This window comes from Triticum aestivum, chromosome 6A (assembly GCF_018294505.1).
Source record: "Triticum aestivum cultivar Chinese Spring chromosome 6A, IWGSC CS RefSeq v2.1, whole genome shotgun sequence".
Lineage (NCBI taxonomy): Eukaryota > Viridiplantae > Streptophyta > Magnoliopsida > Poales > Poaceae > Triticum > Triticum aestivum.
The window spans coordinates 466,879,664-466,951,752 of NC_057809.1; the positions used below are offsets into that span (position 1 = coordinate 466,879,664).

At 44.0% G+C, this 72,089-nt stretch overlaps 2 protein-coding genes across 2 annotated transcripts; one reads left to right on the plus strand and one right to left on the minus strand.

Annotated features, from left to right (window-relative positions):
* Nucleotides 1-30,502: 30,502 nt before the first annotated feature.
* On the minus strand, nucleotides 30,503-37,561 carry LOC123129645 (WD repeat domain-containing protein 83). The gene is made up of 9 exons (XM_044549726.1): nucleotides 37,403-37,561; nucleotides 34,267-34,607; nucleotides 34,089-34,191; nucleotides 33,111-33,218; nucleotides 32,897-33,006; nucleotides 32,619-32,726; nucleotides 31,284-31,329; nucleotides 31,067-31,198; nucleotides 30,503-30,936 (listed from the first exon to the last, which is right to left on the minus strand). The coding sequence occupies exons 1-9, from the start codon at nucleotides 37,559-37,561 to the stop codon at nucleotides 30,856-30,858; spliced, it is 1,188 nt and encodes a 395-aa protein (XP_044405661.1). The 3' UTR covers nucleotides 30,503-30,855.
* A 17,491-nt stretch (nucleotides 37,562-55,052) lies between these two features.
* Nucleotides 55,053-56,343, plus strand: LOC123130765 (probable aquaporin TIP2-1). Its single transcript, XM_044550579.1, has 3 exons — nucleotides 55,053-55,308; nucleotides 55,418-55,668; nucleotides 55,751-56,343. Exons 1-3 carry the CDS (start codon nucleotides 55,182-55,184, stop codon nucleotides 56,120-56,122), a joined length of 750 nt encoding a protein of 249 aa, XP_044406514.1. The 5' UTR covers nucleotides 55,053-55,181; the 3' UTR covers nucleotides 56,123-56,343.
* Nucleotides 56,344-72,089: the final 15,746 nt, after the last annotated feature.

Here is a 72,089-nt window from a genome sequence, read left to right on the forward strand (position 1 = left end):
GACTAGGAAAGGAGGAAACCTATTCCAACTAGGAGTAGGAATCCTACTCCCCTGGCGCGCCCCTCCTAGGGCCAGCCTCCTTCCCCCTTGCTCCTTTATATACGGGGGCAGGGGGGCACCTCTAGACACACAAGTTGATCTTCAAGATCGTTCTCTTAGCCGTGTGCAGTGCCCCCTCCACCATAGTCCTCGATAATATTGTAGTGGTGCTTAGGCGAAGCCCTGCGGTAGTAGAAACTCAAAATCATCACCACGCCGTCGTGCTGACGGAACTCTTCCCCGACATTATGCTGGATCAGAGTCCGGGGATCGTCATCGAGCTGAATGTGTGCTAGAACTCGGAGGTGCCGTAGTTTCGGTGCTTGATCGGTCGGGCCATGAAGACGTACGACTACATCAACCGCGTTGTGCTAACGCTTCCGCTTCCGGTCTACGAGGGTACGTAGACAACACTCTCCTTTCTCGTTGCTATGCATCACCATGATCTTGCGTGTGCGTAGGATTTTTTTTTTTGAAATTACTACGTTCCCCAACACTGGCATCCGAGCCTAGGTTTTATGCGTTGATGTTGTGCACGAGTAGAACACAAGTGAGTTGTGGGCGATATAAGTCATACTGCTTACCAGCATGTCATCCTTTGGTTCAGCGGTATTGTTGGATGAAGCGGCCCGGACCGACATTACGCGTACGCTTACGCGAGACTGGTTCTACCGACGTGCTTTGCACACAGGTGGCTGGCGGGTGTCAGTTTCTCCAACTTTAGTTAAACCGAGTGTGGCTACGCCCGGTCCTTGCGAAGGTTAAAACAGCACCAACTTGACAAACTATCGTTGTGGTTTTGATGCATAGGTAAGAACGGTTCTTGCTAAGCCCATAGCAGCCACGTAAAACTTGTAACAACAAAGTAGAGGACGTCTAACTTGTTTTTGCGGGGCATGTTGTGATGTGATATGGTCAAGACGTGATGAGATATAAGTTGTTGTATAAGATGATCATGTTTTGTTGAAGTTATCGGCAACTGGCAAAAGCCTTATGGTTGTCTCTCTATTGCATAAGATGCAAGCACCAAATAATTGCTTTACTTTATCGCTATGCAATAGCAATAGTTGCAAGAGTAGTAGTTGGCGAGACGACCATGTGATGACACATTGATATAGATCAAGATGATGGACATCATGGTGTCATGCCGGTGACGATGGAAATCATGACGATACTTTGGAGATGTAGATCAAAGGCACAAGATGATGATGGCCATATCATGTCACATATTTTGATTGCATGTGATGTTTATCTTTTACGCATCTTATCTTGCTTTGATTGACGGTAGCATTTTAAGATGATCTCTTGCTAATTATCAAGAAGTGTTCTCCCTGAGTATGCACCGTTGTGAAAGTTCTTCGTGCTGAGACATCACGTGATGATCGGGTGTGATAGGCTCTATGTTCAAATACAATGGGTGCAAAACAGTTGCACACGTGGAATACTCAGGTTATACTTGACGAGCAAAGCATATACAGATATGGCCTCGGAACAGGGAGACCGAAAGGTCGAGCGTGAATCATATAGTAGATATGATCAACATAGTGATGTTCACCAATGAAGCTACTCCATCTCACGTGATGATCGGACATGGTTTAGTTGATTTGGATCACGTGATCACCTTAGAAGATTAGAGGGATGTCTTTCTAAGTGGGAGTTCTTAAGTAATATAATTAATTGAACTTTAATTTATCATGAACTTAGTCCTGGTAGTATTAGCATATCTATGTTGTAGATCAATAGCTCGCGTTGTTGCTTTCATATGTTTATTTTGATATGTTCCTAGAGAAAATTGTGTTGAAAGATGTTAGTAGCAATGATGCGGATTGGATCCTTGATCTGAGGTTTATCCTCATTGCTGCACAGAAGAATTATGTCCTTGATGTACCGCTAGGTGACAGACCTATTGCAGGAGCAGATGTAGACGTTATGAACGTTTGGCTAGCTCAATATGATGACTACTTGATAGTTTAGTGCACCATGCTTAACGGCTTAGAATCGGGACTTCAAAGACGTTTTGAACGTCATGGACCATATGAGATGTTCCAGGAGTTGAAGTTAATATTTTAAGCAAATACCTGAGTTGAGAGATATGAAGTCGCCAACAAGTTCTATAGCTAAAAGATGGAGGAGAATCGCTCAAGTAGTGAGCATGTGCTCACATTGTCTGGGTACTACAATTGCTTGAATCAAGTGGGAGTTAATCTTCCAGATAAAATAGTGATTGAAATAATTCTCTAGTCACCATCACCAAGTTAGTAGAACTTCGTGATGAACTATGATATGCAAGGGATAACGGAAACGATTCCCAAGCTCTTCGTAATGCTGAAATTGACGAAGGTAGAAATCGAGAAAAACATCAAGTGTTGATGGTAGACAAGACCACTAGTTTCAAGAAAAGGGCAGAGGGAAGAAGGGGAACTTCAAGAAGAACAGCAAGTAAGTTGCTGCTCAAGTGAAGAAGCCCAAGTCTGGTCCTAAGCCTGAGACTAAGTGCTTTTACTGCAAAGGGACTGGTCACTGGAAGCGGAACTACCCCAAGTAATTGGCGGATAAGAAGGATGGCAAAGTGAACATAGGTATATTTGATATACATGTTATTGATGTGTACTTTACTAGTGTTTATAGCAACCCCTCGGTATTTGATACTGGTTCAGTTGCTAAGAGTAGTAACTCGAAACGGGAGTTGCAGAATGAACAGAGACTAGTTAAGGGCGAGGTGATGATGTGTGTTGGAAGTAGTTCCAAGATTGATATAATCATCATCGCACACTCCCTATACTTTCGGGATTGGTGTTGAACCTAAATAAGTGTTATTTGGTGTTTGCGTTGAGCATGGATATGATTTGATCATGTTTATTGCAATACGGTTATTCATTTAAGTAAGAGAATAAATTGTTGTTCTGTTTACATGAATAAAACCTTATATGGTTACACACCCAATGAAAATGGTTCATTGGATCTCGATAGTAGTGATACACATATTCATAATGTTGAAGCCAAAAGATGCAGAGTTGATAATGATAGTGCGACTTATTTGTGGCACTGCCATTTAGGTCATATCGGTGTAAAGTGCATGAAGAAACTCCATACTGATGGACTTTTGGAACCACTTCATTATGAATCACTTGGTACTTGCGAACCGTGCCTCATGGGCAAGATGACTAAAACGCCGTTCTCCGGTACTATGGAGAGAGTAACAGATTTGTTGGAAATCATACATACTGATGTATGTGGTCTGATGAATATTAAGGCTCGTGGCAGGTATCATTATTTTCTGATCTTCACAGATGATTTGAGCAGATATGAGTATATCTACTTGATGAAACACAAGTCTGAAATATTTGAAAAGTTCAAAGAATTTCAGAGTGAAGTGGAGAATCATCGTAACAAAAATAAAAGTTTCTACGATATGATCGCAGAAGTAAAATATTTGAGTTACGAGTTTGGCCTTCAGTTAAAACAATGTGAAATAGTTTCACTACTCACGCCACCTAGAACACCACAATGTAATGGTGTGTCTGAACGTCATAACTGTACTTTATTAGATATGGTGCGATATATGATGTCTCTTACCGATCTACCACTATCGTTTTGGGGTTATGCATTAGAGACAGCTGCATTCACGTTAAATAGGGCACCATCTAAATCCGTTGAGATGAGACCATATGAACTATGGTTTGGCAAGAAACCTAAGCCGTCGTTTCTTAAAGTTTGAGGTTGCAATGCTTATGTGAAGAGTTTCAACCTAATAAGCTCTAACCCAAATCGGAGAAGTGCGTCTTCATAGGATACCCAAAAGAAAATGTTGGGTACACCTTCTATCACAGATCCGAAGGCAATATATTCGTTGCTTTGAATGGATCCTTTCTAGAAAAAAAGTTTCTCTCGAAAGAAGTGAGTGGGAGGAAAGTAGAACTTGATGAGGTAACTGTACCTGCTCCTTTATTGGAAAGTGGTTCATCACAGAAATATGTTCTTGTGACTACTACACCAATTAGTGAGGAAGCTAATGATGATGATCATGTAACTTCAGATCAAGTTGCTACCGAACGTCGTAGGTAAACCAGAGTGAGATCCGCACCAGAGTGGTACGGTAATCATGTTCTGGAGGTCATGTTACTTGACCATGACGAGCCTACGAACTATGAGGAAGCGATGATGAGCCCAGATTCCGCAAAATGGCTTGAGGCCATGAAATCTGAGATGGGATCCATGTATGAGAACAAAGTGTGGACTTTGATTGACTTGCCCAATGATCGGCGATCCATTGAGATTAAATGGATCTTCAAGAGGAAGACGGACGCTGATAGTAGTGTTACTATCTACAAAGCTAGAATTGTCGCAAAAAGGTTTTCGACAAGTTCAAGGTGTTGACTACGATGAGAGTTTCTCACTCGTATCTATGCTTAAGTCTGTCCGAATCATGTTAGCAATTGCCGCATTTTATGAAATCCGGCAAATGGATAAACAAAACTGCATTCCTTAATGGATTTATTAAAGAAGAGTTGTATATGATACAACCAGAAGGTTTTGTCAATCCTAAAGGTGCTAACAAAATGTGCAAGCTCCAGCGATCCATCTATGGACTGGTGCAAGCATCTCGGAGTTGGAATATGCGCTTTGATGAGATGATCAAAGCATATAGTTTTATACAGACTTGCGGTGAAGCCTGTATTTACAAGAAAGTGAGTGGGAGCACTACAGCATTTCTGATAAGTATATGTGAATGACATATTGTTGATCGGAAATAATGTAGAATTATTCTGCAAAGCATAAAGGAGTGTTTTGAAAGAAGTTTTTCAAAGAAAGACCTCGGTGAAGCTGCTTACATATTAAGCATCAAGATCTATAGAGATAGATCAAGACGCTTGATAAGTTTTTTCAATGAGTACATACCTTGACAATATTTTGAAGTAGTTCAAAAATGGAACAGTCAAAGAAAGAGTTCTTGGCTGTGTTACAAGGTGTGAAATTGAGTAAGACTCAAAGCCCGACCACGGCAGAAGATAGAAAGAGAATGAAAGTCATTCCCTATGCCTCAGCCATAGGTTCTATAAAGTATGCCATGCTGTGTACCAGATCTATTGTATACCCTACACTGTGTTAAGCAAGGGAGTACAATAGTGATCTAAGAGTAGATCACTGGACAGCGGTCAAAATTATCCTTAGTGGAATAAGGAAATATTTCTCAATTATGGAGGTGACAAAAGGTTCGTCGTAAAAAGTTACGTCGATGCAAGTTTTGACACAGATCTGGATGACTCTAAGTCTCGATCTAGATACATATTGAAAGTGGGAGCAATTAGCTAGAGTAGCTCCATGCAGAGCATTGTAGACATAGAATTCGCAAAATACTTACGGATCTGTATGTGACAGACCCGTTGACTAAAATTATCTCACAAGCAAAACATGATCACACCTTAGTACTCTTTGGGTGTTAATCACATAAACGATGTGAACTAGATTACTGACTCTAGTAAACCCTTTGGGTATAGGTCACATGACGATGTGAACTATGGGTGTTAATCACATGGTGATGTGAACTATTAGTGTTGAATCACATGGCGATGTGAACTAGATTATTGACTCTAGTGCAAGTGGGAGACTGAAGGAAATATGCCCTAGAGGCAATAATAAAGTTATTATTTATTTCCTTATATCATGATAAATGTTTATTATTCATGCTAGAATTGTATTAACCGGAAACATAATACATGTGTGAATACATAGACAAACAGAGTGTCACTAGTATGCCTCTACTTGACTAGCTCGTTAATCGAAGATGGTTATGTTTCCTAACCATGAACAAAAGAGTTGTTATTTGATTAACGGGATCACATCATTAGAAGAATGATGTGATTGACATGACCCATTCCATTAGCTTAGCACCCGATCGTTTAGTATGTTGCTATTGCTTTCTTCATGACTTATACATGTTCCTATGACTATGAGATTATGCAACTCCCGTTTGCCGGAGGAACACTTTGTGTGCTACCAAACGTCACAACGTAACAGGGTGATTATAAAGGAGCTCTATAGGTGTCTCCAAAGGTACATGTTGGGTTGGCGTATTTCAAGATTAGGATTTGTCACTCCGATTGTCGGAGAGGTATCTCTGGGCCCTCTCGGTAATGCACATCACATAAGCCTTGCAAGCATTGCAACTAATGAGTTAGTTGTGAGATGATGTATTACGGAACGAGTAAAGAGACTTGCCGGTAACGAGATTGAACTAGGTATTAAGATACCGACGATCGAATCTCGGGAAAGTAACATACCGATGACAAAGGGAACACCATATGTTGTTATGCGGTCTGACTGATAAAGATCTTCGTAGAATATGTGGGAGCCAATATGAGCATCCAGGTTCTGCTATTGGTTATTGACCGGAGACATGTCTCGGTCATGTCTACATTGTTCTCGAACCCGTAGGGTCCGCACGCTTAAGGTTTCGATGATAGTTATATTATGAGTTTATAAGTTTTGATGTACCGAAGGAGTTCGGAGTCCCGGATGAGATTGGGGACATGACGAGGAGTATCGAAATGGTCAAGACATAAAGATTGATATATTGGACGACTATATTCGGACATCGGAAAGGTTCCGAGTGATTCGGGTATTTTCGGAGGTACCGGGGAGTTACGGAAATACGAGGAAGAAGCAATGGGCCTTAATGGGCCTTAGTGGGAAGGACCAGGAGGTGGCGCGCCCCCCTCCCAAGCCCAGTCCGAATTGGACAAGGGGTTTGGGGCGCGGCCCCTCTCTCCCTTCCTTCCCCTCTTCCCCCCTTTCCCCCCTTCTCCTAGTTGGACTAGGAAAGGAGGAAACCTACTCCAACTACGAGTAGGAATCCTACTCCCCTGGCGCGCCCCTCCTAGGGCCGGCCTCCTCCCCCCTTGCTCCTTTATATACGGGGGCAGGGGGCACCTCTAGACACACAAGTTGATCTTCAAGATCGTTCTCTTAGCCGTGTGCAGTGCCCCCCTCCACCATAGTCCTTGATAATATTGTAGTGGTGCTTAGGCGAAGCCCTGCGACAGTAGAACCTCAAAATCGTCACCACACCGTCGTGCTGACAGAACTTTTCCCCAACATTCTGCTGGATCGGAGTCCGGGGATCGTCATCGAGCTGAACATGTGCTAGAACTCGGAGGTGCCGTAGTTTCGGTGCTTGATCGGTCGGGCCATGAAGACGTACGACTACATCAACCACGTTGTGCTAACGCTTCCGCTTCCGGTCTACGAGGGTACGTAGACAACACTCTCCTCTCTCGTTGCTATGCATCACCATGATCTTGCATGTGCGTAGGTTTTTTTTTTTGAAATTACTACGTTCCCCAACATTAACATCAATCAATGGGCATCTCCATAGCCCATTGATGTACCTCGTTGATGTGAGACCTTCTCCTTTTTTGTCTTCTCCACATAACCCCCATCATCATATTCTATTCCACCCATAGTGCTATATCCATGGCTCACGCTCATGTATTGCGTGAAGGTTTATAAAGTTTGAGATTACTAAAGTATGAAACAATTGCTTGGCTTTTCATCGGGGTTGTGCATGATGAGAGCATTCTTGTGTGACGAAAATGGAGCATGACTAAACTATATGATTTTGTAGGGATGAACTTTCTTTGGCCATGTTATTTTGAGAAGACATAATTGCTTAGTTAGTATGCTTGAAGTATTACTATTTTTATGTCAATATGAACTTTTGTCTTGAATTTTTCGGATCTGAATATTCATACCACAATTAAGAAGAATTACATTGAAATTATGCCAAGTAGCACTCCGCATCAAAAATTATTTTTATCATTTACCTACTCGAGGACGAGCAGGAATTAAGCTTGGGGATGCCTGATACGTCTCCAACGTATCTATAATTTTTTATTGCTCCATGCTATATTATCTACTGTTTTGGACTATATTGGGCTTTATTTTCCACTTTTATATTATTTTTGGGACTAACCTATTAATCGGAGGCCCAGCCCAGAATTGTTGTTTTTGCCTATTTCAGAGTTTCGAAGAAATGGAATGAAACCTTCGGGAACATGATTTTCTCACCGAATATGATCCAGGAGACTTGGACCCTACGTCAAGAAAGCCAAGAGGTGGGCACGAGGTAGGGGGGCACGCCCACCCCACTAGGGCGCGCCCCCACCCTCGTGGGGCCCATGGAGCTCCACCGACGTACTTCTTCCTCCTATATATACCTACGTACCCCCAAAGGATCAGATACGGAGCCAAAAACCTAATTCCACCGCCGCAACCTTCTGTATCCATGAGATCCCATCTTGGGGCATGTTCCGGAGCTCCACCGGAGAGGGCATCCACCACAGAGGGCTTCTACATCATCACCATAGCCCCTCCGATGAAGTGTGAGTAGTTTACCTCAGACCTTCGGGTCCATAGTTAGTAGCTAGATGGCTTCTTCTCTCTTTTTGGATCTCAATACAGTGTTCTCCCCCTCTCTCGTGGAGATCTATTCAATGTAATCTTCTTTTTGCGATGTGTTTGTTGAGACCGATGAATTGTGGGTTTATGATCAAGATTATCTATGAACAATATTTGAATCTCCTCTGAATTCTTTTATGTATGATTGGTTATCTTTGCAAGTCTCTTCGAATTATCAGTTTGGTTTGGCCTACTAGATTGGTTTTTCTTGCAATGGGAGAAGTGCTTAGCTTTGGGCTCAATCTTGCGGTGTCCTTTCCTAGTGACAGTAGGGGCAGCAAGGCATGTATTGTATTGTTGCCATCGAGGATAACAAGATGGGGTTTTTATCATATTGCATGAATTTATCCCTCTACATCATGTCATCTTGCTTAAGGCGTTACTCTGTTTTCTTGAACTTAATACTCTAGATGCATGCTGGATAGCGATCGATGAGTGGAGTAATAGTAGTAGATGCAGGCAGGAGTCGGTCTACTTGTCTCGGACGTGATGCCTATATACATGATCATACCTAGATATTCTCATAACTCTGCTCAATTCTGTCAATTGCTCAACAGTAATTCGTTCACCCACCGTAAAATACTTATGCTCTTGAGAGAAGCCACTAGTGAAATCTATGGCCCCCGGGTCTATCTTCATCATATTAATCTTCCATCACTTTAATATTGCTTTGCTTTTTACTTTGCCTTTTATTTTACTTTGCATCTTTATCACAAAAATACCAAAAATATTATTTATCATCTCTATCAGATCTCACTCTCGTAAGTGACCGTGAAGGGATTGACAACCCCTATTCGCGTTGGTTGCAAGGAGTTATTTGCTTTGTGTAGGTACGAGGGACTTGCGCGTAGCCTCCTATTGGATTGATACCTTGGTTCACAAAAACTGAGGGAAATACTTACGCTACTTTGCTGCATCATCCTTTCCTCTTCAAGGAAATCCAACGCAGTGCTCAAGAGGTAGCATATCTGTATGAAGCCTTTGGACCATATGAAGCTTTTGGTCTGGGATTTGTCTTCTTCCCAGGCGGTGTCATGATGACATTCACAGGAAGATTCTCAAGAAATCTTTTGGGAACCCAGATCTTCTTCATAGATGGCCCATTCTTGCAGTTAGTACCAATATACCTGGCAAACACTTCACCATTCTAATTCTTAAACAGTTTATAGTTTGCATCAAAGGATTCATCAATGATAATAGGGTTAGTACAAGTGAAGCCAGATAAGGTGGATGGATCTACTGAAGGTTCCTTTGCAGCAACCCATGTGGTTTTGGGGTACTGCTCAGGCTTCCAGTAAGAACCATCAACGTTCATTTTCCTTTCGAACCCAACACCCTCTTTTCTAGGGTTTCGGTTCAGAATCTGCTTTTTGAGGACATCGCACAGTGTCTGATGCCCTTTGAGACTTTTGTACATCCCTGTTTCAAGCAATGTCTTCAACCTAGCATTTTCATCAGCAATAGTAGTGGTACCCTCAGCACAGGGATTAGTTACCACATCAACAGTTGAAGATATTGCAACAGTAGCAGCAGTAGAACATTCAGCAACAGAAGTAGCATTATCACGCTCAATGCATTTTAGACATGGTGGTTCAAATCCTTCCTAAGCAGGACTGATCTGTTGAGCGCGAAGTGACTCATTCTCTTTCTGAAGATCTTCATGAGCCGCTCTCAATTTCTCAAGCTCTTGCTTCCTTGAAGATAATCATAGGAAAGCTTTTCATGAGTGGTTGAGAGCGTTTCATGACGACTTTCAAGTTCCTGGTACTTAACATGAAGATTTTTTATGTCTTCAATTAAGGACTGAGAACGGGTCATTTCCGCGTCCAACAGGCCATCGCTTTGTCTAACAGTTTTTGAGTATGTTCCATAGCTTTCTATTGTTCAGTTGCAATTTTAGCAAGTGTTTTGTAGCTGGGTTTGGATTCACAATCAGAGTCATCTTTGTAACACCCCGGATGTAACTTTCCCAATTTGTACTCCAACTCTTGCCGTTTCCGGCGTTAAGTTATTTTATTTTTCCTCGGGTTCGGGTTTTTGTCTCCGTGTGTTGTTATCGTTGTCATGCATCTCATATCATGTCATCATGTGCATTGCATTTGCATACGTGTTCATTTCATGGATTCGAGCATTTTCCCAGTTGTCCGTTTTGCATTCCGGCGCTTCGTTCTCCTCCGGTGGTCATTTCTAGCTTTCTTTTGTGTGTGGGGTTTAAACATTTCCGGATTGGACAGAGACTTTCCAAGTGGCCTTGGTTTACTACCGGTAGACCGCCTGTCAAGTTTCGTATCATTTGGACTTCGTTTGATACTCCAACGGTTAACCGAGGGACCGAAAAGACCTCGTGTGTGTTGCAGCCCAACACCCCTCCAATTTGGCCCAAAACCCACCTAACTCTGCTCCATCATCTAGAGCGTTCGATCACGATCGCGTGGCCAAAAACCACACCTCATTTGGACTCTCCTAGCTCCTCCTATGCCTATAAATAGGCCCCCCTCGAAATATCCCGGATCTCCTCCTCTTCTAACCCTAAAAATCCCCTCGCGCGCACCGGACATATCGCCCGCCGCCGCCCGCGGCCACTAGCGCGCTACCACGTGGCGGATCCCGCCCCGCCGCCGCCGAGGCCCGCCGGCCCGAAGCCGGCCCCCTCCCCGCTCCATCCGGGATGCGCCCGCGCCCGCTAGCGTTGCCGCCTCCCTCGGTGCCGGTGCCCGACGCCGCTGCGTCCTTCCACTGCTCCGCCGCGCGCCGCTCGTCCGCTGCCGGCCGGAGCCGCACCACGCCGCCTCGCCGTCTTCCGCCGCGGGAGCCGAGCTCCGCCGCCGCCTCCCCGGACGCCGCGCCAAGGCCCGGCCGCCGCCGTCCTCGACTCTCCTCGCCGGCAAGCCGCCGCCCGGCCTCCTCTTCTCCTCCGGTGAACCTCGGCGTCAGTGCCCAGGCGAGATCGGATCCAGATCCGGTTGCTACAGTAAACCCTAATCCAGAGGTTGATTTTTTTCACGAAGTCCCAGAAATTCCTATCCATGTGCCTCTGTTCATAGCTCCGTAACTTTGCATCCGTAGCTCCGATTCATGCATATAGCATATCAAAATGTTCATCTCAGAGAGTACATCATTTCATTCCATTGCATCATTTTCATTTGAGTGCATCTTGATTCCCGAAATGCTGTTAGAAGAGGGCTACTTGAGTTAATTGTCAGATCTGCTACTCCGTTTAGGTTTTTGTCATTTTTGCCATGATTAATGTGTGCATGATATGTCCTGATGCTCTACATGTGTTTTGTTAAGGGTTTTGTCATCTTTCCAGAGGTGCAACCCATGTATTTTTATGATGTGTGTGGTGACTTGTGCAAGCTTGCAAAGTGGTGCACTTAGTAATTCTGTTTTCAGGGACTTGGCAAATCCACTAAGTCCTTGATCTGTTTATCTCATGATGCCATATGTTCATGTTGTTTCCTAGTGATCCGTGCCTCTTTTGAGGATGATCATTAAGGATGTTTTGTTAATATTGTAGTGCTCTATACATCCATGTATTTGTTTGCAATTATGGAGCACCATAGCTTGAGTCAATCGAGATCTACTTTTACTACTTTGTGAATCTGGGCAGATTGTCAACTTATTTGCAATTTTGTCGGTGATGTTGTAGTTGATCCATGCATGCTATGCTATTGTTCTTGCCATGTCTAGATTGCATTTTGTGCCTTCTTGATGGGTGTATGCTTGTCTTGCCATGACTTGCACCGTAGTGAGTGCATCGAGCTCATAAACATGCCTACTTGAGTTATATTTCAGCATGTGCCAGTTTTCACTAAGTATGAAAACTGATTATGTTTTTGCTATGTTCACATGCTTGCAATTGTATTTTCTGATCCCTTTTGACTCAAGGTCACTAAGGGACTTTTGTTAAGCTCTTTGAGTATCTCCATGCCATGCTTTACTTTGCCATGTTCAGGTCCTGTAGCATGTAGTTTTGTTGCTCCGAAGAGGGCTACCTGATCTGAAATTCCAAACAAGTGTTAATTTCACTAAGTCTGAGATCTGTTTGCCATATGCATTTTTGCCATGCTTGTTTGAACCTGTTAATGGATGAATTGGCCGTAGCTCAGTGCTAGACTTTTGTTAAGCATCTTGTGTGCATCCCTGCCATGTATTTTGTTGTCATGTTTGGTTGCTGTAGAATGTTCATCTCATTGCATTTAGATGCCTACTTGCTGTAAATCGCAGACCGGTGTCATTTTTGTTTCGCTTGCCATTTCCAAACCGTAACTCCGATTCTGGCGTTCTTTATATCGTTTTCAAGAGATTTCATCTCATCTTTTCAGTGGCACACTTGGATTTCCAAGTTGACGCCAGGTTCATGCATTTCCTGCCATATCTTGCATTTTGCATCCCGCATCGCTTCCCGCATAGCATATCATCTTTGCATCATATTGCTTGATCCTTGCACGTGGTTGATTGTATCCTTGTTGCTTATTTGTCTTGTTTGGGTAGAGCCGGGAGACGAGTTCGCTAACGAGGAGCCCGTTGAGTTTGCTTTCGAGGATCCAGTCAACTCTGACAACTGTGCAGGCAAGATGATCATACCCTCGAAATCACTACTATCTTTGCTATGCTAGTTTGCTCGCTCTTTTGCTATGCCATTGCTACGATGCCTACCACTTGCTTGCAAGCCTCCCAAATTGCCATGTCAAACCTCTAACCACCATGTCCTAGCAAACCGTTGATTGGCTATGTTACCGCTTTGCTCAGCCCCTCTTATAGCGTTGCTAGTTGCAGGTGAAGATTGAAGGCGTTCCTTGTTGGAACATCTTTTATTTACTTGTTGGGATATCATCATATTGCCATGTTATCTTAATGCATCTATATACTTGGTAAAGGGTGGAAGGCTCGGCCTCTCGCCTAGTGTTTTGTTCCACTCTTGCCGCCCTAGTTTCCGTCATATCGGTGTTATGTTCCCGGATTTTGCGTTCCTTACGTGGTTGGGTTATAATGGGAACCCCTTGATAGTTTGCCTTGATTAAAGCTTTTCCAGCAATGCCCAACCTTGGTTTTACCATTTGCCACCTAGTCTTTTTTCCCTTGGGTTCTGCAGACTCAAGGGTCATCTTATTTTAACCCCCCGGGCCAATGCTCCTCTGAGTGTTGGTCCAACCTAGAGCCCTTGCAGCGCCACCTTGGGGAAACTCGAGGGCTGGTTTTAGTTGTACGGATTGCTTATCCGATTGTGCCCTGAGAAAGAGATATGTGCAGCTTCTATCGGGATTTGTCGGCACATTCGGGCGGTGTTGCTGGTCTTGTTTTAACCTATCGAAGTGTCTTGAATTACCGAGATACCGAGTCTGATCGGAACATCTTGGGAGGAGGTCTATTCCTTCGTTGACCGTGAGAGCTTGTCATGGGCTAAGTTGGGACTCCCCTGCAGGGATTTGAACTTTCGAAAGCCGTGCCCGCGGTTATGGGCAGATGGGAATTTGTTAATGTCCGGTTGTAGATAACTTGAACCTTAACTAATTAAAATGAATCAACTGAGTGTGTTACCGTGATGGCCTCTTCTCGGCGGAGTCCGGGAAGTGGACACGGTGTTGGAGTAATGTTTGCGCAGGTTGCTCTCTAGTTTCATGCTCGCGCTTTGCCTCCTCTTCTCGCTCTCTTTTGTGAATAAGTTAGCCACCATACTTGCTAGTCGCTTGCTGCAGCTCCACTCATATTTTACCTTGCCTTACCTATAAGCTTAAATAGTCTTGATCGTGAGGGTGCGAGATTGCTGAGTCCCTGTGGCTCACAGATTACTATTACACCAGATGCAGGGCCTAATGATTCCGCTCCAGCAGACGCATATGAGCTCAAGTGGGAGTTCGATGAAGACTCTCAACGTTACTATGTTTCCTTTCCCGATGATTAGTAGTGGTGCCCAGTTGGGGGTGAACGGGGCCGTGTCGCATGTTGGGTTATCTTTTATTTTGGCGCTGTAGTCGGGCCATGAGTGTTTGGATGATGTAATGTTATTTATGTACTTGATTGACGTGGCGAGTGTAAGCCAACTATGTTATCTTCCCTTTATTATTTATATTACATGGGATGTTGTGAAGATTGCCTAACTTGCGACATATGCCTTCAATGCAATTATGCCTCTAAGTCGTGCCTCGACACGTGGGAGATATAGTCGCATCGAGGGTGTGACAATCTTCACTTGATGTTTGAAAGTAAGCATCGCGTGATTTTACCTTGGCACCACGTGCCATGAAGCAGTAGGTGGGAGTAGAGTCGTCCTTGTCATTAGCATCAGCGTTGGTGACGGAGCCATTGTCTTCAGTGTTGAAGATAGACTTGGCAACGTAGGATGTAGATAGAGACAAACTTGCAACGCCAGAGTCGGACTCCTCCTCAGACTCCACCTCCTCCTCCTCAGAAGCAGACTCCTCCTCTGAATCCATCTCCTTGCCAACAAAAGCACGAGCCTTGCCAGATGAGCTCTTCTTATGAGATGAAGACTTGGATGAGGACTTGGAATAAGACTTTGTTCTTCTTCTTCTTGTCATCAGAATCATATTCCTTGCTCTTCTTCTTCTTCTTCTTCTTATTGTTCTCATTGTCCCACTGTGGACACTCAGAGATGTAGTGTCCAGGTTTCTTGCACTTGTGACATGTTCTCTTCTTGTAGTCATGAGTGGAAGCTTCATCATTTCTTGAGCTGGATCGTGAAGACTTTCTGAAGCCCTTCTTCTTAGTGAACTTTTGGAACTTCTTCACAAGCATAGCAAGCTCCTTTCCAATGTCTTCAGGATCACCAAAACTGCAGTCAGATTCTTCTTTAGATGAGGAAACAGCTTTTGCCTTCAAAGCACGAGTTCGGCCATAGTTGGACCATAGATATCTCTTTTCTCAGATAGCTGGAACTCATGTGTGTTGAGCCTCTCAAGTATGTCAGACGGATCGAGTGTCTTGAAGTCAGGGTGTTCTTGTATCATCAGGGCAAGGGTGTCGAACAAGCTGTCAAGAGATCTCAGCAGTGTCTTGACGATTTCATGCTTGGTGATCTCAGTGGCGCCGAGAGCACGAAGCTCATATGTGATGTCAGTGAGACGATCAAACGTGAGCTGGACATTCTCATTATCATTTCTCTTGAAGCGGTTGAAGAGGTTGCTAAGAACACTGATCCTTTGATATCTTTGGGTTGAGACGCCTTCGTTGACCTTGAAGAGCCAGTCCCAGACTAGCTTCGACGTCTCCAGAGCACTCACGCGGCCATACTGTCCTTTGGTCAGATGACCACAGATGATGTTCTTGGTAGTAGAATCCAATTGAATGAACTTCTTGACATCGGCAGGGGTGACACCTTCACCAGTCTTGGGAACACCATTCTTGACGACATACCAGAGGTCGACATCAATGGCTTCAAGATGCATGCGCATCTTATTCTTCCAGTAGGGATATTCAGTTCCATCGAAGACGGGGCAAGCAACGGAGACTTTGATTATCCCTATAGTTGACATAGCTAAAACTCCAGGTGGTTAAACCGAATCACACAGAATAAGGGAGTACCTTGCTCTGATACCAATTGAAAGTGCTAGTCTAGAGGGGGGTGAATAGGCGATTTTTATGAAAGTATTCAAAACATGAGAGTTTCGAAGACAAACAATAGAAATGAACCTATTGATATGCAGCGGAAGATAGACTACACAAAGCAAGCCATAGTCAAGTATTCAATAAAGTGAAAGCACGAAGACTAATAGCAACTAGGTAGTCAAGATCAGGATGGAAGATAGTATGAAGCCAAACAATGATAGTAGTCACACAGTGAAGTCAAACAGGTAGTGCAAGCAGGCAATGACTTCACGAAGACAAACTGAAAGAAAAGAGAGGGAGAGGATAAAACCAGTCACTTGGTAAGGACAAGGATTGAACCAGTTCCAGTTGTTGTGACAACTGTACGTCCGGTTAGGGAGGCTGAGATTTAACTCAGAGGACCGTGTCTTCACCTTATTCCCCTTGAGCTAAGGACACCCAGTCCTCGCCCAATCACTCTGGTAAGTCTTCAAGGTAGACTTCCAAACCCTCATAGACTTCGTTCACCAGCGATCCACAATGACTCTTGGATGCTCAGAACGCGACGTCTAACCGGCTGGAGGTTTCACAGTCCTCAAGTGTAACAAGTCTTCAGATCGCGCGGGTAGAAAGACTTCAGTGATGCCTAACACTCTTTGGCTCTGGGTGTTTGGCCTTTGTCCTCGCAAGGATTTCTCTCTCTCAAAAGCTTCGGAGGTGGGTTGCTCTCAAACGACAAAAGCCGTGCACTAACTCTGAGCAGCCACCAGTTTATGGTGGAGGGGGTGGGCTATTATAGCCACTAGGCAACCCGACCTGATTTGTCCGAAGTGACCTTGGGTCACTAAGGAACTGACACGTGTTCCAACGGTCAGATTTCAAACACACGCGACAGCTTGACTTGGGCTACAAGTAAAGCTGACTCATCCAGCTCTGGATAAGATTCGCTCTCATTGTCTTCGCTCGAAGACATAGGATTTGGTTGAGCATCACTTCAGTCACTCTGACTTTGTTCACTAGGACCCCACTTAATAGTACGGTGGTTCCTATGACTCAACAAAGAAGAAAAAGAAACAACGAAACAATTAAGTCTTCGTGCTCCATAGTCTTCACGCAATGTCTTCTCTTGTCATAATCTTCAATGTGAATGTCTTCACATACCACCATTGTCTTCAATGTCTCCATACATTTTTAGGGGTCATCTCCGGTAGGTAAACCGAATCAATAAGGGACTACTACCTGTGTTATCCTGCAATTCTCACAACCACATTAGTCCCTTAACTAGGTTTGTCGTCAATACTCCAAAACCAACTAGGGGTGGCACTAGATGCACTTACACCATCTTGGGAACGAGATGTTGATGCAAGACTACTTGACGGAGAATCCAACATATCCACCGTACCTGTTCCGGAGAAGGTACTGAATGCGCTGATCCCTCTTTGTGAAAATTGTTCAAGCTTGTGAGGCAAATTGTTGGTATTTTACTCAAAGAAGAAATGATGCGGGCTTAAAGAGATTTAGTGCATATCAAAAAATCTCTGCAGCTACGCGGGGGATTGCATATGGCGTTCCGGCTGACTATGTCGATGAGTACCTTCGCATTGGTGAAGATACCATAATTGAGTCAGTGCGTAGATTTGCAAAAGTGATCATCCGTATCTTTGGTCCTTAGTATCTTCGGGCACCCAACGAGGATGACACAAAGAAATTGATGGCATCTAATGAGAGGAGAGGTTGGCCTGGCATGCTAGGTAGCATTGATTATATGCATTGTACTTGGAAAAATTGCCCAAAGGCATGGCAAGGAATGTATTGTGTCAAGTCTCGTGATGCAACAATTGTGTTAGAGGCCGTAGCATCCGAGGATTTATGGATTTGGCATTGCTTCTTTGGTATGCCGGGCACTCTTAATGATATCAATGTGTTGCAACGGTCTCATTTGCTTGCTAGGCTTGCTAGTGGTGATCCTTCTGCTTGCAACTACACTATTAATGGGCATGAATACACAAAAGGGTACTATCTTGTAGATGGTATATACCCTCTTTGGTGCACCTTTGTCAAGAGCATCAAAGATTCCAAAACTAGAAAACATTGTGAATTTGCAAGGGTGCAAGAGGCAGCCCGAAAAGACATTGAAAGAGCATTCGGGGTTTTGCAATCTAGGTTTGCCATTGTTCGTGGTCCTGCTCGTTTTTGGGACAAGAGGACCTTGAAAAATATCATGACATGTTGTGTTATCCTTCACAATATGATTCTCGAAGATGAGAGGAATGAACTTGGAGTTCTTCCACGACAATGTGGGTAGTCGTGTCAAACCAGCCAGAGACCCTAACCACATTAGAGTTTTTCTTAAGACTTACAAAGAGATTGAAAATGCAAACACCCACTTTCAACTTCAGTATGATCTCATTGAACACCATTGGCAAAGGGCTAGACAGCAAATCATTTTTGTATTCATTTGTATTTGTATTTGTGACAAGTTTTGTATTGCATTATTTAAGTTTGCTTCGGTGATTTGAATAATTATTTGTAATGTGGATGATTGTTGTATTATGTTGGTATTGAATAATTATTTAGTTTGCTTCTGTGATTTCAATAATTGTTTTGTAGTGTGGATGTTTTCTTATTTTTGTGCTGTCGATTTGAAATTTGCGGGTCAGTGGGATGCGGGATGCAGCGGTGCAAGAGCAGACCCCGCAAAGCCAACCCGTAAAAAAGCATATTCCGTGAACATCCTTTTCCGTTTAGGGGGTCTGCATCTGCGGCCGTTCGCGCCGGCCCGCAAAGGCCGTTTTCCGCAAACTGCAAACGCATTATGCGGGCCGGCGGGATGCGGGGTCTGCTAGAGATGCTTTAACCATCCAACCACACGTTGGTTCGCAAAAAAAACTCAGATGTGGTAGCTCAATTAATGATGAGAGAGACTTAGGGCGTGTTCGGATGCTCTCCGAAGTTGATGGAGCGAAGCCGAACGAGTAAACTCCATGGAGTAGAAAACGCGGAGTGGAGCCGGTTGCAGTGCGATTACGCGGAGCAGCAATTTCTGAGATCTCAAGATCCTTAAATCACGGAGTTGATATGATTTACAAAGAAATTACCACCGCCAAGAAACCAGAAGAACAAAACAGTTCGCCTGGCCACACTCAACTCGCTCGTTTCTATTTCCCCGCCCGGCTCCACATGAATCGGGAGCTGAGCTGCATGGCGAACATCTTTCACGGGCGCTATTTTCTATAAGAAGCAGTATTTTTGGTGGAGGAGTGGAAGTCAAGGACTCGGAGGAGCTCGAGCATTTCCAAACACCCTCTTAGATCATCTCCAATAAATGATCCAATTGTAAAAATAACTAATTTTTAGACCGTCTAAGACAAAAAACATAGCTCCAACAAACGGTCCATAGGTAAAAAAAATTAGACCACGGCCTCTTTATGATGTAAAATAAAACACCTCGTGATGCAAATTTACATCACGAGGTGCATCTGGTCCAAAACTAGCCACCGCCCGCGAACGCCCAATCGCCACTTCCTTTCCTTTCCCGCCCGCCCGCCCGCGACCTCCCGCCCGTCCGCCGCCGCCCTGCCGCACGCCGTCGGCATCAGATCCGGCCCCACCCCGCCCCCCGCCGCTGTTTCCATGCCACCCTGCTGCCCACCCACCGCAGATCCGGCTGTGGCCGCAGCGCACACCGCCGGCCCGTCTGCCCCGCCCCGTCCGCCGCAGCTCCGTCCGGCCCCAGCCCGCCCGCGGTAGCTCCGTCCGCCACCGCCCCGCACGCTGCCGCAGCTCCGCCCCGCCCGGCTCCGTCCTCCACCGCCCCGGCCGCACGCCTCCGCCGCTCCACCGCTCTCACCACTCTTCGATGGCGCCGAAGAAGACGCCGAAGGGCAAGTCGGCCTTCTTCGGCGTGAGGCAGAAGCCCTCTGGTAACTTCGAAGTGGAGTTCTCTGACGCCGGGAGGCGTTGGTGGATCGGCACGTACCCCTCCGCCCACGAGGCCGCGCGTGCCTACGACGTGGCGGTGTGGCGTGCCGAGAGGCCTCGGGAGCACCTCAACTTCCCAGAGATCAAGAGTCAGGCGGAAGCGGAGATGCTTGTGCCGTAGGGCATCAAGATGAAGGAGATCCCGACGAAGAAGAAGACGACGAAGAAGCCGTCGGTTGTCGTTAGTGTTGGCGAGACCGACAAGGAGGCAATAGCGAGGTTTGCTCGGGAGCATCCGGAGTACGTCCAGGCCAAACTGGAGTACTACTGGAAGCTTGAGGCGGAGCAGAAGAAGAAGGGGGCGAAGAAGGAGGACGAGGCCGGTCCCTCGACGATGATCCCCATCGAGTCCTCTTCCGAGGAGGATTGGGCAGACTTCTCGGAGGAGGAGGAGGGATGCGACGACCCGGAGAAGGAGGAGTTCTGGGCGCAGTTCCGCAGCTCCGACGATGAGGAGTAGTTTATCTAGTAGTTTGAATAAGTAGTAGTTGAAGTTCATGTATGAAACTATGTTGAATTTGATGTTTGAACTATGTTGAATGGACTAGTAATTTGTCGTTTTAAAAAAATTACATCTTCATTTTGGATCATCTATTGGAGTTGCTCTTTTGGACCATCAATTTGGACCATCTGTTGGAGTTGAGCTTTTTTCGGAGCTCCAAAACGTACTTTTTGGCGGTCCAAATTTTACATCTCCGATTTTAGACCGGCAAATTTTGAACCATCTATTGAAGATGCTCTTAAAATGTATCGTGAGGATGATACAACTCCTGTCTCCGGAACCAGTGCATAGTAACTTCAAAACTGAACATATGTGGCAACTCTTTTTCTATTTCTCCCTCTACTACACGAGGCCACTCCACAAGAGATCCACATATTAATCTCACTAGATGCAATATTTTAATTACCATATACAAATTTTATATACTCCCTCTGTTCCTAAATATAAGACCTTTTAGAGATTCCAATACAGACTATATACAGAGCAAAATAAGTGAATCCATACTCTAAAAGATGTCTACATACATTCGTACGTAGTTCATATTGAAATATTTAAAAGGGCTTATATTTAGAAACGGAGGGAGTATAAGGTAGTGGATTGTTGTATTTGTACCTCTATTTAATGCTCATTGATACTGTTTCAGATATCAAGCATCCAGAGTGCCCTAATTTCCCACGCTAGCACGAGTTTTTATAGTGGAGTAAGTTAACCATATCCACTCGTCAATAACCTGCCAGTGCCTAATTGAAAAGGCTTTGCGTGCAGACAATTGGACTCTCGCGCTTGTGCACCTGCGTAACTAACTTCTTCTTCTTTTGACGGGATACTTCTTCGACAGGTCTACAGGGCGAGGGGCATAGGATAAAAGGCCCACGTGGGACGTTGCCGAGCTCGACTGACTTCTTGTTCCTATCTAATTTTGTTGATCAGCCACCCCTCCTCCTCCCTTGCCAAAGAGGGGATCCCTCCTATGCCTGGTGCGTTAAGCTTAGTAATCCCCCGGATGGCCTTCAAGCTACCTCACACCTCAATGGGGTAGGAGGCTCCTAGATCGCCGAAGGCAGATGAAAACACAATGCCATTGCAAGGCGGAACACCAAAATGCGGTGGTCAACCAGTGCGGCCATTATTTAAGCTGAACAAAGACCCCTTAGGCTTCGTTCGGTTCTCCCAGCCCCGTATGGTTTTGAGGCGAATCCACGGGGGTCCACGCAGATTACCCCCGCGAGGGGAATAAACCATGCCCACCCATATTGCTGCGTTCGCTTAAGCCTTGCGTGTTCCTTCCGCGACCCAAACCCCTCCAAATCCATGCGGAACTAATCACCCTCTAGCACCTCGTGGAAGGAATCCCGGGCGAAGCACAACTCCCATCTCTCCCGAGCGAGGCGACAAAAACGAACACTTATTTGTAGCGGGGGGTGTCTGCTGAAGGGGTTAGCAAGGATTAGTGGGGATCGGGTGCAGAGAAGGGGTTCACCCAATCCCCGCAGGGATTGGACCCCCTAGTGGATTAAATCCATGAGAACCGAACAAGGCCTTAGGGGCGCTCCTATCCACCTCCCTTTGGAAGAAGGGTAGGTAATAATTGACATTGGTGGTTTTCAGCTTCATGTCTCGTCAAAACACAAGTGATTTAGGATTTTGCGTCTGAGAGCTTGGTCGGTTCTCCCATCGAAGGGAACCTCCTTCGGTGCAGCAGCACCTCACTGCTACAGCTTAATCGTGATGGTAGTTCTACACCGAGCCCCCATGGTGTGGGTGCCTACTTGGCTAACGCCGCTAGTGGAGGCCCTAGCCCTAATTGTATGTCAGATTTGTCCTTGTAGGGTTAGGAGGGGCGGACGCATCTTTTATACTATTGTCATCCATCCACTTCACTCCTAGTACAGGTAAAGCTAAGAGTAAGTAGTGAAAGGCAATTGTATATTGATAAGTCTTACCGATTTTTTCACGGGTCCAAGCTTTTTCATGCAGAAATTCAAGTCGCATGTTTGCCCACAGAGCTAGAGGCATATCAAGGAGCATGACCATCTTTGTGCCCAAGTCCAAGAAAGGTAGAAGAAATTTGTGGTAGTGAATAAAAACCACCGGTTAGTGGGTCAAGAAGTGACCAATCTCGGTCCCAGAAAGCACACGATATTGCGATTATTAATCACCCAATCCCCCGGTAAACGACTATGTGGGAGAGCTCATTTTCTTCCTGGGGCTACCCAGAGTAGTACATCAATTGGTTCATTCATGCGGCCACTCAGGTGACCTCTCGAGGGCCACAAGCGTCAAGCAGCTCCTTATCTTGAGGGTTTTAGTTTTGGAACTTTCATGGAGTTTGTCTGTCATTCAATGTGCGAAGGAACAACCTCTGCCCCACTCCCCCGCTCCCCTGCTAGGGTTCCCCTCCCGCCGCCGCCGGCCTTCTCGCCTGCTTCCGCCACCGCCGGCCGCCGGGCGAGCGCCTCCAGGCTCACCGCACTCCCCCCTCCCCCCTCTCCTCCCCCACCCCCCCTGCGGCGCGCTCGCGCGCGCCAGGGGGGGACCTTACCTGCTGCAACCTCGGACCCTCCTTCCTCCCCTTCCCCGCCGTCGCCGGCGAGCTCCGTCGGGCAAAGCCCGGTGGGCGCGGCGGTGGCGGGGCCCTTCTCCCCCCTGCTCATGGGACGCCGGCGCGGGGCGACCTCCTCAGGCTGCGGCGCTGGACTTCGCGGTGTTCAGCAGCTCGGCGGCGGGCTCACGGGGCGGCCAGCTGGTGGCGGCGTGCCGGTGCCCTGGGTCTCGTGCATGGCAGGGCGGCTGCGGCGCTCCCAACTCGGGAGGTGGCGCGCGGTCAGCCCCCTGCTGGATCCAGCCGGATCTAGTGGTGGGGGTCGGCCGGCGGCGCGTGGCGGCGGTGGTGCGTGCCCGGCGGCTCCGGCGCTATGAGCTCGCCGGGCGACGCGGGTAGGGCAGCTGCCGGGCGTGGCCGTTGCTCCGGCCGTGGGCGGCGAAGTGTGGAGGTCCGGCGGTGGTGGACTCCCGGTGTCGTGGCGGCTCCATGGTGGCTTGGTAGATCTGCTTGCGGCGGCGGCCAGCTTCTCCGGCGTTAGCTTGTCTGCGATCGGACCGTTTCGGCCTTCTCTCCATCTCCTCGGTGCTCGGCGCTACTCCCTTCGAAGGGCTGGCCCTTTCCCAGCTGTGGTCCATCGCTCGTCTCATGCCCGGTGCAGCAGGACCGAGCTCGTCTCGCGCACAGTGCCGCAGGACCAAGCTCGTCTCGCGCACGGTGCAGCAAGACTGACCTCGTCCCCGCCCCACGGTGCTGCAGGGCCGATCTCGTCTCGTGCTACGGGCTGCAGGATGGGTCGATGGATGCCAGTGTTGGCCGACCTATTGGGTTTCGATGCTGGGGGTGGACCAGGGGTGCAAAGGTGGATCCTTTTCTTCTCGTCTCTTTGGTTGGGGTAGCGGCGGGTCTCGGGTGCGGTGGTGTCAAGGTCTTGGATGCCGGGGCGGCGGCCCTGGTGGCGGTGCACGATGCTCTTGGGCAGAGCCCGTGTCTTGGCGCTGTCCGGTGACCATGGCCGTGTGGGCGGCGTGGTTGCCGGGGTGTAGCGTTCGGTGGCGACGAGTGTTGGCCGGGGTGAAAACCTGCTCTATCTTCAGATGGACCGGCGACGGCGAAGCTCGTTCCCTTCTTGAAGGCGTCATCGCGACTCTCACCGCCCGTCGTGCGGCTCCGGGGGAAACTCTGATCCTCGGATCGGGCGGTGGCGACGCTTGGGTGTTGTATCCTTCCTGAAGGCACCGCCTTGGAGTCCATGGTTCGTTGTATGCGGCTTTATCTCTTCGTGGTAGTGTGCTAAGGGTGGTGTTGCTGCGCTCAGCGCTTTTGTATCCTGCCTTGGGTGTGTGTGGTGTTGGCGTGCATTTGTATCGGATGATGTTGATCTTTGCTTTATATATAAAGCGGGGTGAAAGCCTTTTTCGGTAATGTGAATATTGGATTCACCAAAGCACATCAAACATAATCTAAGAGCTTGAGGTAGAGAACAACTTGAAAAGTTGTAGGTAGGGCTCACCATTGATGTTCCACTTGAAGTAATAAGACTATAGCCTAAATAACTTTAGGTGTGTACAACTTTTTCTTTTGGAATGCAAATGTACATATTATTAGGTAGTATGGGAACACCAATTATATGACACATTCCATGGGAGTGCATTGTGTGCACACGAAAGTAAACAAATATACCACTTATAAACAAGGTGATTGCAACACAGGACACCATAAAAGGAAACTAGACACACACACAAAAACATAGTCCAAACAAGACTACTTGAGGAAGTGAGCAACTCTTGCAAAAAATTGTTAGATAACAAGGGTTGTACCTTTCTTTAGGTACTCATGTGAGAAAGAAAACAATTACCTAACTACTAGGCCTAGGAGCTGGGAGGAGCACCTGGCAGTCCTTGCATTTCTTCTTCCGCATCTTCAACAAACTTGCCTTGGGAGTCAGAAACTTTCAGCAACTTCTTCAATTCAACCAACTTTCTTGCATTTCTATCCTCTTTTCTCTTAGACCGACCTTCAGTTTCTTGTTCATTGTCATTTTCAAGTTTGAATTCATAGCTTAGTTAGACCCAAACCACTTACCCATCAACAATTTTTTTAGATCTACCCATCAAGAGTTATGCAATAGGAACAATAAAATTGTCGGTACACATTCCTTTAGTTAAAGCACACTATGCAGATGCAAGTACACATTCCTTCAATTAAAGCACACTATGAGTATGAATGTGTGAGTAAACACTCCTCGAATTAAATAGTTTTACATGTTCTTCATTTTCATTTTGGTTGATAACCACCGTAGTTCTTGAAATCCAAACCTTGTCTGGATAGTAACTAGGAATGAAAGTACTAAAGATCCAAAATAGAGGATTCTGAAAAAAAAATGGACCTTCGAAATCCAATTTTATGTGTAGCGCAAAGGAGTTGCGATTTCTTCTTATTCCTATAGAACATCTAGTAACAAGAATATGAAATCGTAAATAGCGAAAAATGCTTGTCTTGCGCGGTCTAAGTCTAAGGAAATAAAAAAATTGACTAAATATCTTAGTGCTACACAAGACACCCTTACAATTTCACCATCACCGGGGCCTCAGGAAATGACACTATGCCCCTATTGTACATCATCGCCATCGACCCCCTACATCGCCTCCTAGAGATGGTCGCCAAGATGGACCTCATAGCCCCTTTGCCAGGCAGGGAAATTAAGCTCGGGGTTAGTTTATACACCGACGACACGGTAATCTTCGCAAACCCACAACGACAGGAATAGACAACCTCATGCAAATCCTCAGGGACTTCGGTGGTGCCATGAATCTATGCATAAACCCACTAAAATCTTAATGCAAATCCTCAGGGACTAATTTCAGGCAACTCTTCTGGACTACATGGGCGCCTAGAAGGATAAAAATCTTCAGTTTGCTTCTGCACCAAAATCGCCTTTGATGGAAAGGTCGCCTGCAACGCCATGGCTGACCAAATAGCTACTTTTGCCAGCTCTGCCTCAGAAAGCTGGAGGACGCCCGCCACCTGTTCTGGTGCTGCCCCGTCTCCATGCAGCTGGTATGGTCCATGGGGGACGCATTACGGCATGGCCATCGCTCCACGATGGACAGATGCCCCAGCCCTCCACATCGACCTGCTCGGTCCAGCTAAGCCAAACCTGCTGCTTGCAGGCCAAAACAGCCTCTTGCAGAAGAGGCAGCCTCTTCCTTGACAAAAGCATGAGAAGGTGGTAAAAAGGCAGGAATCCTGTGCAGGGACCGCTAGTCACCATGGTTTGTTTCTCACAAAGAAAATGAAGAAAGTTTGAGAGAAAAAGTAGATGGTGGTCCAAATGTGTTGCCTGCGTTGGACAAGAGCAACTGTGCCAGTAGTCTCACCGTCTGTTTCCTTGCTGGAAGCACTGAGGCTACCGTATGTGATGCTTCCACTGCTCATGCCCTTAGAAGGGATGCTCCTCGCTGGGATCGGCTTCATGGCAGATGATGAGCTGTTGCACGGACATCGCTACGTCAATCGACAACAAGGTTGCACCCGAGCATAGAAGAAGAATATAAAAAATCCTTGACCATGCTGGTCCTATGAGAGATTTGGCAGGAAGCCAACAAGCGCACTTTCAAGGGAAAGATCGCCTCCGCACAAGAGATTGTCATCGCAATCAGACGATCAATGGAGCTTTGGCACCTAGCTGGAGCAAAATACATTAAGCCCCCTTTTGGGGATCCACCATGAGACATTGCTATTTGTCTTGCGTCCAATAAGGCTGTAATTTTCTTCATTTTCAGTACCTTTCCTTTTCATCCTTGATCTTAGGATCACCACCATGTCTTGTAGCCAATAGGGCTGTAGGTGGGCTATAGTTTTCTTCATTTTCAGCTCCTTTATATTTCGCCCTTGATCTTCCATTGCGTTGTGCTAAACATCAACAATCAAAGCCAACAATTTGCTGGATCTCTCTCAAAGAACTATGTCACCACGGGGCGGAGCCAGGATTTTGGTATAAGGGGGGCCAAGTCAAGTTCATTTTTTTCTGGAGCAAAAGTAAATAACTATAATCATACTATATATTGATGTGTTGCACACTAAAAAACATGCATATGATTGCATGAGTTTAAATTCGCCTCTACAATTGCCAAATAAGATGAAAAAGTTTAATAATTTCACTGCAAGAGAAGTTACCTGCTAACTCTTTTTCAACATGTAAGATCATTCAATATCGAAGTAACTCGTCTCCCATATGGCGGCGCTTAACTGATAAATAAATAGTTAGAGTGTTTAGGGGCACTTTGTCGCTGATATGGTCCCTCAGGTGTATATAGAAATTGGAGCTTCATCTTGCTTGTCCGGTGGTAGCTCCAATTTGACAATGTTTATCAGGTCTTGCAGATAACTTGGGGTTATGTTGTTTTCTTATTCTACAACTTTTACCATGTCCGGCATATTCTTATTATGAGTGTCAATTCGACTGGGATTTGTAACTTGCGCATCAGCATCATTAACAATTCAGTAGGTTGAGAACTTGAAGAATCCGGCTTAAAAAGAATTAATCATAGAGGCATTTCGTGGCGCTTTTATCTTCGTATCTGTCGAATTGCAGTCTCACAATTAGCTGTTCGACATAGGAAAAATTTGCATCACAAATAGGAACTCATATAAGATAATTCGCATCATGATCACCATTATTTCAAGGATAATACAAGATAGGATCGTACCATCACAAATCACACAACCGAAACAAGTAAACAACAAAAAGCTGATGTATAATTTGAACAACGATACAAGACGAGAATTGAGATTACTAGATGGTGTGATGTAGTGATGTGTTAAACCATGTGTCCTTGGCTAGTTCCCGTTGGTTGGATCCGGAAGATTTGGCAATTGAAGAAGGTTGCGTCGCGCCATTGCCGTAAGAATAGGATCGATAGCAGCAGCAGGCTGGGAGAGCAGAGGCGGCCGGGCGGCCTAGGGCACGGAACGGCTGCGGATAATTTTCTGCATACTAATCACAGGAGAACACAACGCCCAGGAGGAGACTTGAGCCAATAGCCCAACCTGACTGCTAGTGGGCTTCACATGGGCCTTATTCCCTTTTCTAAACTTAACGCTAAGATAGGGGGGCCAAGTATAAATATACGTGGGATTACATGCTTTCATATTGCTAATTAGACAGCATCGCTCGGTCATTAGGGGGGCCAGGCCCCTGCTCGCCCCCCCTTGTCTCTGACACCACCCGTCAAAGATTAAAAACCTCACACCATAGCCGGCCATTCAAGGTCTTCTTACTTCAACAGAGAATAACATACACTATCTTTCACGAGGCAACCTACTACATATCCATGTCAATATATATATATATACTAGCAAATATGCCCGTGCGTTGCAACGGGAGACAAAAAATTATGGCTCACCAAATAAATATGACTCAATATCCTGATGTATGAGCATACTCTATTTTAACATAGTGGCTCACCATGTTGCCATTTATTTTATTTTTCTCACCCTAGCCGATGATGGTCGCGATGTCCACGTGATCACAATGCATTCCGTTGTAAATCACAAGGCTATGAAATTTCCAGTGCATGCCACACTTATCATTATGTTGCACAAGGGAACGTCTAAAACTTTAAAAACAAATCTCATTGACCACGAACTACTCCCAACGCCAAAATATATAAAGACTTTCGAAAAACTAATCAAATCCTGGACATAAAATACTTTTGAATCAGTGAACACTTTTCGAATCGACAATTTTGTTTTGAAATTTTTGATTTTCTCAAAAAAATCATGAACATTAGTTTTGTTTACATTTTTTTTAAATGTATGAACCGGTTTCGAATTCATTAACATTTTTTGACTAAACAAACATTTTTCCAATCGACGAACCTTTTTAAAAAAATTGGGGAACACATTTTTATTTTTATTTTTGTGAATGGATATTTTTTTCAGATTCCCGAATATGTTTTGATTACACGATCATTTTTTCAAAATCATGAACATGATTTTATTTCCCGACCATTTTTTCCAAAAATTGTGATTTTTTATAATTTTATGAACAGTTTTGCAAAAACACCAACATTTTTTGAATCTGCAAAACTTTTATGATTTTCTAACATTTTTGAATTCACGTATATTTTTATGATTTCTCAAACATTTTTTTGAAAAGTTGCAACTTTTAGAATATTAAAATCCCGAATTAATTTAAATAAGAAATAAGAAATCATGAACATTAGTTTTGTTTACATTTTTTTAAATGTATGAACCAGTTTCGAATTCATTAACATTTTTTGACTCAACAAACATTTGTTCAATCGACGAACTTTTAAAAAAAATTGGGGAACAAATTTTTATTTTTATTTTTGTGAATGGACATTTTTTTCAGATTCCCGAATATGTTTTGAATACATGATCATTTTTTCAAAATCATGAACATGATTTTATTTCCCAACCATTTTTTCAAAAAATTGTGATTTTTTATAATTTTGTGAACAGTTTTGCAAAAACATCAACAATTTTTGAATCTGCAAATTTTTTATGGTTTTCTAAACATTTGAATCTGCAAAATTTTGTTTTGAATTCACATATTTTTTTATGATTTCTCAAACATTTTTTTTGAAAACTTGCAAATTTTAGATTATTAAAATCCCGAAATAATTTAAATAACAAATAAGAAAAAAACAAAATGAGAAAAGAAAAGATAAAAATAAAAAATAAAAAAAGACATTTGAATCTGCAAAATTTTGTTTTGAATTCACATATATTTTTATGATTTCTCAAACATTTTTTTTGAAAACTTGCAACTTTTAGATTATTAAAATCCCGAAATAATTTAAATAACAAATAAGAAAAAAACAAAATGAGAAAAGAAAAGATAAAAAAAATAAAAAAAGACATTTGAATCTGCAAAATTTTGTTTTGAATTCACATATATTTTTATGATTTCTCAAACATTTTTTTTGAAAACTTGCAACTTTTAGATTATTAAAATCCCGAAATAATTTAAATAACAAATAAGAAAAAAACAAAATGAGAAAAGAAAAGATAAAAATAAAAAATAAAAAAAACAGGAGAGTTAGCCCTGCACATGGGCCGGCCCATGAAATGGGTAGGGACATGCGTGAGAAAGGAAAGATAAATACTGTGAAAGCTGGGATTCGAACCCAGGTCTCGGCGCAACAGGAGCGATCAGCCAACCACTCTGCCGCTTATCGTTTCATGAATTATTCTCGTCGCGCAGCTATATGACAACGAAGGAGACGGTGATTTTTGGTCCGAAAAGTTGAATTATTTTCCCACTTATGGGTGGCATTGGTGGGTAATTTTTATCAACTTAGAGGGTAATTTTAATGACAGACGACCAGAAGCCCGCTTTATTAGTAGGTAAAGAGTAAAGATAAAGAAAGATAAAGATAAAGATAAAGATAAAGATAAAGATAAAGATAAAGAGGTAAAGATATATACTACATATCCATGGAGTCAGTACAACATAGTAGCAACAACGTTTCTCAAAAAGGGATTGCGCATCTGAATCCTTGAGTCTGTTCTCATGTCAGCATGTCACATGGAGTAGTACACATTATGCTTCTGAGTCCTTGAAACTACATACTCCCTCCGTCCGGAATTACTTGTCATCAAAATGGATGAAAATGGATGTATCTAGAACTAAAATACATCTAGATACATCCATTTCAATGACAAGTATTTCCGGACAGAGGGAGTAGATGGATGATACGAAGAACACTGTCATAGGCGCATCAGTAGAGATAACACACATCAGCAATTTCTATCTTCAGGTCCAAACACGAATGGTCCCATCGACAGATGACGTCAACATGCAGGTCTTTGTTGGGTGATAAGTGACGCTGGTAACCTGCCAAAAGAAAGAGTAGCATAAGAAAAAATTGTGAAGAAGAAAATTCAAACTAAAGTAGGAAACAATACTTAACCAATAATAACAAAACAAAGAAGCATAAGATGCAATTCTGACAAGGAAATAATACCACAGAGCTATGTGCTCGGAAAGTCGCAACAATAGGTGCATCCACTAACTCCCAGAAGAAAACAAACCCGTCCTCGGATCCGCCGATAACAAATGCATCATCATTGGTCAGGCAGCAATCCATCTTGAAGGACTGGAAATTGTAAGGACAAAAAAACTGAGACAGTGTTTCTTTTCTGCAATATTGAAGTAACCAATGCAATCATAACAGGTGATACCTTGCATATATGGCCCTTGTACTCTTGTAACATTTCCCCAGAGTTCCTAATAAATAACAAAAGGCAGTAGGTTTGATTACTACCAAAAGTCATGCATGCTTAAGGCAACAGTGCAGTGAGATTCCTCTATTTGGAACTTGGTCAATGAGACCCCCTCCACAACAAAATGGTGCTACATTTCATCATATTTCATATGGAAAGATTAAATGGCTGTATTTCATGCAAACATGTACTTCCATGTACAACAGAGATTTGCGATCCCTCGTCAATCTTAAGACTTGCTAGGAAACAAAACAAAAACTCTGTATATGACCCTAATCTCGTCGCTTGCCGTTTCTCCCAAAAACAGAAATAATGCAGATACCAAAAGCACAAGAAAGTCATTCAATGTCGGACATTATTTCAAGGTTCAAGCTATGGCTCCCACCACCACCAAAAAAAAAACGCTCATGCACAACTATACCTCATTAATTCCTCCATTCCAAATTAATTGAAGTTCTAGCTTTGTCCTATTTCAAACTTCTCAATATTTGACCAAGTCCATAGAAAATTGTGATAATATCTACAACGTCAAATAAACGTAGTATGAAAAATATATTTTATGATGAATCTAAGGAAACTACTTCCTCCGTCCAATAATATAAGATCGTTTTGCAAGCTAAAACTGCTTGCAAAACGATCTTATATTATGGGACGGAGGGAGTAATTAGATGTTGTAGATGTTGATATATTTTTCAAGTAGAACTTCCATTAATTTGGAGCGGGGGAAGTACGTTCAATTAGGACATCTGTCTCCATGAACAAGGAAAAACTGGCCGTTTGACCGGCTAACTTCCAAGAAGGCACTGTAATTTCTCAAACTATTGTTTGAGACACTTGAAGATGAAACAGCAGGTTCAAATCCGAAGAATCTCCAAAGCACGAACAAGAGTTGACCACAGCTGCCATTTGAAGATGAAACTCTTTGGTTGGACAGATTTAGACAGCAAGAGCTCTGATGGCAAGATAAAGAAGACCCCATGTGTCGTAAAGGAAATAGATCGGTAGCTATCCAGTCAAGTAAAGTGAAGTGAAGGACTGGACTCTGTTTGTAGTTCATGTGTGACAAAAATTCCTATGATAAGGAACTGAAAGTACATGTTACATAACTACTGGCCATGTCATAATTCCAAGGAAAACTAATTGAAGGGTCTGATTTCATCATTCTACAAAGGATAGGGGGTCTAACTGCTTCAAATTTCAAATAGCCCCTAATTGCTCCTGAGTGCTAAATAGAGGGGGCGCCCTAGCAACTTTTTGTCAAGTTGAGATTGTCAGCTTTTGAAGAGTACTTACTTGTCAAGAAGCCTCACGGTAGAATCCAAACAGTTAGCCAAGAGGCAATTGCGGTCATTCGACAAAGATATACAGTTGACAGGATGACCCAGGTTATCGACAGTCTCCCTGTTAAGAATGAGATAGAAATAGATCATTAAACAATGTAGAACCAGTCAAGGAATTGATTAGGATTCGAACAACACTTCCTTGTTTAATAAAAGAGAAGACTGAAATTTTCATTTAGAAAATATAGCAAATCAGTTGAGACTTGAGTACGGAACAAGGTATGCACTTACCTGCCCATGCGAATATCAAATGTTCGGACAGTACCATCAACACTGCCAGCAATTATTTCGGTGTTGGTTACATTAACTGACATTACACTGTCTTGAAAAGTATCAATTGTCTGCACTAGGAGATAAAATTCATGACATAACCAAGTATATGAGAAAAAAAAACTATGACTATGATTGACGAATCCATATGTTTTTTAACAATAAAAATAAATACCTGAATCGGATCACTGCTCTGTGACCTGCAGTCAAATGCACGCACCGAAAGATCATAACCAGCTGACAGTACAACAGTGTTGTGCTCATTAAACTTCACTGAATTGACCTAAAGGAAGCAGAATGGAGAAATCTCAGCAAAAATGGAGAATCATCAAGATTCAAACATCTGTCATAAACCTGCTCTTTTGTCAGCTTTTGGGTATTCCTGATGGGCCTAATAATAATGACACTGTCGATGTATGGTAATGCATGTAAATTGAACAACAGCATAACACCACAAGAGTGCCATTACAGAAGTATGGTATTGGTGCACTGATTTGGACATGGTATTTGAGTTCTAAAAACAGTAGTAATACCACGACGTGCAGAATTCAGCATTTTACAGCTTGATTGTAGAGTACTTGCCCTATGAGGTTCTCCGTTACAGTAGCAATCGTAAAATGAACAGAGGTGAAGACGCCCTCCAGGGTACAACGAATAGTTCCCAACATCATAGTGAAACTACAGGATTCACATTGTTGAATTATGTTGAGTATCGTGATTAGTTAGGAAACATAGGATAGCGTAGGGTTTATTTCTACCTTTCTTGTACTCCAAGTTGATCATGCACTCCTATATATATACCCACAAGGCTCAAGCAATACAACAATATTCCACCAATCCCCTCTCTATTTCTTCTACAAATTACAGTGGTCTGCACAACGCTGTTTCAATTACAATCACAAACAACTAAATACAGTAGTTTTTACTATAACATTGCTACTACTTCACACAAGATACAGAGCTAAAACCATTAAAGTAACACTGGCATAGAAATAATTATAAAGCTTTCCAGCAGCTTGCTCCTATGACACCGAATTTGCTTAATTTATAGTATAAGTGAAAACTGAAAACAACAAGCCCTCAATAGCAGCACTAAGCGAGGGCATCAGTACCGCATTACGATATCCCAATCAATCGATGGCTGATACATTACCTCGCTGTTGTGGCCGCGGAACTTGCGGATGACTTTGCCGGAGGCAACATCCCAGTAGAAGATCTGCTTGTCCCCGCCGCACGACACCAGCTTGGCGTTGTCCCTGCGAACCGAGTCGCCGTTAAATTCCCCGCCCCCAAATCAGATGGGAAGAAGGGTTGAGAGCGAGGGTGCGTACGAGGACGCGTTCACGTCGCGAACCTCGCGACCGTGGGATTTATAGGTCTTGACGTGGGCGCCGGTGTGGGGGTTCCAGAGGCGGACGGTGCGGTCCTTGCCGCAGCTCAGGCAGTACTTGCCGTCGTGGTTGAAGCGAACGGCGAGCACCGCGCCCTCGTGCCCCGACAGCGTCCGCGACTCCGTCCGCGGCAGCTGCTGCGCCGCCGACGACATCTCCTTTGTCCTACCACGGGCGGACGGCTCCGGCGTTGGGCTTTGGAGGGTCAGAGCAGGTAAATCGAGACCTCCTTTTTTTTGGAGAGAGAGAGAGAGACCTCCTAGTTGACGCTTGAGGCGACGCTGAAGCGAGCGCAATGGGCCAGCTCAATAAGCGTGCTAACCTTTGTTTCTGTAGCCATGTACTCCCTTCGTCCGAAATTACTTGTCACAAAAATGAATGTATTTAAAATTAAAATACATCTAGATATATTTATTTTTTGGACGAGTAATTCTGAATGGAGGGAGTAGCTCTTTGTAGCGGCTTTTTCGGTCTGGTTTTCAGATTTCCATACGAAATTTTAAATACACAAAAATAAAATTTTGTTTTAAATTTTTTCACGTGTATTAAAAAATATTCAGCACATATGTAAATATTTTTCACTATATATTAAAATTTTATTGTATTTAAAAATTGTTCACTATATATTTAAAAAGTTTGCCATATATTAAAAAACAGTCATCATGTTTAATAAAAATTGATCGCCATGTATTGTTTCTTCATGTTTAAAAATTTATCTGCCATGCATTAAAAAATTGTTCGGCGTGTACTGAAAACATGTTAGCTGTGTATTAAAATAATGTTTGCCATGTTAAAAAAATATTCACATGTATTAAAAAAGATAAAAGAAAAACAGAAAAACTAGAAGAAGCAAAAAGGTAAACCATAAAAAAGCTGGAAAAAAACCACAACCGAAAAACCAAGGAATCCTGCAACAGCACAACAAACAAAAGAACAAACAAACAAAACAAAAGACCAGGACAAGAAAACTGGAGAAAAACCCGTTGTAGCAGTGCAACGAACGAAACAAAGGAAAAAAAGGTGGAACAAAAACAACAACGAGAAAAGAAAACGATTCAACAGTATAGCAAACGAAACAACGTAGCGAACGCTGAAGTGGGCTGGCCAAATTTGCCTTGTAACAGGGCGTTATCCCCTACATATGTCGCTTGCGGCGCACAAGGGAGCACGTAACTGGACGGTGACCAGGTGAAGCAAAGCTTAATGTAGATGGGATTGTGGCAGCGTATACGAGTTGGGGTGTGGCTGGAGTGGTCTGCTATGATGAAAATGAAACATTCATTGGGGCATCTGTATTTGTCTTCGAGGGCATGGAGGCGTATACATGCAAAAAAACTTTTACACCGGGAGCCGATCTGGGCCTGGCTAAGATCTGCATTGCTTCAGATTGCCTAAAATTAGTTATGGATTTGAACATGAAAAACGGCACAAGTGGTTATTGGGGTTATTGAGATTGTTGCATTATCCTTCGCCGGATCAATGCTTGAAAGCTTTAGCTTTTGGCATGTGAAATATGCTATGAAGAACGCACATCAAATGAGGAGGCACCCTAATTTAGCCAGAATGGCGACTTCTTCAAGGTTGCTTGGTATATTTGGTTATCCAATCCCCCCCCCCCCCCCCACCACCAATGTGTGTATCACTATGAACACTATGATTGAATCATTGAATAAAAGTGTGACGTTGTACTAAAAAAACATATGCCGGTTTCTGTCATGTTCATCAGTATTCTACTGGTTTCAATTTTCACTTTTGTCTATTTTTATTTTATTTCCTTTTGGTTTGTTTTTGTGTCTTTACTTATTTTTATTTCTTTTTTATTTGTCATATTTTCCCCACGTTTCTAACAGATAAACACTTTTTTAGACATGGTAGCACAATTAGTCACCTGACATGGATCGTGGTCTAACAATATGATTTGTGCTGCATGAATGTGTCGTGTAATCATGTTTAGTTGAGTTGAGCATGCTGGCTTGCTTTTCTTATCTTTTTTTCTCATTTGAATGTTTTTTAGACGGGGGCAAAAATTTGCCTCGTATATTAATCAAGAGAGAAGGAGAGTTTGTGTTAAGAAATTACACCCCTTAATACAACAAATGGATTATTCCTCGCATGATTGTCCCAGTTTCCTAGCACCTGAGGCCACCCAAAGCGAGGCTTCCTTCTTAATGTTGTCGAGTAGGATCGACAACGGCGCACCTTTGTTTCGAAAGACAATCGTGTTCCTCTCATTCAAAATGGACAATGAGATGAGCGTGCTTAGGGAGGCCATAGCTTTCCTATTTGAATGTTTTAAGACTGCATAGTAATGACGTGTTTGGTTGCTCGTATACACCCCAACCAGGTCCATCTAGAAAGAAAATGCCCGTTTGGTTGCCGGCATTCACTGTTTGGCCTGCATAGCATGGAAGTTAAAGCACCTTCGGGCCAGGCCCGTTGCGAATGGTCAAGTCGGTAGTTTTTCCACGGCCAGGGCCATAGGATGCACGTGGGCGGCGGTGGCTGCAAGCGAGGTGCCACGCTCAAGATGTCGCTTTGTTTCCCAAAGCACCGACATAATTACCCTCACCTTTCCTCACTGCTCTCTTCTCCTCTCCCCACTCTCACACCGGCAGCAAGGATCAGCGAAGCGAAGAACAACAAGGCGAGCACCAGCATTGTTCACCGGCAGCACTTCGACAATGGCGGTAAGCCCTATGTTTCACTTCCTCGCTCTTGATTTTCTGCATTCGATTCACATATTAGATTTGATTTCGGATTCGATTCGCGTGCTAAGGGTACGATTGATTGTGGGGATTTGATAGGATTGATCAACACATCTTGATTTAGGAGTAGTGATGGATTGTAGGGTTCGATCTAGATTGAGTACAAGGGGATTGGGGAATGGGGGTAAATCAAACTTGCACACAATACCGCTAAATCCTAGCCATGGGGACCCTGGAGGCGCTTGGAGCGGCAGGGGCCCTTGGCCTTATAGTTGTCCACCTCTGGCTTGACCTAGAGTGCACCATCTCCTCATCCTTGCCGTCATCCAAAACGATTAGCATACTACGGTACGGTGGCATGGATCCAGCACCTCTATCACCACCTCCACCACTTCTTCGTCCTCGTCCGACTCTAGAACGATGACGGTCGGCGCCACAGTGGCGGCCAGTTGATCTTGACGAGCCCCGTACCGCATGTACTTGGCCCATCTGTCTCTCTGACCAGCATCGCCGGACTCGGCCTCATCCATCGCACAACGCAGTATGTCCACGGGCATAGCACCTTTGACTAGGTCAGGAATCAATGTCTTCAACTCCTCCTCCGCCGCCTTTGCCACCACAACGTCTACTAAAGAAAATATGCCCTAGAGGCAATAATAAAGTTGTTATTTATGTTTCCTTATATCATGATAAATGTTTATTATTCATGCTAGAATTGTATTAACCGAAAACTTAGTACATGTGTGAATACATAGACAAAACAGAGTGTCCCTAGTATGCCTCCACTTGACTAGCTCGTTAATCAAAGATGGTTAAGTTTCCTGACCATAGACATGTGTTGTCATTTGATGAACGGGATCACATCATTAGGAGAATGATGTGATGGAAAAGACCCATTCCATTAGCTTAGCACTTGATCGTTTAGTTTGTTGCTATTGCTTTCTTCATAACTTAATACATGTCCCTATGACTATGAGATTATGCAACTCCCGAATACCGGAGGAACACTTTGTGTGCTACCAAACATCACAACGTAACTGGGTGATTATAAAGGTGCTCTACAGGTGTCTCCGATGGTGTTTGTTGAGTTGGCATAGATCGAGATTAGGATTTGTCACTCCGTGTATCAGAGAGGTATCTCTGGGCCCTCTCGGTAATGATCATCACTATAAGCCTTGCAAGCAATGTGACTAATGATTTAGTTACGGGATGATGCATTACGGAACGAGTAAAGAGACTTGCCGGTAACGAGATTGAACTAGGTATGAGGATACCGACGATCGAATCTCGGGCAAGTAACATACCGATGACAAAGGGAACAATGTATGTTGTTATGCGGTTCGACCGATAAAGATCTTCGTAGAATATGTAGGAGCCAATATGGGCATCCAGGTTCCGCTTTTGGTTATTGACCAGAGAGGTGTCTCGGTCATGTCTACATAGTTCTCGAACCCGTAGGGTCCGCACGCTTAACGTTCGTTGACGATATAGTATTATATGAGTTATGTATGTTGGTGACCGAATATTGTTCGGAGTCCCGGATGAGATCTCGGACATGACGAGGAACTCCAAAATGGTACGGAGGTAAAGATTGATATATAGGATAGTAGTGTTTGATCTCCGGAAGGGTTCCGAAATTCACCAGAAGGGGTTCTGGATGTCTCCCGAAATTTTGGGTATGAGAACACTTTATTTAGGCCAAAGGGGAAAGCCCACGAGGCTTTTGGAAAGTGCAAAAGGAAGTTTTGTAGAGACCAGAGGCTAGATGCCAGGAACCCTGGCGTCTAGGGGGTAGACGCCAGGAACCCTAGCGTCTAGTCCTGGAGTCCGAGAAGGACTCTTCCTTTCGGGCAAAACCGACTTTGAGGAGGCTTTTACTCCAAGTTTCGACCCCAGGGCTCAACATATAAATAGAGGGGTAGGGCTAGCACCCAAGAGAGATCAAGAAACACCAAGCCGTGTGCTGGCAACCCCGTCCCCTCTAGTTTATCCTCCGTCATAGTTTTCGTAGTGCTTAGGCGAAGCCCTGCGGAGATTGTTCTTCACCAACACCGTCACCACGCTGTCGTGCTGCCAGACTCATCTACTACTTCGCCCCTCTTGCTGGATCAAGAAGGCGAGGACGTCATCGAGCTGAACGTGTGCTGAATGCGGAGGCGCCGTACGTTCGGTACTTGATCGGGACGGATCATGAAGGTGTACGACTACATCAACCGCGTTGATAAACGCTTCCGCTTACGGTCTACGAGGGTACGTAGACAACACTCTCCCCTCTCGTTGCTATGTATCACCATGATCTTGCGTGTGCGTAGGAAATTTTTGAAATTACTACGTTCCCCAACATCTACCTCCTTAGGCATGTCCTCGATGCTGGTGAAGTTAGAGCACACTTTCTTGGTGTTTTCAAACTTGGTGCGGTCAGTGAGCGAGCAACCAATGAAGAAAGCCCTCCATCCAATGCCTCGGGGGAAGGGGTTCATGGCGATGGAGTGGTGGTGAAACAAAGATGTTGAAGAGGAGTGACAGTGAGAGATAGAGAGGGTTAATTGAGTGCGGTGGTGGGTAAGTAGGTGGCCCTTGGGTGGGTAAATATAGGGGTGTTGCACGATTTGAATGAATGTTTGTCATCCTTTGAACTTCGTGTTGTTTATAACGTAGATCTAGACGAGGAACACTAAGGGCAAGGAGGTGGTACCGCCCGAAGACAAGGGCAAGGAAGTGGTACTGGTCTTAGACAAGAGCAAGGAGGTGGTGCCGCCCTTAGATGACGAGGTGGCAGTGGAGGAGCCGCCCAGCGGAAAGTGGAGGAACTATGGACATTACCATGAGGAGGTAGACCACCCCACTTCTGCAAGGTGATCCTTGCCCCAAAGCTGGAGTGCCTGTCGATGCCTCTATAGTTCACGAAGCACTTCCCCGCCGTCCCTCAGGAGTTCAAGCTCAAGACAAACACCGGCTGTGCATGGAGGGTGATGGTTTGACCGATGAACGGCAGGGTCACCCTTGAATAGGGTTGGGCTCCCTTTGCTGTTGTTCACGAGATCAGGATCGGCTACATAGTCACCTTCAAGCTGTTGACTACCGGCACCCTGAAGGTGATAGTCTTCGACGACGATGGAGTTGAGGTGGTGACCAAGTGCAAGAAGCATGACGACGCCTTCACTGTCAATGTCTAGAGCACTCACTGTTGCCTGATTGCTTCATACTAAGAGTTAAACTGGTTCTTGTTTGTTTTAAGACTATGTCATGCTTGTTTAAGATTCGTACTAAGCTAAACTGGTTCCCATGCTGTCTATTTTGGTTGTGTCATGTCTGCTAGTGTGTTGGTAACCTCACAACCTCACCTCCATGAGGAGGTTACCAGGCAACATATGTTGCATGTAACCAAACAGCTTAACTTGTGTTTACGCTGAAAGATCGTGGATGTCGCCTAGAGGGGGGGGGTGAATAGGCATTTTAAAATAATTACGGTTTAGGCTTGAACAAATATGGAATAAACCTAGCGGTTAATTTGTCAAGCACAAAACCTACAACAACTAGGCTCACCTATGTGCACCAACAACTTATGCTAAGCAAGATAGACTACTAGGTGATAGCAAGATATATGATAAGAAACAATATGGCTATCACAAAGTAAAGTGCATAAGTAAAGAGCTCGGGTAAGAGATAACCGAGGCACGCGGAGACGACGATGTATCCCGAAGTTCACACCCTTGCAGATGCTAATCTCCGTTTGGAGCGGTGTGGAGGCACAATGCTCCACAAGAAGCCACTAGGGCCATCGTAATCTCCTCACGCCCTCGCACAATGCAAGATGCCGTGATTCCACTAAGGGACCCTTGAGGGCGGTCACCGAACCCGTACAAATGGCAACCCTTGGGGGCGGTCACCGAATCCGTACACTTTGGCAACCCTTGGGGGCGGTCACCGGTACCCGTCAAATTGCTCGGGGCGATCTCCACAACCTAATTGGAGACCCCGACGCTTGCCCGGAGCTTTACACCACAATGATTGAGCTCCGAACACCACCAACCGTCTAGGACGCCAAGGCACCCAAGAGGAACAAGCTTCTCAAATTTCACTTCCACGTATCACCGTGGAGAACTCAAACCGATGCACCAAATGCAATGGCAAGGGCACACGGAGTGCCCAAGTCCTTCTCTCCCAATCCCACCAAAGCAACTAATGCTAGGGAAGAAAATGAGAGGAAGAACGAAAGAAGAACACGAAGAACTCCAAGATCTAGGTCCAAGGGGTTCCCCTCACTTAGAGGAGAAAGTGATAGGTGGAAACGTGGATCTAGATCTCCTCTCTCTTTTCCCTCAAAAACTAGCAAGAATCATTAGAGGGATTGAGAGTTAGCAAGCTCGAAGAAGGTCAACAATGGGGGAAGAACACGAGCTAAAAGGATAAGGTTCATTGGGGAAGAAGACCCCCTTTTATAGGTGGGAAAAAATCCAACCGTTATGCTCACAGCCCGCACAGAGCGGTAGTACCGCTCTAGGGCGGAAGTACCCCTTTGAAAAACAACAGCGAGTAGGCAAAAGGCCAGAAGAACAGCCGGAGCGGTACTACCGCTCGTCCTCACGGTACTACCGCAAATGGTAGCGGTACTACTGCTTGCGAGTTGTACTAAAAAATACATCCGGGCCTACCACCGCAAGACTTGGGACGAGTTTTTGGTCCGGAGCGGTACTACCACTGTAGGAGCTGCGGTAGTACTGCTGTGGAGCGGTAGTAAAAAAATACATCCGCTCCAATTCGCGGTAGTACCGCTGCAGCCTTTTCAGAACACCAAAACTGCCACAACCTTTGCAAACGGACTCCGAATTCGATGAAACCAAGTTTGTTGGAAAGCTAGCGACAAGGGCTAACACAATCTTCAAAGAAATATCAATAAGAAGTAAATGAGAAAAGGCCCATAAGAAAATGGTGAGAACCCTTCCTCCGAAAAGACCGGTAAAACCTCCAACACCGAAAACATCATAGAAGACGCATGCGAACTCCGTTTTTGATGAAACCAAGTTTGTCATCAATATGACCATAAGCTCTAAGACTCACAAAGAGAACCAAACAAGAACCAAGAAACATGATGCAAGGATGCAATGATTTGAGCTCTCGACGAACGATACGATCAAGCTACTCACTTGAGATCCCCCCTTGATAGTACGGCTATCGATCCTATAACCCGGTCTCCCAACTACCACCATGAGACCGGTAAAATAGAAAACCTATCAAGGGCAAACCTTTGCCTTGCACATGATCCACTTGAGTTAGATGATGACGATCTTGTCCTCCTCAAGATGGACCATCTTTCTTGATTGCGTTGGGTCGATGAAGACTAGATGATTGCTCCCCCATACTTCACTATGGGTGAGCCACTCTTCGGCACATCTTCACAAGTCCATTGACACCACAATGGATGGCAAGCTTCAAGAACTTGATCTCTTCGTGATTCTCCACTTGAAATTGCACACGGCAATCTTGATGACGATCACCACTTGATGTCATCCTTCCCATGGGTTGTATGATATCATCCTCTTGACGCAAGCCCATGGACACGTACCTAACCCCACATAGACTCTCACATAGACCATGGGTTAGTACACAAAGTGCAATGGACAATGCTTACCATACCATGGGATCACTTGATTCCTCTCGGTACATCTTCTACTCTTTGTGAGTTGATCAACTTGATTCACTCTTGACTTAGTCTTGATCAACCTTGAATCTTTCCAACTCTCTTCGTTTGGATGATGTCTTGAAGGTAAACATGAATGATCACACAATCTTCTTCTTCAAGACATGCTTGCAATAAGATCAACTCTCAAATGACCAATCTTTGGATAATTCCTTGAATAGCACCTTGGTCGACACAAACTCTCCTTGAAATCAACACATGTACTCCAAGAAAAGCCTATGGACAAAACCTTCAAATATAACTCAAGGAAACCATTAGTCCATAGAGATTGTCATCAATTACCAAAACCAAACATGGGGGCACCGCATGGTCTTTCAATCTCCCCCATTTTGGTAATTGATGACAATCACTTTCATGAGAGTTTATACAAGGAATTATGCATCACCAAGCAATGCAACAACCAATAATGCATGTGTATGAGATGCAAATGCTTAGGAACAAAACCAAAGCAAGGAGAAAACTCTGAAGACTTCTCCACAAAACTCTCTGAAACTTCTCCCCCATTGGCATCGATTGCCAAAATGGGCGAAAAACATAGAAGGCCAATATAAATTGTGTTCCTCCATAAATTGTGTATTTCTCAACAAGAGAGTGGAATGCAATACACATATCCAGCGGTAATACTTGGAGGAAGACCAACTATATTGAGGCACCAAGATTGCTAAAGGAATGATATGCCACAAGGACATAACAAAGAGAGAAACAAGCAATCAAGCAATCAAAAGATACCAATTGAAGCAAGCTATCAAAAGATACCAATTGAACCAACTAGGCCAAAGATCCTACGAGCTACATGAATAAAAGATATTATGATATGAGCAAAGGAGTGTTCTAAAGAAAATAGAGAGGCTCCCCATGATTTGTGCACACATAAGAATATTTGAATTTGGAAACAAAGTGCACAAAATAGGATCATAGCTCCCCCAAAATCAATAGAAACTTACAACAAGTGCAAGTGAGCATATAGGAAACTAAGCCTAGTACATGTAACAAACACATGGTAGAGCAATAGGTGAAAGAGGCAACTTAAGAATGGGCTTAACCAAAATGATGTGTGTGAGTCAAGGCAATGCACTTGAGAAGACTAATGTATGGATGAGCATTAAGCATCAATAGAGTCTTGAAAGAATGAGGCAACACAGTGCAAGGCCTATCATTCCCACACACAACAAGCAAATGGGTTCACAAGCTTACTAATAAGCATATAGAGAACCTATGCTTGTGACAACCCGTGGCGAAGATAGAAGATGAAAGCCTCATCAAGACGAGGGATACCAATTAAGATGGAAAAAGCCTCGTAGAGATAAGCATGAGGAAAATAATCTTCACCACACAAGAGTGCATTAAGATGCAATGAGATATGATACGCACTCAAGGCAAAAGCCTTCACGGAGCCACCAAAGAAATAACATAAGAAAGACAAGGTGGGCGTGAAAGAAAGGATATCATCTAGAGATGTAATTTCTCTCAAGTGTATATGGTTCTAGGTAGACTAGATCATGATGATATATATCTACAAAGAAGGATGTACACCCGAAATAGTTACAACACGAAGGAACAAGATATCCAAAAGGAAGTCATACATATACCAATAAGATATTTGCTTGGAAGCATAGCACATGGCTAGATATGGTCTTAGAGTATATAAATGAATTCCTACCACACACCCATCAAAGACATCACAACTAGCAACGAGACATCATTGTTGGGATGCTTTGAGAAAGGAAACAAGTATCACAAGAAAGAATGGATAACATGCCATGATACAACCTACACAAGGTTGATGCAAGAAATGTGTGCATGAAGTATATGAAGATACTTGTTACCGAGATAACATTGGAAGGATGTAGTAGATACCAATTAAAGGTAGATAGTAGTTCATTAATCATCATAGCTTGACTCCAATAAGCACATGGTGACACCACCTTCCTTGTGAGTGAGCCGAGCATCCAATGCATCTCCACTTGTTCCTAGAACAACAACACAAACAAAATGGTACCCAAACTCATTGGGACCAAAGAGTTAGAGAACCAACAACACATAGGACAAACTCCACATAAATATGTGCATATAGATATGAAAATGAATTTCATGCACATCTCATCCAATTTGAGACTTGGTGGAGTTCCCCCTATATATTGGGTCAAAGAAAGAAAGCATGCCAAAGAAACTACAAGAAGTAAATATGCATGCTCAAGACTTTCAAGAACCGAGACCAAAAGACAAAGAAATACCAAGCGAAGAAAAGATACCAAATGAATAAATCATCACTTGGAGGATATCCATAAAAGATACATCAAGGAATGAGATATCCATTGATACACTCAAAAAGAAAGATGTCAAACTCCCAAAAGAGAGAATGGTTCCAAACAAACCAAGCCCTCTACAAAGTTTCATGATGGCACAAAGCACCAAAAAGAAACGGCTTGCCTTCCACAAACACACACTTGATAAGGATCACAAGATGAGTGTTTTATAGAGAATAGGATAGCTCCCCCAAGACTAGTGCATTATAGAGAATTTGCATTTGAATACAAAATGCACGAGGTGGGATCACCACTTTCACTATATCTAGAAAACACTAGACAAGGTCAAGAAATTAACAAGATCCACAAGTGGTATGGAATACAATGGGAGTTGACACAATCCTAGGCAAGAGATAAAGCAAATAAAAGCAAAGGCCAATGTAAAGATGATCAATAATTTCTACCACACATAAGTGAGTACCAATTGTCAAAAGACAAGAAGTATTTGGAAATAATTCCCGGTGGTAGATAACAAGGATATCCGACATCATCTTCACATCAAACAAAAGCAAATTGCAACTTGTAGAGCTAACATGCCACCTAGGAACAAGATAATTTACAATATCAATTCTAGGTGACAATATCTCAAATGTACACATTTTCTAGGCTAGTAATATACACATAGCATATTACTCCCCCATAATGTGATACCAATTAAAGATAAACAAGAGGCAAAATAATGATCCAACACGAGATAATTAATGGACAATATAGAATTTGAATTTCTCATGAGAAGACATACCACATAATGACTAGATAATCTTGAAATATCAATACTAGATGGTATTACTCATGTACACACATATATAGGATTGTGAGGTGCACAAAGCACATCACTCCCCCATAATGGGATATTCCATTAATTTCTCACAAGAGCCAACTAAGAAAAGAACAAGATGCAAAAGGCTCAATGCATGACACACACGTACATGATGTGCAAACCAACACACACATACTTGATTGCACAAGATAATCACGTTGGAAGCACAACATATACAAACACATGCAAGGAACAAAACCAAACATGCAAAGGGGTAAGTAACTATCAATGTAAACACTTTAAGCACAAGTTACTGCATGGAGAAACATTGGATATAAGATAGAAACTTGATAATTCGAATAACTTGGCTTGAGACAATTAGAATGATGAAGTCCCCTTAATTCTTCATAAAGTAGCCAAGTCCCCAGTGCCCTCCAACAACACCTATTGATCAAGTTTGAGCTTGTTGGTCCCCAACCAAGTTGGGTCCTAAGAGGTTAGTCACAATAGGCTTGGCTACCCAAATGGTTCTCTTATCGACACCACTTTGAGTACCAACAACTTTGACAAACACATTGCCAACCTTATCCTTCCCAAGAGAATAGATATCATCAATAATAATTGGGTTGGATAAGTTACCACTAGTGCATGAAGAGGCGAGGTGACCTTTCTCACGACATAAGTAGCAACGTCTACTCTTCACTTTCTTCTCACTTGATTTCTCAACTTGAGAAGCATTAGCTTGAGGATTCTTGGGAAGAGGACTTTCTTCAACTTGTGGTTGAGCATGAGATCGAACTTGTGGCCACTTCCCTTGTTGCTTGTCACTAATGGCCTTCTTCTTCAATGGGCAAGATCTAACATGACGCCCTTCTACTTTGCACTTGAAGCAAACAATCTTGGCCGAATTCTTGACTTGTTCTTGGCCCTTCCTTTTGTTCACTTTGGACTTATTCTTCTTGTTGGAGTTGAATCCAATTCCACCTTTGTCATTGGGGGATTTTTGCACACTCAAGATATTGTTGAGTGTGAATTTTCCTTCATGACTCTTTTCCAAGTCTTTCTTCAAAGAAGTGACTTGGGCCTTGAGCTATTTGATTTTCTCTATATGGTTAGTCTCAACACAAGTACTAGAGGAAGTATAAGCTTCATCGTTAGAGCAACAAGGCAAGGAAAGCAATTTATCACAAGATGTACCAATGTTATGCATGGATGAATCGCGAGGACTAGCACAAGGCAATATAGCATTTTGACCAAAAGTAGTGCTAGTATCAACATGAGGCTCACTAGATGTTACCTTAGCAAGCATGGCCTCATGAGCTATCTTTAGCACATTATGGGATACTAGAAGATCATCATGAGAGCTTGTGAGGTTTACATGATTTTCTTCCAACATCCCATAATTGCTAGATAGCAACTCAAGTTGAGCCCTTAGCTCAACATTCTCCTTTAATATGGATGCTTCACAAGAGATAGAGTTAGTATCACAAGCATCATCATTAGCAACAAGAGGAGAAGACAACTTGGCAAGCTCTTCTGAATATGAAGCTTTAAGTTGAGCATGAGACTCAGTGAGTTTGATGAGCTCACCCTTTATGACCCTTGAGCCATTTTCGAGGTGCTCAAAATCCTCAAGGAGTCTAGCATGAGCAACTTCAAGCTTATCATTTTTAGTTTTGAAATCATTGGCCACCTCGAGTGCTCTATCATGAGATTCCTTTATTCTAGATAATTCTAGAGCAAAGGTCTCCTCAAGAGATTCAGATGTGGTTTCTTCATGTTCAAGAGCTTGAGATAGCTCGGCGATCTCATTTGCGTAATCACGCTCATGAGCTTCCATTTTCTCAATGGTGACCTCATGCTCCTCTAGATGAGATTCCAACTCCTCAATGTATTTCTTGCCTTCAATGGCAAGAGACATGATTTCCATGAAGTTGGAACGAGCAAGTTTATTTTTTTGAAGAGCTTTAAAAATCATTTCCCCCTTATTTTTTAAGGAGGCAACATTATCGTTCACTTCATCATAATCAACATCATCATCACTCTTGCCATCATCACAAGATATATTGGGATTCAAAGTGGGAGATACCTTTGAAGCCTTGGCCATAAGGCAAAATGCAATAGATGATGATGAAGGATCCGTTGAAGCACCATTCAAGACCACATCTTGTTCCATGGGGTGTTGGGTTTCCTCTGCATTGTTAGCACAACAATTCGAGGACATATATGCATTTTTATAATGGCAACAAGACATAGTAAACATATCATCATGGGATTTAGTCAAGCAATTTCTACATGATATGCAAGGACTATCAACACAATCATGTGAAATATTTGGAGTGCTCGAAGTGTTAAAGCCCAAAGAAGGAGCATTGCAATAAGATAGTGATGAAGGATCATCCACAATAAACATACTATCATCATTGCAATGACCAACACTACTCACCATATCATTACCTTGTGGCAAGTCACATGTAGGTGAAGTAGAAGAAGTTGAGAAGACTATACGGCCGGATGTGGAGGGAGAACAATCATCCCCACAAAACTTGGACATGCCATATTTATCTTGAAGCTTTGTCCACAACTCATGAGCATCCCGGAACGACATGAGTTGAAATATAACTACATTTCTTAAAGCATCGAAAAGCACATTAGAAGCTTGAGCATTGAGATAAGAGTTTTTCTCATCCTCTAAAGATAATCTTTGAGGATCCTCTGGAGGAGAAAAAACCCATATCTACAATTCGCTCTAAATTTGGGTCCATGACCCTAAAGAGATTAAGCATGCGAATTACCCAAACATCAAAATTTGTGCCATCGAAACTAAGAGTGTGAGAGAATCCTAATCCCCTAGTCGACATCTTTACTCTCTAGGCGGTTAAGCCTAACAAAGAGAGACAAGGCTCTGATACCAATTGAAAGATCGTGGATGTCGCCTAGGGGGGGGGTGAATAGGCGTTTTAAAATAATTACGGTTTAGGCTTGAACAAATGCGGAATAAACCTAGCGGTTAATTTGTCAAGCACAAAACCTACAACAACTAGGCTCACCTATGTGCACCAACAACTTATGCTAAGCAAGATAGACTACTAGGTGATAGCAAGATATATGATAAGAAACAATATGGCTATCACAAAGTAAAGTGCATAAGTAAAGAGCTCGGGTAAGAGATAACCGAGGCACGCGGAGACAACAATGTATCCCGAAGTTCACACCCTTGCGGATGCTAATCTCCGCTTGGAGCGGTGTGGAGGCACAATGCTCCCCAAGAAGCCACTAGGGCCACCGTAATCTCCTCACGCCCTCGCACAATGCAAGATGCCGTGATTCCACTAAGGGACCCTTGAGGGCGGTCACCGAACCCGTACAAATGGCAACCCTTGGGGGCGGTCACCGAACCCGTACACTTTGGCAACCCTTGGGGGCGGTTACCGGTACCCGTCAAATTGCTCGGGGTGATCTCCACAACCTAATTGGAGACCCCGATGCTTGCCCGGAGATTTACACCACAATGATTGAGCTCCGAACACCACCAACCGTCTAGGGCGCCAAGGCACCCAAGAGGAACAAGCTTCTCAAATTTCACTTCCACGTATCACCGTGGAGAACTCAAACCGATGCACCAAATGCAATGGCAAGGGCACACAGAGTGCCCAAGTCCTTCTCTCCCAATCCCATCAAAGCAACTAATGCTAGGGAAGAAAATGAGAGGAAGAACGAAAGAAGAACACGAAGAACTCCAAGATCTAGGTCCAAGGGGTTCCCCTCACTTAGAGGAGAAAGTGATAGGTGGAAACGTGGATCTAGATCTCCTCTCTATTTTCCCTCAAAAACTAGCAAGAATCATTGGAGGGATTGAGAGTTAGCAAGCTCGAAGAAGGTCAACAATGGGGGAAGAACATGAGCTAAAAGGATAAGGTTCATTGGGGAAGAAGACCCCCTTTTATAGGTGGGGAAAAATTCAACCGTTATGCTCACAGCCCACACAGAGCGATAGTATCGCTCTAGGGCGGAAGTACCCCTTTGAAAAACAACAGCGAGGAGGCAAAAGGCCAGAAGAACCGCCGGAGCGGTACTACCGCTCATCCTCACGGTACTACCGCTCGACCTCACGGTACTACTGCAAATGGTAGCGGTACTACTGCTTGCGAGCGGTACTAAAAAATACATCCGGGCCTACCACCGCAAGACTTGGACGAGTTTTTGGTCCGGAGCGGTACTACCGCTGTAGGAGCCGCGGTAGTACTGCTCTGGAGCGGTAGTAAAAAAATATATCCGCTCCAATTCGCGGTAGTACCGCTGCAGCCTTTTCAGAACACCAAAACTGCCACAACTTTTGCAAACGGACTCCGAATTCGATGAAACCAAGTTTGTTGGAAAGCTAGCGACAAGGGCTAACACAATCTTCAAAGAAATATCAATAAGAAGCAAATTAGAAAAGGCCCATAAGAAAATGGTGAGGACCCTTCCTCGGATAAGACCGGTAAAACCTCCAACACCGAAAACATCATAGAAGACGCATGCGAACTCCGTTTTCGATGAACTCAAGCTTGTCATCAAGATGACCATAAGCTCTAAGACTCACAAAGAGAACCAAACAAGAACCAAGAAACATGATGCAAGGATGCAATGGTTTGAGCTCTCGACGAACGATACGATCAAGCTACTCACTTGAGAGCCCCCCTTGATAGTACGGCTATCGATCCTATAACCCGGTCTCCCAACTACCACCATGAGACCGGTAAAATAGAAAACCTATCAAGGGCAAACCTTTGCCTTGCACATGATCCACTTGAGTTAGATGATGACGATCTTGTCCTCCTCAAGATGGACCACCTTTCTTGATTGCGTTGGGTCGATGAAGACTAGATGATTGCTCCCCCATACTCCACTATGGGTGAGCCACTCTTCGGCACATCTTCACAAGTCCATTGACACCACAATGGATGGCAAGCTTCAAGCACTTGATCTCTTCGTGATTCTCCACTTAAAATTGCACACGACAATCTTGATGACAATCACCACTTGATGTCATCCTTCCCATGGGTTGTATGATATCATCCTCTTGACGCAAGCCCATGGACACGTACCTAACCCCACATAGACTCTCACATAGACCATGGGTTAGTACACAAAGTGCAATGGACAATGCTTACATACCATGGGATCACTTGATCCCTCTCGGTACATCTTCTACTCTTTGTGAGTTGATCAACTTGATTCACTCTTGACTTGGTCTTGATCAACCTTGAATCTTTCCAACTCTCTTCGTTTGGATCATGTCTTGAAGGTAAACATGAATGATCACACACGCTTCTTCTTAAAGACATGCTTGTAATAAGCTCAACTCTCAAATGACCAATCTTTGGATAATTCCTTGAATAGCACCTTGGTCGACACAAACTCTCCTTGAAACCAACACATGTACTCCAAGAAAAGCCTATGGACAAAACCTTCAAATATAACTCAAGGAAACCATTAGTCCATAGAGATTGTCATCAATTACCAAAACCAAACATGGGGGCACCGCATGGTCTTTCATACGCCTAAACAAGTGAGCAACAAAACAGCCTGCCTTCCCTTTCGTCTCAGCCAGGCCAGAGGGTATGAAGGCAACTAAACAACATGCAAATGTTGCTTTTAGCTTATTTTTCTCAATCAGACCCAACTGAGACAAGCATGCAATGCAAGCAAAATAGATACGAGCAACCAAACACGTTCTAAGATGTTTGTTTGTATCAACAGATGGAGAGGCCCTGTTTCCTTTCTCTCTCTTTTTTTTGTTTACAAAACTCATCCAAACTTCTCTTCTTGTTCTTTTTTTTGGGGGGAAATCCAAGCTTCTCTTCAAACTTTAGATGTCAGTTCTAAAGTGAGCCTACATATATGTGTACCACGGGCAACCGTGTGGAACAAAGACAGTCAGCCATCAACCAACAACAGTGTCATTCATGAGACAAAGGCTCCGCAATGTATGCACGGTTCCACAATCATTTGCTCAAAACGATAAGGTAAAGCCGTAATAAAGAACAAAAGGTGCCTTATTAAACAACCGCATGCCACGCCGGAGCGTTGCCACTGAATAATCAAGAGAGCAGGACAAGCAAACAACAAACCTAATCCCTGCAAGTTAGTGCCCATCGGCCTCCGTTCATAACCAAAAAGTGCTACCCACTGCACCGCCAAAACGTTTTTCTAGCAAGTCGCAAATTTGCTGGCATCGCAGAACGGCAGAATACTATGAAAAAAGATTCTTGCAGTTTTCTCAAGACTATTGTACCATGTTTGGATGATATCATGATGTGCGCATAGCTTGCGTGACAGGAACACAAGACCTTGCATCTCTGGCAAGACTTTGACTTGCTGGGATTAGGAAAGAGATAATTGCCGAAGAAGAGAGCTACTAGCTCGATGCGCTTTAGTATGTCAGAGTGGCTTTAAACTTTTATTTTAAAAACATTCCAGCTATTGTCGAAACTATTGAATTGCACTGAAATTCAGTAAAGTTGGTTTTCATTCAGGCCAAACGGCTAAAATTTTCACTTGAATTTGACTGTGATCCAAACAAATATTTTGAAAATTCAAAAAATAATGTAAAACTTATTCGATTTTTGTGTACTACGGAAATTAATGAAATACTTTGACCAAAAGGCAATTATTTTGGTATGTACCAAAATTAATGGAAATTTTGAAATTCCATTGAAATTACACTGAAGGTGAAAACCACACGAACAGCCGGTCATTGGGGGGCGTCCACCCTCTAAGTCAGAGGCCGCCCTTGCTGCAAAGAGTTAATTTCTATTGATTATCACCATCCCGCAACCCTAGTTTTGAGAATTGAAAACTCCGATATCAGCACGGTATGAACCCTCTTTTAAACCCCAATTTTCTTTGAAGGAAAGGCATTACAAATCTCACAATAAAATAAACCAAGAGACTAAGTCTTAATCATCACTGCAATTTTTTCAATTGCTGTACCTGATGCTAACTTGGCAGAATTAACATTGTTTGACTCGCCGACTTTGGAGAATGCCGAGTTCTCGATTGGTTCCTGTCATGATCACTTAGCCAACCCATTTCACATGTTCACTTTTTTCACCATATTTTAGTTAGTGTATCTACTAAACATTGTTTAGCTGAACTGAGAATAACTCTTCCTGGTCTACTGTTAAACGATATACTCCCCAGTAGACAGTTTCAGACATTGTTCGGAACAGACAGGCTGGGTGAAAATGAGTAAAGTGATGACAATATGCGACTCCCCGAAGGAGCAATTTTGTTTGCTACACCACATAAACTCTCGCCAGCTATTAATGCATGTTAAGTAGTACCACAGAGAGTGTGTGTGTGTGTGTTTTTCGCTAAAACATATTCCGAAGTTCCATGGATTGGCTTCTCATTCTTTTTCTTAAAGATGCAAAAGCTTTGCCAATCTGGCAACAGAGCAGAATACAATGATTTACAAAACACACACGAATGCAGAAATCAACAACGAAAAGAGGACCAACAATATTGGGTTGGTGCCCAGGGAAGCCCATGTCCAGTAGAGAAAACTAAAGAAAATAATGTTCCAACACACCGCCAATAAAAATTATTAATACAGTATGCACAAAGTTGCATAATGATGCGATTTTTCAACATTAATATTTACCCTGTCATGGAGAACCGTAGAAGACAGGTTTCTGTCTACAGTATGCACTACCAAATGGCTGTTCAGTTTTTTTATATACCAGGACGAGTTTTGTATTTTTTTTTTTTGAAACGAGGCAAAAGCTTTGCCTTATATTGATAAAGAAGGAGCAAGAACAACAGCAAGGTGGGAATGGCTTAGGCCATCCCAAAGGAAAAGGAAAAAACAAAAATAACAAACAGATCAGCCCACAAGATCCGCCAGGTTTTTTGCTCCCGCTAGAATCCAATCTTTTGCTACCTCTCTTATCTTGTGCATGACCACCACCGGCAGAGAGTATTTCTTGTTGAAGACTCTCTCATTTCTTTCCTTCCAGATTTCCCAGGTGATGAGCATGATAGCCGTTTTTAGACCTTTGGGAGAGGAAGAGGGCGACCTAGCTAAGGCCTGCCAGTAGTCCACCACCTTGGGGCGACCAGAGCCCATGCTAAGCAGTAATTCCGGGCAGGAGAGCCAGGATGCCGCCGCGGACCAGATCCTCTTGGAGTAACGGCATTCAAAGAGCATGTGTCTCGCCGTCTCAGGGGAGCACCGGCATAGCTGGCAGGAGGGCTGGTGTGGCCATCCACGTTTGGCCAGGCGATCCGCGGTCCAGAGGCGATTTTGGACGGCGAGCCAAGCGAAGAAGCGGCATTTGGGAGGCGCCCACGTTTTCCAGACAATCGAGCCGAAGGAGCAAGGCAGCGCGGTCATGAACTGCGCCTTATAGGCGGAGCTCGCAGAGTAGCATCCATTTGGGGAGAGGGTCCAGATGATGGAATCTTCTATATCTGGGGAGAGCTGGATATCTGAGATGAGATCCCATAGCTGGACGAACTGGCCAATGTGCTCTGCCGTGAAGGCCTCCACCGCAATATCCGCTACCCAGGTATGATCAGTAAGGGCATCATGGACCGTTCGGTTTTTCCTCCTCGAAGCTTTGAAGATCAGAGGTGCCATATCTTTCGGTGGCTTGCCGTCAAGCCATGAGGAAGACCAAAAGGAGGCCTTCTTGCCATCCCCGATAGTAACATGAGTCGCAAACGGCCTTCTTGCCACCGCAATAACACGAGTTTTGTATTTGAAATCTACATGGACTTCATTGCAAACGGCCGAAACATTGACATATGGGAAAGTTCACTGTACCAGCCCCATAACACTTTGAGCAACTCTTTAGCAATAGCTATTGATCAATCAAGCGGATAAAGTGTCATTTAAAACGAACATGATTTCAACTTTACGAAGTATATAAAAATTCAGAAAACATTGAAAGAGCTGAATAAACTTGACTTGGTTTCATGAGAAACACAAACAGAGGCAACAAGGACGGCGCAGCGAACCCTCCCAGCGATCTAATTGCTCCCCTTAACCAAATAGTATTATTTCATCACAGGATGAGATAAAATACTCCCTAGAAGTTCATAATAGCAACGGAACATTTGAACAAAGCATGGTGCGGTTGGGCGGCCTGGTAGTACCAATCATAGACCAAGCTAATCCTTAAATTAAACAGTTTATGATAATCATCCGCACCGCCCAGAAATACTCTAGTCTGCAATTGGAGCTGGCCATTAAGCTGTTAGCACGATTTCGCGTGTATAAAAGGGTCCTAATGGTGAAGGGACTTCGCTCATCAGTGTTAAGCCATCAGCCCTCTTTGAGTGTGTGGTACAGACAGTAATTTTCCAGGGTAGCAAGAGAGAGTGAAAGCAGAATGGTGAAGCTCGCATTCGGGAGCTGCGGTGACTCCTTCAGCGCCACGTCCGTCAGGGCGTATGTGGCGGAGTTCATCGCCACCCTCCTCTTCGTGTTCGCCGGCGTTGGGTCCGCCATTGCCTACGGTTAGTCACCGTGTCTGTGTGAACCCTCTGTCTCCGTGAATCCAACGGTGATCAGTATGAACGTATGGTACCAGTACCTCAGTGCTAAGTGGCAACTGGGTTCGTGCAGGGAAACTCACCGACGATGGCGCCCTCGACCCGGCTGGCCTTGTGGCGATCGCGATCGCCCACGCCTTCGCCCTCTTCGTCGGTGTCGCGATCGCCGCCAACATCTCCGGCGGCCACCTCAACCCCGCCGTGACCTTCGGCCTTGCCGTCGGCGGCCACATCACCATCCTCACCGGGATCTTCTACTGGGTGGCCCAGCTGCTCGGCTCTACCGCCGCCTGCTTCCTCCTCAAATTCGTCACCCACGGAAAGGTCGGTACTCGCCACATGATGTGATCGCACACTGGCTGCCGTGTAATTTACCGTCCAACTTACCGGTGAACTGTAAACGCAGGCCATCCCGACGCACGGTGTGGCGGCGGGCATGAACGAGTTCGAGGGCGTGGTGATGGAGATCGTCATCACCTTCGCGCTGGTGTACACGGTCTACGCCACGGCGGCGGACCCCAAGAAGGGGTCCCTCGGCACCATCGCGCCCATCGCGATCGGCTTCATCGTCGGCGCCAACATCCTCGCCGCCGGCCCCTTCAGCGGCGGCTCCATGAACCCCGCCCGCTCCTTCGGCCCGGCCGTCGCCGCCGGCAACTTCGCCGGCAACTGGGTCTACTGGGTCGGGCCGCTCATCGGAGGCGGCCTCGCCGGGTTCGTGTACGGCGACGTGTTCATCGCGTCCTACCAGCCAGTCGCCGACCAGGACTACGCGTAAATTGGCGCGTGAGCCCAACGCTCGACCCGTCTCGGATTTGCATCGTTGCTTTGCTCTTCGTCGTGTGATGTGATGGTCAAGGTTGTGTACAAATGGTGTGTCACGGTCACGGCCTTCGTGTTTCCCTTTCCATTCAATCCGTGTAAAATATTTTCGTTCGGCAGCCCTCGTTTGTTTGGAACAAAAAGAAACATGAATATGAACTCTTTTTTTTCGCAAAACACGGGTTTTTCTTCTTCTCATAATGGCTTTATGTTTTTTTAACACAGACGCAAGTATTGAATTCATGCACCAGCCAACTCATCCAAAAGTCCTTAGACGTGTGATCGATGTAGGCCGTAGAATCGTTTTATTTAATACTGCATTGGCAGAGTGTTGAACTCAAGACCTTTTGGCTCGGATACCATATTGAATTCATGCACCAGCCAACTCATTCAAAAGTCTGAACTGATGGAGGGAGGTGGATAATATATTTCAACAGCAAGCGCTCATATAAACGCGCATACACTCACCTCTATAAACGCACACACGCACACCCTACTGAGCATCTCCAAAAGACTGAGTCGGCATATCATCATGAGATTTTACGAAGTTAGCGTAGGCACCTCGTAGTCGATGGGAACGTTTTCTCCCACTGAAAGCGTATCGCCAGAAATCCTGAAATAAATCCAGGATAAATGCGAGCACCAGGATTTGAACCCTGGTGGGCTGAGGATATCACTGTCCACCTAACCATCTCAACCACAGGTTGGTTCGCAGAATGGCTTTATGTTGGATTGTAAACGAGCGGCCAAACGTCTTCGTGTCCATGCATTGTTCATCTTCTTAATCACCTCTCCCATGGCACATACGCAATTCTCCCCCTCTCCCTCAGCCCGCCCTGCCGCATCCTCGGCGAGTTTTCATCTCGAGCTCAGCCTCCATCTAACATGAGGGGGGGGGGGGATGAAAACCCAAACCCGAAGCTCCTTTCTCCCCTCTGCATGCGATGTTGTGGCTATTGGAAATATGCCCTAAAGGAAGTAGATGTATTATTATATTTTTCATGTTTATAATGCTTAGGACTAGCTCATGTATTGATGATGATCTTGTATTCCTGGTCATGAGAATTATTAAAGTAACAAGGATGACATCACTAATTAGTACATTGTTGGGAAACGTAGTAGAAAAAAACGCCCTATGATGAACTAGGAACACTATGAAGATGCAATAATGGTTTGGATCGAATTGTTACCAATTCCGAGTTGCAGCGGAAGAAGACGATTCGGTGTAGATCATACTTGGAGTCCCTCGAACCGTCGATGAATGATCCCTCGAGCGTAAGACACGACCTCTCCACAGATTGCAAGCGTACTGTCTTCATGATGCGGCAGCATTTAGCGGTGCAAAGCTAATCGTCATTGGAGAATTACAGCGAGGAGATTAGGACCACAGTGGGCTTCTAAATGTATATATGTAGGTTGGAGGAGGGGGAAGGGCGCCACACAAGGGGGAAAGCTCTGATGACCCACAAGTATAGGGGACCTATCGTAGTCCTTTCGATAACTAAGAGTGTCGAACCCAACGAGGAGCAGAAGGAAATGATAAGCGGTTTTCAGCAAGGTATTCTCTGCAAGCACTGAAATTATCGATAACAGATAGTTTTGTGATAAGGTAATTTGTAACGAGTAACAAGTAACAAGTGTAAATAAAGTGCAGCAAGGTGGCCCAATCCTTTTTGTAGCAAAGGACAAGCTTGGACAATTTTTTATATGAAGGAAAACGCTCCCGAGGACACATGGGAATTATCGTCATGCTAGTTTTCATCACGTTCATATGATTCGCGTTCGGTACTTTAATAATTTGATATGTGGGTGGACCGGTGCTTGGGTGCTGTCCTTACTTGGACAAACATCCCACTTATGATTAACTCCTATTGCAAGCATCCGCAACTACAAAAGAAGTATTAAGGTAAACCTAACCATAGCATGAAATATATGGATCCAAATCAGCCCCTTACGAAGCAACGCATAAACTAGGGTTTAAGCTTCTGTCACTCTAGCAACCCATCATCTACTTATTACTTCCCAGTGCCTTCCTCTAGGCCCAAACAATGGTGAAGTATCATGTAGTCGACGTTCACATGACACCACTAGAGGAGTGACAACATACATCTCATCAAAATATCGAACGAATACCAAATTCACATGACTACTAATAGCAAGACTTCTCCCATGTCCTCAGGAACAAACGTAACTACTCACAAAGCATATTCATGTTCATAATCAGAGGGGTATTAATATGCATAATGGATTTGAACATATGATCTTCCACCAAGTAAAGCAACTAGCATCAACTATAAGGAGTAATCAACACTACTAGCAACCTACAGGTACCAATCCCAGGCTATGAGACAAAGATTGGATACAAGAGGTAAACTAGGGTTTGAGAGGAGATGGTGCTGGTGAAGATGTTGATGAAGATGGACCCCCTCCCGATGAGAGGATTGTTGGTGATGACGATGGCGATGATTTCTCCCTCCCGGAGGGAAGTGCCCCCGGCAAAACAGCTCCGCCAGAGCCCTAGATTGGTTCCGCCAAGGTTCCGCCTCGTGGCGGTGGAGTCTCGTCCCGAAAGCTTGCTTATGATTTTTTCTCGGACGAAAGACTTCATATAGCAGAAGATGGGCACCGGAGGGCCACCAGGGGGCCCATGAGGCAGGGGGCGCGCCCCCCACCCTCGTGGCCAGGGTGTGGGCCCCCTCCGGTATTTTCTTCGCTCAGTATTTTTTATTATTTCCAAAAATAACTTCCGTGGAGTTTCAGGACTTTTGGAGTTGTGCAGAATAGGTCTCTAATATTTGCTCCTTTTCTAGCCCAGAATTCCAACTGCCGGCATTCTCCCTCGTTATGTAAACCATGTAAAATAAGAGAGAATAGGCATAAGTATTGTGACATAATGTGTAATAACATCCCATAATGCAATAAATATCGATATAAAAGCATGATGCAAAATGGACGTATCAACTCCCCCAAGCTTAGACCTCGCTTGTCCTCAAGCGGAAGCCGATAACGATAAATATGTCCACATGTTTAGAGATAGAGGTGTCGATAAAGTAAAATACGGACATGAGGGCATCATGATCATTCTTATAACAGCAATATATATGGATATTGTCATATTATTTCTTATGATAAAGTAACAATCTATCCACAAAGTCAAGTGTGAATCAAAAACTTCATTGAGAACTAACAAACTATAACCTCAGTCATTGAAGCAATTGCAATTTATCATAACATCAGAAAGAGTCAATATAAGAGCTTTTCAGCAAGTCCACATACTCAACTATCATTTAGTCTTTCACAATTGCTAACACTCACGCAATACTTGTGGTTATGAAGTTTTAATCGGACATAGAGAAAGATAGGGGCTTATAGTTTCGTCTCCCAACCTTTTACCTCAAGGGTAATGTCAACAATAATAGTTCATGCTAACTTACATCCAATTATATATATATATATATATATATATATATATATATCAGGATCTTTCCAACACAATGTGCTTGCCAAAGGATAAAATGTAAAAAGGAAAGGTGTGTTGGAAATATGCCCTAGAGGCAATAATAAAATGGTTATTATTATATTTCCTTATTCATGATAATTGTCTATTGTTCATGCTATAATTGTGTTATCCGGAAATCGTAATACATGTGTGAATACATAGACCACAACATGCCCCTAGTGAGCCTCTAGTTGACTAGCTCGTTGATCAACGGATGGTCATGGTTTCCTGACTATGGACATTGGATGTCATTGATAACGGGATCACATCATTAGGAGAATGATGTGATGGACAAGACTCAATCCTAAGCATAGCACAAGATCGTGTAGTTCGTCTGCTAGAGCTTTTCTAATGTCAAGTATCATTTCCTTAGACCATGAGATTGTGCAACTCCCGGATACCGTAGGAGTGCTTTGGGGGTACCAAATGTCACAATGTAACTGGGTGGCTATAAAGGTGCACTACAGGTATCTCTGAAAGTGTCTGTTGGGTTGGCACGAATCGAGACTGGGATTTGTCACTCCGTATGACGGAGAGGTATCTCTGGGCCCACTTGGTAATGCATCATCATAATGAGCTCATTGTGACTAAGTAGTTGGTCACGGGATCATGCATTACGGAACGAGTAAAGTGACTTGCTGGTAACGAGATTGAACGAGGTATTGGGATACCGACGATCGAATCTTGGGCAAGTAACATACCAATTGACAAAGGGAATTGTATACGGGATTGCTGGAATCCTTGACATCGTGGTTCATCCGATGAGATCATCGTGGAACATGTGGGAGCCAACATGGGTATCCAGATCCCGCTGTTGGTTATTGGCCGGAGAGTTGTCTCGGTCATGTCTGCATGGTTCCCAAACCCGTAGGGTCTACACACTTAAGGTTCGATGACGCTAGGGTTATAAGGAAGATTTGTATGTGATTACCGAATGTTGTTCGGAGTCTGAAAGTGCATTATATCGACTAGAGGGGGTGAATAGGCGATTTTTATGAATTCTTCACTCAGGAATTTCCTCACTAGGAAATTCCTTAGCGAAGAACTACTTGCAGCGGAATAAGTACTCAGAAGTAAACATAACAGAAGACAAGCATAGTCATCATGATAAAATGAAGACAAGCACATAGTACAGAAAGCGTAATCACAGGATAACACTAGATGAAGACAAACAGACTGAAGAAATTGAACTGAGGAAATTGAGAAAGTCTTCAGTCAAAGTCTTCAAACACAAATATGACAAGCAAACAACACAATACTGAGGAAATGAAAGAGTTGAGGAAATAGAACCAGTTGGCTTGGTGAAGTCAATGATTTGGTAGACCAGTTTCAACTGCTGTCTCAGTTGTACATCTGGTTGGAGCGGCTAGGTATTCAAACCTGAGGACACACAGTCCCGGACACACAGTCCTCACCGTATTCTCCTTGAGCTAAGGACACACAGTCCTCGCCCAATTACTCGTGGTAAGTCTTTAGGTGACTTCCGAACCTTCACAAACTTGGTCACTCGGCGATCCACAATTCCTCTTGGATGCTCTAGACCATGACGCCTAACCGTCTGGAAGAAGCACAGTCTTCAAAGGTAACAAGCGTCGGATCCACACAGGATCAATCTCTTCAGTGATGCTCAATCACTTTGGGTTTGTAGGTGTTTGGGTTTGGGTTTTCCTCACTCGATGATTTCCGCTCAAAGTCCTCGGAGGATGGGATGCTCTCAATTGACAAGTGTCAATTTCTCTCGGAGCAGCCAACCAGCTAGTGGTTGTAGGGGGGTAGCTATTTACAGCCTAGGGAGCAGCCTGACATGATAAGACATAAATGCCCTTCAATGATATGACCGTTGGATGGATAAGATATTTTGGGATAGCTGGCGCGTAGCACAGCAACGGTCGGAAATTTGAGGTACAAATTCCTCAAGGCTATCATGTTCCTCACTGGGTAGGCAATCCGCACTGGCGAATTCCTAACTCCTCAGTCAGAACAAATTCCTAAGCGACCAGAAGAGCTTCGTCTCTGTCACTGAAGAAATTGACTGAACTGTATGATATTTCCAATGGCTTCACTCGAAGGGATTGGTAGGTGTAGGATTTTCAGTTGAGCATCACATGGAAATTTTTCCTTAGTATTTCCTCGACCCGCTTTAACAGTACGGTGTTTCCTATGACTCAAGAAAGAGAAAATGAAACTACGAAAACAAAAGTCTTCACGCTTCATGTTCCTTGAATGAATACCAAGTCTTCAAGGCCACACCAATTTCTTCACTTTCAAAGTCTTCAGAAAGTCTTCAGAATACCAAAGTCTTCAGTCGAAGAACTTCATTTTTAGGGGTCGACTTTCTCTATAAATATCAAACTCCTCATAGACTTATAGACCTGTGTACACTCATAAACACATTAGTCCCTTAACCTATAAGTCTTCAATACACCAAAATCACTAAGGGGCACTAGATGCACTTACAATCTCCCCCTATTTGGTGATTGATGACAATATAGGTTAAGTTTTCAACGGGGATAAACATATGAAGTGTAGATACTGATATTGAGGAATTTGATTGCAAGATATAGAAGAACTCCCCCTGAAGATGTGCATAGTGAGGAATTTGCTTTCGAAGCAATGCACACTTGAAGAGTAGAATCATGGAGATCTCCCCCTATATCTTGTAATCCATATACGCATTTGACATATAATATGAAGAATTTGAAGTGCATGATGAAATATGGTGACTGATGTAATTCAGCATGTGTGCAATAATATTATCGAGGAATAAGCATGCAGAATAACGTAGCAGAAGTATCAGACCACCATCGGGTTTAAGTTTACAACTCGATCCAATAAAAGTTTCAGAAGAACGAGAGTTGTAACTTAGCAAAAAATGCCCATATAGTAGACCCGCTTGAAGACTAACTCAAATTTCTCCCCCTTTGTCATCGAATGACCAAAAGGATCAAAACTGAGGACTAACGCCCCTGAAGATAATCAAGTTGATGAAGGAGCGCCAGCGTTGTTGGGGTCGGTTGTTGAAGTAGGGCCTGCCACTGTGTCGTCCAAGTCTTCATGTTCATCAGTGTCACGTGATGAAGAATAGGAGCTGGCCACCAAACAAGGAACCTTGACCTTCTTTTATTTCTTCGGAGGAGGTGCGGACCAGTCAAACTCTTCCTTGAGACCCATTTCTTCAGATCTTCAGCGTTGTAGACATGAGACAGAACAACGCAGGTACGGTTGAAGGTTTCATGGAGGTACTACTGGTTTTTCTTCACTGCATTGTGGGTTGAGGTCATGTTGTGAAGAATTGAACCAAACTGACACTGACCTATTTATGATTGCGATCAACCTTCTGCTGAAGACTGAGGAGTAACTCATGATCAGTCATCACCCTGGATGCTGTGGCTTGAGGATTTTGCTTGGCAGAGTTGTTGGCGGCAGAGTCATGTGTGGCAGAGTCATCATTGGTGGAATAGGATGCAGCCTTGCGAAATTGACCATCCAATGGACGAATGCCTTCAGAGTGTCAGCTTTGTAGTTGAGTGAAGACCTTGTCCTGATGAATCTCATAATCCATGGCGCATAAGGCTTCAGCTCAAATGGTGACATAGCAATATTGGCCAGAGTCCTCATGAAGAAATCATGGAAGTTGACGGGAATGCCATGAATGATGTTGAAAGCAGATTCTTCATGATGCCAACGACTTCTTCATCATTTGAGTCGTGGCCTAGGACTCATTGTCTTCGATAGAATGCGATAGACAGTCCGAGGCACATACAGTAATTCCTTGACGAGGAATTTTGTTCGAGGGGCCTGCCCTGGCTTCAAAGGCTTCATCAAAACTTGCATGTAGTGATTTGTAAGCTCAGGTTCACTGTAGACACAACGTGCACCTTCAAGGGGAGGACTGAGTGGTAGGGCACAAAGCAATTCAGAAGCTGGTGCCTTGTAATGAGTATTTTCTGTCATCCAGTCCAGCACCCATGAGTTCACATCTTCAGAATCTCATGTGATGTGCAGCGTTGCATAGAACTGAAGTATGAGTTCTTCATTCCAATCACAGATGTCAGTGCAGAAGTTTAGCAGCCCAGCGTCGTGAAGAACACTAAGGACTGGCTTGAAGCACGGCAGAGACTCCATGTCCACGTGAGGAATATGTGCATGATCGAAGACTTTGTCTTTGTTGAACAGCACTGAGGAATAGAAATTGGCTTGGCTAGCAGTCCAGAAACGCCTCTTCCTTATGCGAGCAGAGTCATACGGGTTGTAATCAGTGAAGAACACATGCTCGCCAAAGAAGTCTTCAGCCTTGAACTTTTGCTTGCGCGAGAATGGATCATTTGGTTTTGGCAGAGGAGTGTCAGTGAGTTGCATCACTATCTTAGGAATCGCAATCTCAGGTTCTTCAGGTTGAGGAATTTCTGGTTCCTCTTCAGTTGCAGTCTGCGTTGTCACATGATCAGCAGCAGCAGTTTCTTCAGCACTAGTGGCTGGAATTTCTTCACGCACAGACGAGGTGGGATGAGTTTCTTCAAAGCCCATTTGAACTATTGGTGCAGGGGACTGAGGAATTTGTTGTAGTGGGGTGAAGAGTGGAGAATTGGGGTGCTGACTTTCCCAAAAGTCATCATTCATTAATGGCGTTGTACTTCCAATATCCACGTCTTCATCTTCCATTTCTTCAACGCCAGCCTCTTCAGGTGTGAACTGAGGCATGGGCGAGGAAACAACTGGTGTTGAAGGGATTGTATCCGCTTCAATTTTTTCATCAATCTGCTCTGACGAAGCAGCAGATTGAGTTTCTTCATCAGATCCGCTTGGGATCTCATAGTCTTCACCAAAAGGAACAAGGTCCTTCGATGGCATGGTGGAAATCGGAACATCATCAATCGGATTTTCAAACGAGCTGGTCATAGGCTTCATCTTCTTTGGAGCTGAAGATTCTGAAGCAGCTGATGCTTTCCTTTTCTTCACTGCAGCTTCCTCTGCAGCCTTGGTCTTCTTCACATCTGATGCAGATGGAAGGATAGGGGTTGGTGTAGGTGCGGGAGGAGCTGAGGAATCTGTTTGAATTTCTTCAGGCGCAACTGATGCAGTTGCCCTGACTTTTTCAGTTTCTTCAGGCGCACCGCTAGTGGATGTCCTGGCAATTTCTTCAGCGGCTGGAATGGAGTCATCAGCCCTGGAACTAGCATTTTCGTCAGCAGCCTGAAAGTCATTAGCGGTGCTGGCATATTCTTCAGTTGGCTAAGCAGAGGCTTCAGCTTGAGGAACTTCTTGTTGCGATGGAGCTGCAACATTGGTGAACTTCTCAGTCAGTTTCACAAACCTGACTTTGGCTCCTTGCCAATCAGCATAGTATGCGTTGAAGTTGTCGCTGAGGGTTTTGATTCAGACTGGATTTTGATAAGTTCATCAGTTATCACTTTGACAACGTTAGTCTTCAGATACTTCTCCTTCTTGTACTGGGCCTTCTTGATCTGCCTGGCCTGCTCATACTTCCATTTCTCTTCTTGGATGAAATGAGTCAGCATATGATTTTGACCAGGTGTCAACTTGAAGTCAGGCATAGGAGTGTTTGGGTCCTTGTGCCAGAGATCAATGTAATCGAGGATCACCTTTGGATCCAAAAGCAGTGGCACAGGTGTGCCTTTGGCTCTAGCGGCCCTCTCTTGCCTGTCTCTGATGATATCTGCAAGTTCATCATCATCAGCTTCATCATCTTCAGTTGGCACTTGGAAGGCAACTTGCTTCTTCTTAGGACTTGGGCGAGGACCTCGTCCAGCAGTAGCCTTAGTTTTTAGCAGAGTGGGGCCTGATGAAGAATTTGGTGCAGCTGAGGAACTTGCTGAGACACCAGAGGCAATGGAGATGCCTGCAGTTCTTTGGCACGTGGCCAGATGCACATGTGCCGAGGACTTTGCCGGAGCAGCTAAGGACTATGGAGGAGGAGCTGAGGATTTTGATGGAGCAGGAGCAGCATGAGGAATTGGTCTTGAAGATTTTGAAGATTCTGGCCGTGAGGGCATGGCTAAGGAACTTGGCCATGAGGGCACTGTTGGTGAAGCACTTGGCTTGCGTGCAGGCTTCTTTGCCATTGATTTCCTAGGCTTGACAGAGGCCTCAGTGGCAGCAGCAGCAGTAGAGTCTTCGTTGAATTTCCTCACTGCTTCTTTGGCTTGTCTAGCCAACTTGGCTTGGTGCTTGGCCCATTCTTCAGGAAAGTCCTCACCGCGTTTGATGCTGGTGGGATCTGCCTCTTGGCCAGGTGCCAATGGGGCTCTTGGGCATGGAGGATTAAGTGCAAATTTCTTCATGTACTTTAGAGTTACATACCTGTACTCCCTCCATTCTCTTGCCCATCTCCTTTCAATCCTCTGTATGTGCACCTTGCGCTGATTTTTGTTTTCTTTGCCAAACTTGGCCTCATCAGGTGTGCAGTACTCTTTATAAATGTCCTCAGGGATTTCAAAAGCAGGCATGACCTCAGGCTTCTTTCCTCCTTTCTGAGGCTTCTTACCATTTGACATATTCTTTAGCTGAGGAATTTGAACAATCGAATTCTCTGAAGAAGTATGCAATTTTTTTTCGAGGAACACTGCAAATGAGTTAAGTTGATGAGAACCTAGTGATTCAGTAGTGGACATGAGTACCTGATAGAGGCGAGGGTGTCCCGATTTTTTGATGAGATGATAACTATCGATTTGGTGGAGCCGACTTTGACGATCCGACTACAAACATGCACGACGTTGCGCCTTAGCAATCGCTAAACCAATCTCCCGAGGTTACTGACGATGCTGGAAGCACAATCAGCTTGACCACGAAGGTTTATTCCTGCATGCAATCGAAGAACAAGCAAGAATATGACAATGCAATCTGAATATTACGAATATAGATGAATTATTGATAAAGGTGGGGATCCGAAAGCGGTCTTGGTCTGGTCGTTGGACACAAATGAAGTACACGAAGTTGCAATGGCTAACTTTTAACTAAACAAATCCCAAGGAAAAAGCTACTAGATGGATCTACTTATATAGGAGCAAGGGGGTGGCGGCCAAGGAGGTGGGAGGACGTCCCAAGGCAGCCTAAAACCAACCCTAGGTCGTACAAGGCTCATGGGCCCAAGTGGAGGTGATGCAACACCTTTGGACTTATTGTTTGACTCGGATTCTGCTGCAGCGTCAGATTGTTTCGTCCATATCTCAACGCTCCGGACGAATTTAAAGGTGAATCCAATTGTGTTGGAAAGAGTATGAAATCTACTTTCCAACAAAAAAAGAATCACCCAATTCGGAGTACGTATTAAAAAGTTGTTGGCGTTTTGATTCAGGTATGTCTGTGCAGTCCGAATCTGAATCTAGAACGCGAGAGACTTGGACTCTATCTTCTCTTGGCCCAAAAGTGATGTGAGAGGACTTTTTGAACAGAACCTAAACTTCTCCTTTTTCCCTATCTTCATATGTGGATTGTACAAATGTCCCATACACCTGCAATTAGACAAAACACAAAAGTGTGTGAAGTATTTTTGTTCCGGATAACATGAATAGATAATTGAATAGTTTGCACTAGAAATCACCTGACAAATATGCATGTATGCAATATTTTTGGTCGTATCCAAGGTAGTAATGTCCTCATCATCCTCCCCTTCTTGAAAATAAAGCCGTCCTCGGCGTTGCTTAATCTGAAATGTGGCTAACAAAAGGGACAAGGTGTACATGTTGTATATGTATATGTCATCCATTTTTACTTCCCGTGGATTTTGCACATATGACACATGTATACATGAGTAACTTTCATAGTCAATAAAATGTAAAGCCAAAATATTATCACAAGAAGTAGAAGGCATGAAAGTATTGCAACTCAGTTTACACATATAAGTGAAGCTCTTATTCATATTAATAGATGGACAATATTCATCATTAAACCATCCCAATATTGGTGAATAAACATTACTTGCATCAAATTTACATGCTACAACATGCTTGAATAAGCAAACATGCAATAAGTCATTTGACACAAAATCATCACCAAGATTAGAGGTCATATCAAAATGATTAAACATTGGTTCTTTTGCATCAACAGTTAATTCAGTGCACTCAAAATTGTTGGTATTTCAGTTGTTTGATCACATGATGCATTCATGACAGTAACATGATTCTCTAAAGAGGTGATGCGCTCAAATCAACAGGTAACTCAACACATGATGTATTCAAGTTAACTAGGCATGTATCATTCTCATGTGAAGTTATATCATCAATACCTTTATAGTTACCTTGTCGCAAAGATGTAGCTGATGTAGGTACGGATGATGGCAATGTACCATACTCTTGAGATGATGTCGCGCTCACAATCTGAGGTATAGCTGCTCTAGTAGGTGCAACGGTGGAGGAACCAAGCGGTGGTGGTGAGCATGAACTAGAATTGTAGTTGTTGTAGTCACCCAATGTATCCTCCTGTAACTGTCTCTCAAAGGTACAAGCACGAACATACATACCAGTAATGCAACGAGGAATATACTGAAATCGTGCCTGAATATCATGGTTCAAACTACCAAAAAATCTGTTCATTGTATCATCCTCAGATTCTTCTATGTCACAATGATGCATATAAGATTTGAACTCTTGGTAGTAAGCATGAACAGTGTTGTTGCCTTGTTTGAATTGTTCAAATTTGCGAAGCAATTCACGACGATAGTAAGGAGGGAAAAATTGTTGTCTCATTACATCTTTCATATCTTTCCAAGTTGTGGGTTGGTTACCAATGTTTTTCTTACAATGCACACTCCACCAAACAGAAGCAAAACCAGTAAATGCTCTAGTGGCAGCTCGTACTCGCTCAAGTTCAGAAAAGTCATGGTGACTAAAAACTTGTTCTACTTCAAGCTCCCAAGCTAGATAAATAGCAGGATTAAATCTACCCTCAAATTATGGTAAAGTGATAACCTGACCATGTGCTTGTGTGTGTTGTCCCAACTCTCGTGATGGTGATGATGTGTCCGTCGTCCAAGAACTTCTATCTCCGGAACCTGTCATGATTAGTAGAAACAAAAAACAAAATTCGAGAATAATGTTCCGATGAACTACTAGGATGTGGTTGTAAATTGCTCACAGTAAAGCAAATATCAATATCTTACAAGTTCTTACCATGCGGCAGGTGGTGACAGGCAACCAACGGTGTCAAATAACTCCGAAGATTGTGTAAAGCGATTTCCAGGGGAACGTACGTATACACGGTGCAGAAATATGTGGAGCTGAGTTGGCTATATATGGTAGCAAAATATTAGCAATAATCAATTCAGAGATGCAATGTTGAATAAACGCTCAACGACGGTACTGTGCTGGTCCTAGGCTAGACCGGACTAGAGACGCGAGCCTAGAACACTAATGAGGTCACGGTGTAGCATAACTAGCATCAATGAAGGATACTAAGTAGCTCTGGACAACAAGATATAAGTGAAGATCACAACGGCAGTAAAGATAATGATGAAAACCAACTGCCAAGCAGGATATACAACAACTCTCTCTCCAACTTTCCTCTTGAAAACTTTGAGCCAATTTTCTGATAAATTTTTTCAAAAATGCTACTAACTCAAGCTTTCCAATGCAAAAAGAATCACTCAATTCCAAGTTGATATGAGGAGTCAAAGAATTCTGAAACTGGCTTGAAAAACTGGAATAATCTGTGTCCGCGAACTTTGGAGGGCAAAAAGACCTATTTAGAAGACGATTTTGAGGTGTCAAAAATTGAACTAGCCTCTGCAACTATTTAGATGCGGCTCGTCGCTAGCTTTCATTTGAGTACTCGCGGAGCCAAAACGGACTTCGTATAAGGAAGTTATGCCTGTTTTACCGAACAGTGCACAAAACATATTCCAATCCGAATTCAACTACGAGATTGAGTCTAGATAGATCCGAATTTTGTTTTTTTTTCTTCTCTCTTTTTTTTCCGCACACTTTTTTTTCTTTTTCTTTCTCTTTTTTTTCTCTGACTTCTTTTTCTTTTTTTTCTCTCTTTTCTCTCTCTTTTTTTTCTCTGTCTTTTTTTCTCACCCTCTTTCCAAGACAAACTAGATAAGATGCAGATTGGATCAAGCGAAGATGTGAACGACCTCAACTATGATTGTGACAATGAACTATGGGTAGCACGTGGTGGAAATTGATGGATGGTGTGGTGGACAGCAGAAGGGATAACGATGCAGCGGCGACGTGACTAATGTGAACAGAACTCGAAACTCTAAACGAAGTAGACCCGACCAGCAACTCGACACGACGATGCAACCGATAATTCAATAATGCAAACAATGAAAAGAAAATTGCAAAGGCTCAGACTGGCTTGGGCAAAAGGATGAATAGATCTAACTTTTTTGTGGCTTTTTCTTGGATAATAGGTAAGAAAATAAATCTAATCTAGGGGAAACTGGAAATTCTCACCGAGCAACCCGAAAACTGATACCACTTGATAGAGGCAAGGGTGTCCCAATCTTTCGATGAGATGATAACTATCGATTTGGTGGAGCCGACTTTGACGATCCGACTACAAACATGCACGACGTTGCGCCTTAGCAATCGCTAAACCAATCTCCCAAGGTTACCGACGATGCTGGAAGCACAATCAGCCTGACCATGAAGGTCTATTCCTGCACGCAATCGAAGAACAAGCAAGAATGTGATAATGCAATCTGGATATTGCGAATATAGATGAATTATTAATAAAGGTGGGGATCCGAAAGCGGTCTTGGTCTGGTCGTTGGACACAAACGAAGTACAGAAGTTGCAATGGCTAACTTTTAACTAAACAAATCCCAAGGAAAAAGCTACTAGATGGATCTACTTATATAGGAGCAAGAGGTGGCGGCCAAGGAGGTGGGAGGACGTCCCAAGGCAGCCTAAAACCAACCCTAGGTCGTACAAGGCTCATGGGCCCAAGTGGAGGTGATGCAACACCTTTGGACTTGTTGTTTGACTCGGATTCTGCTGTAACGTCAGATTGTTTCGTCCATATCTCAACGCTCCGGACGAATTTAAAGGTGAATCCAATTGGGTTGGAAAGAGAATGAAATCTACTTTCCAACAAAAAAAAGAATCACCCAATTCGGAGTCCATATGAAAAAGTTGTTGGCGTTTTGATTCAGGTATGTGTGTGCAGTCTGAATCTGAATCCAGAACGTGAGAGACTTGGACTCTATCTTCTCTTGGCCCAAAAGTGACGTGAGAGGACTTTTTGAATAGAACCTAAACTTCTCCTTTTCCCCTATCTTCATATCTGGATTATACAAATGTCCCATACACCTGTAATTAGACAAAACACAAAAGTGTGTGAAGTATTTTTGTTACAGATAACATGAATAGATAATTGAATAGTTTGCACTAGAAATCACCTGACAAATATGCATGTATGCAATATTTTTGGTCGTATCCAAGGTAGTCATGTCCTCATCAGTACCTGTGAACAGAGTATAGTTGCGAGGAATTTGGAGAGGTCATATGCATTCTCAGAAGATTTTTCAAAAAGTACAAGTTTGAGGATTTGATCAGATGAGTCTTGAAGAATTTCACTAAGCATTTTTGTCTTAGGTTCCAGAGTTGTATAGACCGAAGATCCACACAATTGAGGAATCTTGAAGAAAAATGATGCTTAGAGAAACGAATCAAGAACATATGACTTGTGAGGTGTTTTGTGTGTGAGGATTTGAAGAATAAAACACCTTTGAAGATTTTGTAAAAAACATTCGAATCAAAGAGGGCAGTAAAAGTAACTTTTAATTACCCTTAACGAAGAACACGACGAACAGTGAGGTGGAGCAGTGAAGTTCGTCTGTGCAGATCTTCCATGCCCTAACTCGGCGGAGGAAGACGGCTACGGCGACAGCGGAGTGAAGATTTCCGTGGCTGGCGCGAGTACGACAGCGACGAGGTCGAGGCAGTGAAGCTCTTCCTCACCGGCGACGATGGAGTAGCGACGGCTCTAGGGTTTGGGAAGCTCGAACGGGAGAGAGAGATCGAGTGGAGTAAAGAAAGTGAGGAAGGGGTGAGGGGGTATTTATAGTCGTAGAGAAAAATTGTTCGCCCGAAGATTTGGGACGAACATGCCCCTGACCCTTCTCCTTCGCACGACATGTGTCACCCACGTACTGAGAGGTGGAGATCGTGTTAGATCGTGGGTGAATAGAAAAATGCATCGTGGGATGCGGAACGGTTTGAGCGGCAAAACCGAAAATTTGGATAAGATTAGTTTTAACGTTCCGTTCGCAATTTCTTCAGCTGACAAGGACACAGTGAAGATTTTGAACGAGTTTCAAATAGAACGCACATGAAGAATTTGTGAATAGATTGGATTGAGTATAGCATAGAGGGGGAAGGGTCCGATCACATTCACTTAGCAGAAAAACCAACTTGAAGAAATAGCCATAAGTGAATGCTGTAGAGGACATAAACTCACG

Excerpts from the sequence above, each read along its gene's own strand:
- LOC123129645 (XM_044549726.1), bottom strand. The coding sequence starts at position 37,561 with ATGGATGAGGCCGAGTCCGGCGATGCTGGTCAGAGAGACAGATGGGCC. Across the intron at positions 34,192-34,266 it reads CGCGACGTGAACGCGTCCTC|GGACAACGCCAAGCTGGTGT; the intron begins GTACGCACCCTC and ends CTCGGTTCGCAG. Across the intron at positions 31,330-32,618 it reads ACCGTGAGGCTTCTTGACAA|GAACTCTGGGGAAATGTTAC; the intron begins GTAAGTACTCTT and ends GTTATTTATTAG.
- LOC123130765 (XM_044550579.1), top strand. The coding sequence starts at position 55,182 with ATGGTGAAGCTCGCATTCGGGAGCTGCGGTGACTCCTTCAGCGCCACG. Across the intron at positions 55,309-55,417 it reads TGGGTCCGCCATTGCCTACG|GGAAACTCACCGACGATGGC; the intron begins GTTAGTCACCGT and ends GGGTTCGTGCAG. Across the intron at positions 55,669-55,750 it reads AATTCGTCACCCACGGAAAG|GCCATCCCGACGCACGGTGT; the intron begins GTCGGTACTCGC and ends CTGTAAACGCAG.